The sequence below is a fragment of the Cervus elaphus genome, chromosome 20 (genome assembly GCF_910594005.1).
Source record: "Cervus elaphus chromosome 20, mCerEla1.1, whole genome shotgun sequence".
In the NCBI taxonomy this organism is placed as follows: Eukaryota; Metazoa; Chordata; class Mammalia; order Artiodactyla; family Cervidae; genus Cervus; species Cervus elaphus.
Window position 1 is genome coordinate 98,783,559 of NC_057834.1, and position 72,089 is coordinate 98,855,647.

Below are 72,089 nucleotides of genomic sequence, written 5' to 3' on the forward strand. Positions count from 1 at the left end.
CCTCAGGTCATGAACTCCTTATTGCCAAATTCAGACTTAAGTTGAAGAAAATAGGGAAAAACCACTAGATCATTCAGGTATGACCTAAATCAAATCCCTTACGATTATATAGTGGAAGTGACAAATAGATTCCAGGGATTAGATCTGATAGACAGAGTGCCTGAAGAACTGTGGATGGAGGTTTGTGAATTGCATAGGAGGCAGGGATCAAGACCATCCCCAAGAAAAAAAAAATGCAAAATGGTTGTTTGAGGAGGCCTTATGAATAGCTGAGAAAAGAAGAGAAGCTAAGGGCAAAGGAGAAAAGGAAAGATATGCCCAACTGAATGCAGAGTTCCCAAGAACAGTAAGGAGCGATAAGAAATCCTTCCTCAGTGATCAATGCAAAGAAACAGAGGAAAACAACAGAATGGGAAAGACCAGAGATCGCTTCAAGAAAATTAGATATACCAAGGGAATATTTCATGCAAAGATGGGCTCCATAAAGGACAGAAATGGTATGGCCCTAACAGAAGCAGAAGATATTAAGAAGAGGTGATAAGAATACACAGAAGAACTATACTAAAAAGCTCTTCATGACCCAGATAATCACAATGGTGTAATCACTCACCTAGAGCCAGACATCCTGGAATGCAAAGTCAAGTAGGCCTTAGGAAGCATCACTACGAACAAAGCTAGTGGAGGTGATGGAATTCCAGTTGAGTTATTTCAAATCCTGAAAGATGATGCTGTGAAAGTGCTGCACTCAATATGCCAGGAAATCTGGGAAACTCAGCAGTGGCCACAGGACTGGAAAAGGTCAGTTTTCATTCCAATCCCAAAGAAAGGCAATGACAAAGAATGCTCAAACTAGCGCAAAACTGCACTCATCTCACACGTTAGCAAAGTGATGCTCAAAATTCTCCAAGCCAGACTTCAATAGTACATGAACCGAGAATTTCCAGAGGTTCAAGTTGGATTTAAAAAAGGCAGAGAAACCAGAGATCAAATTGCCGACATCTGTTGGATCATAGATAAAGCAAGAGAGTTCCAGAAAAACATCTACTTCAACTTTATTGACTATGTTGAAGCCTTTGACTGTGTGGATCACAACAAACTGTGGAAAATTCTTCAAGAGATGGGAATACCAGACCACCTTAACTGCCTCCTGAGAAATCTGTATGCAGGTAAAGAAGCAACAGTTAAAACCAGACATGGAACAACAGACTGGTTCCAAATCGGGAAAGGAGTATGTCAAGGCTGCATATTGTCACCTTGCTTATTTAACTTATACGCAGGGTACATCATGCAAAATGCCAGGCTGGATTAAGCACAAGCTGGAATTAAGATTGCTTGGAGAAATATCAATAACCTCAGATATGCAGATGACACCACCCTTATGGCAGAAAGCGAAGAAGAACTAAAGAGCTTCTTGATGAAAGTGAGAGAGGAAAGTGAAACATTAGCTTAAAACTCAACATGCAGAAAACTAAGATCATGGCATCTGGTCCCATCACTTCATGGCAAATAAACGGGGAAACAATGGAAACAATGAGAGACTATTTTTAAGGGCTCCAAGATCACTGCAGATGGTGACTGCAGACATGAAATTAAAAGATGCTTACTGCTTGGAAGAAAAGCTATGACCATCCTAGACAGCATATTAAAAAGCAGGGACATTACTTTGCCAACAAAGGTACATATAGTCAAAGCTATGGTTTTTCCAGTAGTCATATATGGATGTGAGAGTTGGACTGTAAAGAAAGCTGAGCACTGAAGAATAGATGCTCTTGAACTGTGGGGTTGGAGAAGACTCTTGAGAGTCTCTTGGACTGCAAGAAGATCTAACCAGTCATTCCTAAAGGAAATCAGTCCTGAATATTCATTGGAAGGACTGATGCTGAAGCTGAAACTCCAATACCTTGGCCACCTGATGTGAAGAAATGACTCATTGGAAAGACCCTGATGCTGGGAAAGATTGAAGGCAGGAAGAGAAGGGGGCAATAGAGGATGAGATGGTTGGATGGCATCACCAACTCAATGTACATGAGTTTGAGCAAGCTCTGGGCATTAGTGATAGACAGGGAAGCCTGGCTTGTTGCAGTCCATGGGGTCGCAAAGAGTTGGACACAACTGAACAACTGAACTGAACTGAGGAGTCTTCACTTCTTAATTATTTTACACATCACTATTATCTCTTCTCAAGGTTATTTACATCTACTCTGTTTGGTAGAAATACTGCATAACATTGCGCTACTCTGCATTTCTTCCCGATTTCATGTTTAATGATGTCACATTTGTAGCATTCAATCTGGAAAGCAAGAATATTTACACCATTGAAACTAGCCATTGCAATGAATCTGGACTTTTTCCACCCAGAAAACCAGTGATTGGACCCACTGCTGCCCACCTTCCTGCTTCTGCTTCCCACTCACAGCCCCGCTTATTTTCATTTGGTGTTTCCATGGAACATTTTACTTTTTAGCATGTCCCACAAGTTTGCTCACTATCATTATTCGCTGTCTCACCACATCAGAAGTAAGCTCCGTGAGGGCAAGAAATCTTTTTCCTATTATGTCCTTCACGTATTACCACACCCAAAGAGTGCCTGCCACCTGGCTGGTGCTCACTAAATCTATTAAATAATGCTGGTAAATGCTGGACTCTGTGAGTAAGATGGGTGGGGGCGGGGTGGGGATGGAGTCAGAGCCCCTCCTACCCTTGCCCAGCCCAGCTGACCTGAGTTTCAGAAGCTCTCTTTCTCTCCCTCTGTCCCCACAGTCCCTGCCCAGCCTGCAGCCCGAGGGGAATCTTATGTAAATGTGTTCCAGAGGGTCCAAGTCTGAGGCTTTCTCTTTCCCCTGCCAGCTCTACCCACAGGTCAGGTGATCAGCACGTTTCTCAAGACCAGTGCTTTGCCAGCTCTAGGGCAGTGGTTCCTCAGTGGCCCCAGACCAGCAGCATTAGCAGCACCGTGTTAGGAATGCAAATTCTCAGACCCCACCCAAGACAGGTTGAGTCAGAAATTCTGGGGATGTGGCCATCTTAGTCCTTTCAGGCTGCTAGAGCAAAATACCACAGCCTGGGTGGCTTATAAACAACAGGGATTGATTTCTCAGTTCTGGAGGCTACAAGTCTGAGCTCTGGATGCCATCGTGGTTGAGTGAGGGTCACACACATTTCATTGCATCCTCACATGGTGGAAGTACCAAGGGAGTCCACTGGGGTCTCTTTTATGAAAGCACGAATGCCATTCATGACAGCTCTGCTCTCAGGACCTAATCGCCTCCCAAAGGCCCCACCTCCCAATACCAAGAGGGTTAGGTTTCAACATAAGAACTTTGAGGAGACACATTCCAACCCTAGCAGAGGCCCAGCGATTTGTGTTTCTAAGATTCCAGTGCAGTGATTTGAGGACCACTGATCAAAGCCTTAGTCACTCTAACGCAGTTGTTCTTAGGGACTTCTCTGGTCGTCCAATGGTTAAGAATCTGCCTTCCAATGCAGGGGACATGGATTCGATCCCTGGACAGAAAACTAAGATTCCACATGCCACAGGGCAACTAACCCACGTGCCACAACTACTGAGCCTACAAACCACAAAAAAAAAAAGATCCTGCATGATGCAAACAAGACCCAGTGCAGCCAAATAGATAAATATGGCTCAATGCATAAAGAATCTGACTGCAATGCAGGAGACACAGGAGACGCGGATTCGATCCCTGGGTCAGGAAGATCCCCTGGAGAAGAAAATGGCAACCCACTCCTCTTGCCTGGAAAAACCCATGAGGAGCCTGGTGGGCTAAAGTCCAAAGGGTCTCAAAGAGCCGGACGTGACTAACTAAGAATGCACACATGCAATAATAATAATAATAGAGCAGTGGTTTCCAAATGGGATTATGTTTTCCTCTGCCCTCTTCCCTACCAAGGACACTTTAGGCAGGATCTGGAGACACGCTTGCTCATCACAACTCTGAGAGTGGTGGTGCTACTAGCATCCAGGGGGTGGAGACCAGGGATGCTACTCATCCTCTCACAGTGCACAGGGCAGTCCCCCCACAACAAGAATTATCTGCCCAAAAGGTCAGTGATGCGGACTGGAGAACACTGCTCTTATGTATCCTCACTGCCCCACATCCATCCAGCCTTCCCTCCCTTCTTTCCTATCACATGTTCTTAGCACCCAGTAGGTGATACAAACCAAGATGCCAGCCTCTGCCAGCAGCTCTGAGGGAGACAGAAGAGCCTGGGGATCTGCTTCACGCAGAGTCCCTGCACCGAGGAATCCAAATCCTGCAGCTGACCTTTACAGCTCAGCGTGCTAAGTGTAATGATCAGAGAGATATCAAGGAGGTGCTCCCAACCCAAGCTTGGAACATCAGGGAGGACTTCCTGGAGAAAGTGGCTTCTGTGCTGAGACCTCAAAGGCAGAGTTATTACGACTCATCAGGGAGGGAGGGGTGCGGGAACGTTTTCCTTACGGAGCACTTACTATGTTCCAGTCACTCTGCTGACTATTTTACTGTCTCATTTCATCCCTGAAGCACTTTCCAAAGTTGATACTATCATTATCTCCACTTTAGAGATGGGGACCCTGCCTCCCAGATATTAAAAAATAAGCTGCCTAAAGCCACTGAGCTAGGAAACATGAAAGCAGGGATTTGAATTCAGTTCTGATGATGCCAAAGCCCAACAAGGTGACAGTCTGACAAAGCGCAAAGGAGGTAGAATTCACAGTGGTCTTAAAAAATAGCCACCGTTAACCCTTGTGTTAAGGGCTGAATTATGTCCCCTGAAAATGCATATGTTGTGGCCCCAGTACCTGGAGAATACGACTATATTTGGAGATTGGGTCTTTAACGAGGTAATGAAGCTAAATTGTGACCATGAGGGTGAGCCCGAATCCAGTATGACGGATGTCCTGATAAGAAGTGGAAACTTGGACACAAAAAAAAAATCCGGGATGTGCAGGCACGGGAAGGAAGAACCCTGTGAGGACATAGGGAGGCAGCCACGTGCAAATCAAGGAGAGAGGCCTCAAGAAACTAAACAGACTGACACCCTGATCTTGGACTTCCAGACTCCAGAACTGTGGGAAAATGAATTCCGTTGCTTAGCTCCAACCTCCCACCCCATCCCCCACCCCCATCTGTGGTGTTTTGTTCTGACAGCCCAAGTGAACTAATACACCTTGTTTCCTCTTTGGGAACATTGTCTTGATCTCGATCATGGGGAAATTTAAGTCATGTTAATTGTGCTTTACTGTTTCTGTTTTAAAAGAGAAGGAGAAATCTAGGTCTGTGTCCCTTTCTCTTCCCAACCTGACCCATGCATCCCCTGACTAAGGGTCATCTGTTCAACCAAAACTGCTAGGACATAGTTTTTCCTCCCGGCTTTTGTAAGAGTCAAAACATATACACCACCATGTGTGAAATAGACAGCCAATGGGAACTCAAACCTCAGCTCAGTAATGACCTAGAGGGGTGGGATGGGGAGAAAGGTTCGAAAGGGAGGGGCATACACTTACCTATGGCTGATTCATATTGATGTATGGCAGAAACCAACTCAATATCACAAAGCGATTATCCTTCAATTAAAAAGAAATAATTTTTCTTAAAAAAGCATTCACTGAGGAGATTGTGCAGTGCATCTTGTCAGGGGAGGAGAACTGGGAGGGCCTTAAATGGCAGGGGCAGATTCTCCGAGGTGAAAGAGGTGATACAGATCTGAGTGTCACCAAGGGGACCCCAAGTCCCATCCCCTTGCAGCACCACAAACAGTGGCCACTGGGCAGCTGGCATGGCTGACCAGGCCTAAATTCTCATTCACCAGAGCCCTGGCACCTCCAGGCAGAGGTCAAGGACATCTCAGTCACTGCCAGTGTGGATCCATGACTACAGGCAGGGCCACTAAGAAGGGCCCTATAACTAACCCTGCTTCTGGAGGACGTGGGGAGCAGCCCACACCAACACAAAGTGAGACGGTGTCTCTCATCTGCCCAGAGGGTTGGAGGGTTGAAGTTAGACTGAGGTGAACTTAAAGCTGAAAAGAGAGCAATGTGATATTTTTGCACATCCAAACTTGTGCATTAAGATCCAAACCAGCTATGCTTTATTTTCAGAATTGGGATAGAGAAAAGCAGGGTAGAAGCCAATTCAAGGCAAACCAAAAACACTTCTGTCAGCAGAAGAGACCGTGAGCCAGAGAGTAGGAGGAGTAAGCGACCCAGTGTTTTTCTCCTGACTCTGTTTTGTCTCCTGACTAGACCTAATTATGCTTGTCATCTGCATCAGAAGGATGGGGCTAAGATTAACAAGTTAATGTGGGTAAAAGCTCTTGGAGCTCAGTAGATGAAAAGAGATCTAATTATCGAGGCCAGCAGTGACCGTAGGCAGGCCTGTCCGGGGTGGGCTCTGCCCCCTGGACTCACCAGAAAGCTGGTTAGAGCTCCTGGGAGGGGTTTCTGCAAACTCTGCCTAACACTGCAGCAAGCACTCATAGAAGAACCGTCCATGTTTTCCTTCAGCCTTAGAATTCTGCGACTTTTCATGGGTGCAGGAAAAAATGTGTGCACCTCTCTCAACTGACTGAGAAAAGGAGAAGATACAACCACCATCCCTTGTTTCTCAACATGGACTGATGTGCCTGAACAGGGGTTAATGATACACAGAGGTCAAGTGAGTTCCATGAGGGACACAAGGTCAATCCTGACTACCACTTACTAGGTGGGAGAATTTAGGTCACACATTTAACACCCTCGAGGCTCCAGTTCATCCTTGGCCCAAATGGGGATAATACTTCTACCTCAGAGTTGCAAAGCTTAGATTTGTTCACGCTGGACAGGAATAAGTGTGTTTTAAAATTAATGTCAATCAGGACTTCCCTCCTGGTCCAGTGGTTAAGAATCTGCCTGCCAGTGCAGGAGACATGGGTTCAATCCCCGCTCCAGGAAGATCCCACATGCCTCAGGGCAACTAAGCCCTTGTGACACTGCTACTAACTCTGTGCTCTGCGGCAAGAGAAGCCACCACAATGAGAAGCCCATGCAATACAACCAGAGAAAGCCCGCACACAGCAACAATGACCCAGCACAGCCAAAAATTAAATAATAAATAAGTAAAAAGTAAAATAATAATAAAATAAAGTGAATGTTAATCAGTCATAGTGGTGCCTGGAATATAATAGCTGCTTGAAATACTGACTGGATTGAACTCTCTCATTCAACAAAAACTTGTTGAATTATCTATTCTGGGCCAGGGGGAACGGGCATTGTATATCCTGGGTGTACTATGATGAGCCACAGACACACCTCTGCCCTCACAGAGCTGATGTGTATATCAGACAATAACCTCCATAAACTCTCACATCTTCCCCCAGGGTCTTCCTTCTTCTCTTAAAAGACTTGAGAACATTTTTTAACTAAAAAAAAAAAAAAGCCTAAAACCTGCTCACAAGTATATCTGCCTAAAAGAAAAAGACAATTGAATCTACTCTAAGAATTAAAGGGGATTTGTTTAGAATACCCCAAATCAGCCAAGAATTTTAAAGTGCAAATGCTGGAGTAAATTTTGTAACCTTTCCCCTTCAGCCACATGGTATGTTATCCAGAGTGTCACCTGTTATGTAAATAGGAGCCTGGTTGGCCTGGATATGGGGGAAGAGTTTGTCCTGTGACTGTGAAAAGGACTGGTTCTCACTGGCCTCGCTCCTTCCGGGCACTCACTTATCAGTCCTGCGGCAGAGCACATGTTTGTGTAAATATTTAGCTAATGGCTGTCTCCCCCACTGGGCAGTGACCTGCAAAAGGGCAGCGTCCCTGACTGGGGTTCCTGGCAGCCTGATGCTGCCTTTTACACCTGGGCTCAGGGCAAGCAGCATTCCCTGAAGTTTTCCTGCAGGAAGCTTACAAAGTGGAACTCTTACCAAGGACTTTTTGCACATGTAGAACATGTAGCACGGGGGGATTCCTGACTTGCCAGCAACTCTACAGCTAGGGCGGGGGCGCGAGGAGCACAGCCGCGACTCAGAGCAGACGGCCACGCTCGCCTACCCACCGTGCTGACAGTCGTCAGGCGGCTCTGTGCAGGAAGGCGGAGGTGGTGCCAGGGTTTTTCTGCAGGGCTGGGTGCTCAGGTCCAGCGGGGCCCACATGCTCGGCCTGTGGGCGTCAGCTGCTGTGGCTCAGAACGGCCCCAAGAACACTGTGGTGCAGGCCCGTCTCTACCCATTAGCTGAACAACCTTAGGCAAGTTACCTCATATTTCGAAGTCTCGGTTTCCTGTTTGCAAAATGGCAATTTAAGAAAACAAACCAGTAAATCAAAACCAAATGAGATATTACCTCACACTCTTTGGGGTGGCTACTATTTAAAAAAAAAAAAAAAAAGGGAAAAAGAAAAAGAACCATAGGCAAGGATGTGGAGAACTTGGAATTCTTGTACGCTGGCAGTGGGAATGGTGCAGCTGCCTTGGGGAACAGTTTGGCATTTCCTTAAAAAATTAAAAGTAGAATGACCATATATGATCCAGAATTTCTACTTCTGAGAATATACCCAAAAGAATTAAAAGCAGGCTCTCAAAAAGGTATCTGTACACCTAGGTTCATAGCAGCATTATTCACAAGAGTCAAGAGGTCAAAACAACCCAAGCATCCATCAAGGATGGATGGATAAACAAACCGTGATCTATACACATAATGGAATATTATTCAGCCTCAAAAAGGAAAAACATTCTAACACATACTCCAACATGGATGAAACCTGAAGACACTATGCCAAGTGAAATAAGCCGGTTGCAAAAAAACTAATACCATATAATCCCATTTATATAAGGTACTTAAAGTAGTCAAATTCATAGAGACAGAAAGTGGAGGAGTGGTTGCCAGGTGTGGGGGGCAGAGAATGGGATGTTGTTCAGCGGGTACAGAGAGCAGTTTTGCAAGATGAAAAGACATCCACAACAATGTGAGTATACTTAACACTGCTGGACTGCATTCTTAAAAACAGCCAAGAAGGTAAATTTTATGTTATGTGTATCTTACCACAATTTTTTTTGAAAAAAGAAACAAATGAATCTACGAGGAGGAGTAGAGAAGATTAAGTCGGGTACATCAACTATATGGAATGAAGAGGTTAAGGCCCAAATACCTAAGAATCTACCTCAGACTGCACTTTAAGAGAGGGTTTCTATACCTTTACCTCTAAAGAAGAGCCGAGCATTGCAAGACTTTCATCCAGTGTGGCAGGCCACACAGAGAGGTTTATTGTTGGTGGTTGTTTGGTTTTTGTCTTTTTTTTTTAAGCAGAGAGAACTTTGGGTGCAATTGCCAACTACAAAGCAGACACCTCTCACCACCCACAGCCCACAGGCCCAGGGAGTGTTTGGAACTAGCCTCCAGGCAGGGTTGGGCAAGAACAGGGTCTGACAGGGTGAGGTCTCATTTTTAATGTCTCTGCCAGACACTGGTGCCAGGTTGCTACCAGCTGCTGGCATCTTTCAGGGCTGCCAATAAAAGTTTCAGCAATGCTCACCCAGCCAGAAATGCCAGGCCTGCACCCCGGTCAGCACCCAGCTCAGCCATCTGCACTGACTCTCTGCACTGTCTCTCTGCAGAGCAAGAACAATAGATTTCATTTACGGAGCCCTGGTGTTTTGCATATATGATCTCATTTAATCTTTACAACAACTCAACAGGGTGTTATTATATTCACTTTTTAGGTATGAAAACTGAAGTTCAGAGAGGTAAAGTGACTTGCCCAAACTAGTAGGTGGAAGAAACTAGACTTGAACTTAGGTCTGTCCAGAGCTGCCATCCGTTATGCTACATTGGGACCGTGTAAATGAATGGATTGATGAGTGAATGAATAAACGAAAGGAAGGAAAACTGTAGGGTTGTTATTTCCAAATGTCTTTCACCTGAGGATTTCCAAGTACTTTTCAAGAATTTGACAGTGATTTATTGAATAGCTCATCTGCAGTCACCTCAGAGAGCTGGATTTATGAAGTCAAGCCATGGTTGACCTTGTCTTCTGGGGGAGCTTTTCAGCCAGCAGGAGAGACAAACGTATGAAAACTAGTAATAGCTGACATTTACTGACATTGCTCGGCTAGCTTTCACAGGGGCTATTTTGTTTAATCCATGACAAAAGGTAGCCTATGAAGGAGGTACTATTATAACTTCATTTTTCAGATGAGGAGACTGAGACTTTGATGGATTATTCAACTTATCTTGGATCCTATAACTCAAGACTCCTCAAAGGATTGTCCTTGCCCCTAATTGCTTGTCAGTGGCTTGCTGCAAAGTAAGTACAGAAATAGAGTATTAGTGTATTGTAGTAATCTGATACAATAATTATATGTCTGTTGAGTAAAATTATTTGTAAAAGTTAGTCTTATATTTCATATATTCATTTATTTTTATTTTACTTCATTTTAAATGAATTTTTATCTTTCTAGTTCATCTCATTTTTACTGAATTCCTCTGTCTTTGAGAAGAATTGGCTCTAGGGCCTCCAAGGATACCATGATCCATAGTTGCTCAAGTGACTTATATAAAATAGCATCATATTTGCAGATAACCTACACACATCCTCCCATAAATCATTTCTAGATATCTAATACATGCAAATGTTATGTAAGTAGTTGTAAATATAATGTAAATGCTAGTTGTTGGTATGTTGTAATTCAAATTTTGCTTTTCTGGAACTTTCTGGAATATTTTTTCCAATATATTTGATTCACGGTTGGTTGAATCTACAGATGCAGAACCCACACATACAGAGAGGTGACTGTTCTTCACTTCATGATATTTTACAAAAGCATTGACCAACAGTGTATTGGGGGAAACCAATTGCTCCTTTGCCACAGGTAGTTGGAGAAGCAATGAGACAGTTTAGCAATAGCAGACCTGGGATCTGACCTGTGCAGTGTGACTCCAGGGACTAATTCTTGTCCTCAGGATTGAAAGATGACTGCCACCCCTGCAGGTTCTGTATCTGCATTCCAAGGAGCAGGAAGGGAAGGGAAAGGGCAAAAGGCACATGGCAGCTAAGTCACATGGCTTCTTATGGTTTGTCTGTCAGGCAAAATCTATTCCCTAACTCACAGCCTTTGTTCTTCATATTTTTCCTCTCCAGATATCCACATGGCTTGCCTTTCACTTCATTTCCAATCTGCATTTGAATGTCACCTCCTAAGAGAAGAGGCTGCCTCTGGACAGCTTGTATAAAATAAGGCCACTGTCCATTCACTCCCCAGCTCTCTGCTGTCCAACACCATAGCCACTAACCACCTGTGCCTACTGAGCACTTGAAATGTGGTTGGTTCAAACTGAGATGAGCTGGAAGTGAAAATATTATATCATACCAACTCGTATGATAATATTTTTAACAAACTGTATTAGGTTAAACAAAATATATCATTAAAATGAATTCCATCTGTTTCTCTTTACTTTTTAAAATGTGACAACTAGGAAATTTGAAATTGCAAATTGTAAACATAAGAAAGTCTTCCCAAATGGGAAAGAATAATTTCTTCAAGAAAATTAGAGATACCAAGGGAACATTTCATACAAAGATGGGCACAATAAAGGACAGAAATGGTATGGAACCAACAGAAGCAGAAGATATTAAGAAGAGGTGGCAAGAATACACAGAACTGTACAAAAAGATCTTAATGACCCAGATAACCACAAGGGTGTGATCACTCACTTAGAGCTAGACATACTAGAGTGCAAAGTCAAGTGGGCCTTAGGAAGCATCACTACGAACAAAGGTAGTGGAGGTGATGGGATTCCAGGTGAGCTATTTCAAATCCTAAAAGATCATGTTGTAAAAGTGCTGCACTCAGTATGCCAGCAAATTTGGAAAACTCAGGACTGGAAAATGTCAGTTTTCATTCTAATTCCAAAGAAGGGCAATGCCAAAGAATGCTCAAACTACCACACAATTGCACTTACTTCAAATGCTAGCAAAGTAATGCTCAAAATTCTCTAAGCTAGACTTCAACGGTATGTAAACCAAGAACTTCCAGATGTTCAAGCTGGATTTAGAAAAGGCAGAGGAATCAGAGATCAAATTGCCAACATCTGTTGGATCATACAAAAGGCAAGACAATTCCAGAAACACATCTACTTCTGCTTCATTGACTATGCTAAATCCTTTGACTGTGTGGATCATGACAAACTGTGGGAAATTCTTCAAGAGATGGGAATACCAGACCACCTTAACTGCCTCCTGAGAAACCTGTATGCAGGTCAAGAAGCAGCAGTTAGAACCGGACATGGAACAACAGACTGGTTCCAAATTGGGAAAGGAGTATGTCAAGACTGTATATTGTCACCCTGCTTATTTAACTTACATGCAGAGTTCATCATGAGAAATGCCAGGCTGAATGAAGCACAAGCTAGAATCAAGATTACTGGGAGAAATATCAATAACCTCAGATATACAGATGACCCAACCCTCATGGCAGAGAGTGAAGAGGAACTAAAGAGTCTCTTGATGAAAGTGAAAGAGGAGAGTGAAAAAGCTGACTTAAAACTCAACATTCAAAAAAACTAAGATCATGGCATCTGGTCCCATCACTTCATGGCCAATAGATGGGGAGACAGTAGAAATAGTTACAGACTTCATTTTCTTGGGCTCCAAAATCACTGCAGATTGTGACTTCAGCCTTGAAATTAATAGATGTTTGCTCCTAGGAAGAAAAGGTTTAACAAAACTAGCCAGCATATTAAAAAGCAGAGATATTACTTTGCCGACAAAGGTCCATCTAGGCAAAGTTATAGTTTATCCAGTAGTCATATATGGATGTGAGAGGTGGACTATATAAAGAAGGCTGAGCACTGAAGAATTGATGCTTTCAAACTGTGATGTTGGGGAAGACTTTTAAGAGTTCTTTAGGCAGCAAGGATATCACACCAATTAATCCTAAAGGAAATCAATCCTGAATATTCATTGAAAGAACTGATGCTGAAGCTGAAGCTCCAGTACTTTGGCCACCTGATGCAAAGAACTGACTCATTAGAAAAGACCTTGATGCTGGGAAAGATTGAAGGCAAGAGAAGGGGATGAGAGAGGACGAGAGAGATGGTTGGATGGCATCACCGACTCAATGGACATGAGTTTGAGCAAGCTCTGGGAGATGGTGAAGGACAGGGAATCCAGGTGTGCTGCAGTCCACGGGGTTGCAAAGAGTTGGACATGACTGAGCAGCTGAACAACAAGAATACACTATATTAAAAATATTATCTGTTCTAGCCCCTGACATTGCTTTATTTCCCTTTATAAGGGTTATTACCACCAGACATTAGATGACATATTTCTATTTCATTTATATATTATTAGCCTCTCCCACTGGAATGTAAGTTCAGTTTATGTCAGAGACTTTATTTCCTGTTCACCACTCTAATCCCAGTGCCCAGAACAGCGCCTAGGTAGGGGCTCCAGCTCTGTTATATGAATACATGAAAAATGAACAAAATCAACTAGACTAGAGAGACTGTTGGGCCCTTTCATCTTTGTGACTGTATTGTTTGTATGTCTGACAATGGCCTAAAAGCATGTTTGTATAAAAAGTGGAATCAATGTGTGTATTCTAACTTTAATCTATACCCTCCAGGGAGCTAAATATTCAGTGTCCTATTTAGAAATCCACACTGTAGTGGAGACTGTTTAAACTTTTCAAACAGAAATCTATACCAGGGGTTTCTTTATTTTTTACAATTTTATTTATTTTTAGTCGCACTGGGTCTTTATTGCTGTGCACGGACTTTCTCTAGTTCCGGGGAGCAGGGGCCACTCTCTAGTTGCAGTGTGCAGGCTTCTCACTGCGGTGGCTTCTCTTGTTGCAGAGCATGAACTCTAGGGCATCCAGACTTCAGTGGCTGTGGTGCAGGGCCTTCATTACCCCATGGCATGTGGAATCTTCCCAGAGCAGGGGATAGAACCTGTGTCCCTTGCATTGTCAGGTGGATTCTTAACCACTGGACCACCAGAGAAGTCCCCAGGGGGTTCTTAATTAACATTAGGAATTAATTATTAATTAATTATTTTCTATTGGAAATAAGAGCAGTGCTCCAAGTAGCTTCTCTAGAAGGACTATACAGTTCCACGTGCTTGCAGAGCAAGGTAGAAGAATCAGCAAATTTTAAGGTGCACTGTACATGAAGTGTGCTTGTGGGATTCACCCTTCCTACCTCTTAGACTTAAGAAGAATTGACTGTGATTTTTTTTCTGCCTAATTTGCTGATAAATACAAGTCTGGCAGAATTTGATCTAAGATCCACTTCCTTAGTAGCATACCCCCAGGTAGCAAGGTGAGGGGGATCAAGTGTATGCCCCCACTGTGACTCCATCTACCTGTGATCACTGGGGGCTGCTGATATTTATGAAAAGAAGCTGACAGTTGTTAAACCAACAGACTGGCTAAGGCCTGATGATAAGAGATTCCTAGACCTCATTCCAAGTGCTTCATCTTCAAGTTCTCCCTCTGAGTAACATCATTGCTCAGACGACGCCTGTCTGCACTTGGGCTGCAGTGCTTCTGGACTCTTCCACGCCTGTTACAACAAGCTGCCGCCAGGGTGGCGGGCAGCACGCATGTCTGCAGCATCAGAGGTCAGGAGGGAGTTGCTTGGTCTGAGCCAAATTTTTAAAGGCAGCTGACATTCTCACTGTTAGGCCCCTGGAATTAGCCGTGGGCCTCTATTCTCATTTTGGTGAACAGAGAGCTTCAGTTTGTATTAACTCAGGGTAGGCCCGGCTCCAGATTCCCAGCCCGAAGGCTACCACTCTAAGCCATCTCAGGGTGTCACAAGCAGGCTGTGAATACACAGACACAGACACACACACCATTGTCTGGGAGCTAAAAATTCAATGTTTCTTACAAGCATTTACCATATTTTCTTGCTGTTGTTCAGGCACTGGTTCGTATCCAACCCTTTGCGACTCCATGTACTGCGGCATGCCAGACTTCCTTGTCCTTCACTGTCTTCCAGAGTTTACTCAGATTCGTGTTCACAGAGTCAGGGATAAACCCATTTCCTTTTGATTGTGCTACTGATGCCATAAAAGACTTTTTGTCAATATTTGAATCCATAGATCCTAAAGGAACAAATGCTGTCCCTCAGTGTCCCCAGTACTCAAAAACTTAATGCTGATGAACTAATGATAAACCCTTGAGCTAGGGGAGAATTTAAAGAGCAATAAGATCAGTGATTTTCAAAACTTAGGGTTGGGCAGGGTGGGGCAGCATCTTTTAAAAAAAAAAAACTAAATCAAAATACAATTTTAAAAAGAGAGAACAATGGAAATCCAAGAAGTCTCCTTACACAAGCAGGTACCCAGGGGACGAGCTTACCCCAGATGTACCCTGGCAGATCTGAGCTGAGACACCCTGTCACTCCTGCACCATGAATATCTGCAAACCCTGCACCCCTTCAACTGGGGGCCTACCATCTCTTCCTCTGGAGGAGCCATCCATTCATTCCATCACCCCACAAACCTTTATGAGCCCCCTGTGTGTGCCAGGCAGACAAGGGCACAGTGGTATTACAGTGGAAAAGGCAGCCATAGGATTACAGGGGTAGAGCCAGTGACCACTCGAGGGAGCCAAGGAAAGGAAATGATATCTTAGGTGACCCTTGAAGGTGGATGAAGGGAGAGGAAAGAGTGGGGCTGGGGGCAGCAAGGAGGCTGTGACTTCTCCAGGTCAAGGGAATCACATGCAGAGGGAACAGCTATTATAACCAAGCATGTGATGGAGATATAAGTGCTTTGCATGCACACAGCCCTCTGGGGTACTATGATTTGCTCCATCTTACAGATGAGAAAATGAAGGCACAGAGCAGTTAAATAACTTGTCCAAGCTCAAGCCAGAAAGAGGTGGAGCCAGGGTTTGAGCCCAGATTGTCCAGAACTACAGTCTTTGTGCTGAACCTCTGTACTGTGCTGCCTGAGAGTTCAGAAAAGCAAAAACAAACAAACAAACAAGTCAGTCAGGTTCAGTCAATTGCTGCAGCAGACCCAGAGGGAAGGCTGGGGAGGCAGGACTTTGTTCTTAGTGCTGAGGAGCCTGATCTTGATCCTGGGGGCAGTGAGAGCTACTGAAGTGTTTTGGGGGTTTTTTGTTTTTATTTTTTTTACTTTTAATCGGAAAGTAATTGCTTCACAATGTTATGTTGGTTTGTGCTGTACAACAAGTGTCAGCCATAAAGTAAACATATATCCCCTCCCTTCTGAGCCTCCCTTCCGCCCCCCATTGCAGGGTTTTAATTAGAGAAGTGAAATGAATAGATTTCACTAAATTTCCTGCTACAAAACCAGATTCTTTTTTAGAAGATCACCATTATTCCCACCATTTCTCACCTCCTTTTTACCTCAGTCACTTACAGAAAGTCAAGATACCTTCTAAGTCAATCACCAGCACGCTGACCTTAGCTCCATGTCCTCTGCACATCTATTAGTCTGACCAATTGCCACCCTGCCCATCCTTTCAGTAGCCTCCCCTCCTTTATCCTTAATCCCTTCTTACAATGTTTCTCTCACCTCTTGTCCTGTCTAGTGTCTGAATTTGCCCTAAAACTTTGCTTTCATTGCTGCTACCTGAAAGCAGATGACTTTTTTCTTTCTCTCATACCCTGCCCATGTCACACAACCAGGAGATAGGATGAGTATGTGCCTTGCTTCCCATGGCCACTTCCAAATCATTTTATTCCCTTCTCCTTTAACCTCTATTCCATGGAGTTTTATTTCAGTAGACTGCCCCCCCCCCCCGCCACCCACCCCTATGTACACCCAGCTCTTCTGGACTACCACCCTCTCCGGTCCATCATGTCTCACCCTTGCTATTACATTTCATTCAACTGTTACCATCCTTGGTTACTTCAAAACTCCTGTGGCTTATCCATCCAATACCTTGGCTGGCTTGTTCTTCAGCCAACTCACACTAATGACCCTTTCTTCCATCCTACTTAGCTATCATCTTCCTCAATTCTATCCTTTGACATTGCGAACCACACTAACTGTGTCATCTCTGAAATTTCAACCTCTAATATCCCAGTCTCTATGTTCTAGCTGACTTGATCTGATCCTCTAGTCCTGTAAGTTTTCAACCTCACAAAGACCTTCCATGATTATTAACCTTGGAACTTTCTCATCAGTTACCCCTCTCTCACCTCCCTCAGCTTAATGGTTCTCTCTTACAACCACTCCTCTGCAAACTCCCCCCAACAGCCTTACCTGCTAAACACCAACTTTCCAGCACCCAAGCAGCTATGGGTTCTTGACAAATCCACAGATTATGACAATGGGATTCCTTTCATATTTAGGGACACAAATCTCACGTGGGTTCTCACCACTGACTGGCAAACACTTATTCAGTATCTTCACTTCCCAACTCTTTCCAAAACTATTGCTCACATTTCTTCATTTCCTCAAACTTCCTATATTGCTCCTTCCTTCAATCTCAGATGATAGCTTTGACTTGTAGTTCAGTGAGAAAAAAGAGAAACAGTCCAATCACATAGAAACTGCCTCATCTTCTCATTGATAAGACTTCCAACTTAATTCTAAATATTCTTTGAAACGACTGATGCTGAAACTGAAGCACCAATATTTTGACCACCTGTTGTGAAGAGTCAACTCATTGTTAAAGACCCTGATGCTGGGAAAGATTGATGGCAGGAGGAGAAGGGAGTGACAGAAGATGAGATGGTTGGATGGCATCACCAACTCAATGGACATGAGTTTGAGGAAACATCAGGAGATAGTGAAGAACAGGGAAGCTTGGCATGCTGCAGTCCATGGGGTCGCAAAGAGTCGGACATGACCTAGTGACTTAACAGCAACAGCCAACCTAACCCAATCTGTGATCATATTCTGCGTATTTCCTCCTGTTTCCATGGAGGGCACATCCATGCTCCAATCCCAGGTCAGCCCATCCCTCTCCTCATGCCCAGGGGGAATCCCCTCTTGCCTTCTCTTGGACAGTACTTCTGTAAGTATCTCCTCTCTTTCCTGCATCAATTTCTTCCTTTCTACTGGCTCACTGCACTTGCCTTTCCTCTCCCCCTCCCCTACAGAGGGTTAAGTAATCAAGGTTCTCAAAAAACAAAAACACAACAACAACAACAGACTTTTTTTAGCTTTCCATTCCCCTCCAACTACAGTCCCAAGCTCTATTCTACTTCACTTAGAAGTGGTTCTCCACAGCTGCTGTCTGCTCTATCCTACCTCAAATGCTATTCTCCCCTGCCCCCATTCCTTCTGAGCTTCTAGCTCTCCACCTCTCTTGAGATGGCTCTTGGCAAAGTGGCTGGTGACCTCTGGATAACCAAACCCAGTGGTCACTTTGCTCTTACTAGAATCTGCAGCACATTTCTGATACCAGGCCCTCCTTCCTGGAAAAAAAACATTTTTTTTTTTTCTTTTGTAGTTTCTGTGACAGCAAACTTTCCTGGTTTTATCCTCATTTCACTGGTAGCTCCTTCTTCATTTCATTTGCTGGCTTTCTCCTCTTTGATTTTAATGTTGGAGTTCTTTTCTTTACTCATTCTCCCCTTTGATGACCCAATTCAATCCCACGGTTCAAATACTAATTTAAGTCTGTATTCTGAACCTCTATTTCTAGAACCAACTTCTCAGCTGATTCTAAGACTCATATCCCACTGCCTTTTTGACACTTCCATATGGATAACAAATAGACCTTCAAATTTAACATGGTCAAAGCACAGCCCTTCATTCCTTCATCCCCTGCCACCATGGACTTCACCAGTCTTCTCAACTCTGGTAAACGACAGTATCACGCACTTAGTTACTCAAACCAAAAACAGGAGTGGTCCTAATTTCCTCCCCTCCCTCATGCCCATGAGCTGGTGCTTTCCCTTTCTTCTCCAAAATATTCCCAGTATCCATTCCCTCTACTATGATTGATAACATGCCCAGTCAAGTCTGCAGCATGTTTCAACTTGACTATTGTAAAAACATTCCTAATTATGCTCTCTGCCTCTTCTCTTGCCCCTCCTCCTATAATCCATTTTCCATGCTCCTACCAAATTATCTTTGAAAAGTAAAGCATTTGCTCCTTAAATCTTCCAGTATCTTCCCATCTGACTTAGAGTAAAATCAACACTCTGGTCCCAGCTCACAGAGTCCTGCATGATGGGTTCCCTGCCTACTCTTCCCCTTGCTCACTCTGTACCACTTGGTGACCTTTGTACTTGGACTTGGAAGGTTGTTCCAATCTTAGGACCTTAGCTCTAGCTCTACTCTGCCTAGAATGTTCTTCCTGTAGATCTCTGTATGTGTGGATCCTTCTCAAGTTTCAGGTGAAGTATGGCATCTTTAGAGAGGCCCTTCCTCAACATCCAACCTAAAAAAATCATCCTACCACCACACTCATGTCATTTATATCACACTATTTTGTTATCTTTTCATCAGAATTGTTGAAGAAAAAAAACCACTTGAAAATTTTCTATTTATAACATTTATTTATTGTCTGTCTACTTCCCTCTCCCCACACCTGTCACACATACACTGTAATCTACACCTTTTCCTGTTCACTAACCTAGAAGAGTACCTGATACTCAAAAGCATACTAGTTGAATAAATGAGTTATAAACTACGTGTTTTACATTCCAAAGTGCAGAATCTGCACTTGTAGCTAGATGGACTGTGAGAGGGAAGCATGAACAGCCAAGAGAAAAATTTTCAGACAAAATATGAAAAGGCCTGCAAAGGAGTCATTTAAAACCTCTCAATAAGCAAATGCAGGAGACCTAGGTTTGATCCCTGGGTTGGAAAGATTCCCTGGAGAAGGAAATGGCAACCCACTCCAGTATTCTTGCTGGAGAATCCCATGGACAGAGGAGCCTGGTGGTCTACAGTCCATGGGGTTGCAAAGAGTTGGACATGACTGAGCAACCAAGAGCAACAAATAAAAGTCCAGGACTAGACAACTTTACTGGTGAATCCTACCAAATATTCAAAGACTTAGTACCAATCCTAAAACTCTTGCAAAAAATAGAGGACCAGGGAAAATTTCCAAACTCATTTCACGAGGCCAGTGTTACCCTGATACCAAGCCAGTTAAGGACACAAGAAAAGAAAATTACAGGCCAATATTCCCAATGAACATAAATACAAAAATCCTCAAAAAATATTAGCAAAACAAATTCAACAGTACATTGAAAAGATCATAACCATGATTAAACGGGATTTATTCTAGGAATGCTAATGTGGTTCAAATACATTAATTAATCTACTTAATATACCACATTAAGAAACAATACCACATTTCATTAACAAAATGAAGCATGAAAAAACATTTGATTATCTCAATAGATGCAAAAAAAGCATTTGACAAAACTCACCATTCATTCATGATTAAAAACTCTCAACAAAGTGGGTATAGAGGGAATATACTTCAACATAATAGAGACCATATATGACAAGCCCACAGCTAACAGCTAACATCATACTCAACAGTGAAAAGCTGAAAGTTTTTCCTCTGAGATCAGGAACAAGATAAGGATGCCCACTCCCATAACTTTTATTCAACATAGTACTGGAAGTCCTAGCCAGAGCAATTTGTTAAGGAAAAGAAATAAAAGGCAGTCATATTGGAAAGGAAGAAGTAAAACCGTTACTATTTGTAGATAACATGATATTATATGTAGAAAACCATAAAGATTCCACCAAAAAATTGTTAAAACTAATAAAATCCACATACAGAAATTTTTTGCATTTCTATATACCACTAATGAACTAACAGAAAGAGAAATTAAGAAAACAATTTCATTTATAGTTGCATCAAAAAGAATAACAATATCTAAGTGTAAATTTAAACAAGGACGTGAAACACTTATACACTAATAACTATATATAAGACATTTTGAAATTGAAAAAGACACAAATAAATGAAAAGATATTCCATGCTCATGGATTGAAAGAATTACTGTTGTTAAAATGTCCATACTACCCAAAACAATCTACAATTCAATGCATTCCCTATCAAAATTCCAATGACATTTTCCAGATCTACAGAGTAAACAGTTCTAAAATTTTCATGGTACCACAAAAGATCCCAAATAGCCAAAGCCATCTTGAGATAGAAGGACAAAACTAGAGGCATCATGCTCCCTGATTTCACACTGCATTACACAGCTCTAGTAATCAAAAAAGTATGGTGTTGCTGTAAAAACAGACATATAGATCAATGAAAGAGAGCCCTGAAATAAATCCACGCATAAACGGTCAGTTAATTTACAACAAAGGAGCTAAAAATACAGAATAGGGAAAGGACAATTTCCTCAATAAACAGTGCTCGGAAAACTGGGCAGCAATATGCAAGAGGATGAAACCAGACCACTATCTCACACCACACACAACAATAACACAAAATGGATTAAAGATTGGAATGTAAGACCAGAAACCAAAAACTTCCTGAAAGAAGATAAAGTAGGTAAGCCCTTTGACACTGGTCTTGGCAATGATTTTTTTGGATCTGACACCAAAAGCAAAGGCATTAAAAGCAAAAATAAACAAGCCGGACACATAAAACTGAAAAGTTTCTGCATGTCAAAGGAAACCAGAAACAAAATGCAGAGGACATCTACTGAATGGGAGAAAAAAAAATGCAAATCATATTAGCAAAAAAACACAAACAATCCAAATAAAAATGGGCAGAGGATCTCAATAGACATTTTTCCAAAGACATACAAGTGGTCAACAGGTGTGTGAAAAGGCGTTCAACACTAGTAATCATCAGCAAATACAACCCACAATGAAATATTGCCTCACAGTTGTTAGAACAGCTATCATCAAAAAGATAAGGAATAACAAGGGTCGTGAGGATGTGGAGAAAAGGGAACTCCTGTACACTGTTAGTGGGAATGTAAATTAGGGCAGCCTCTATGGTAAATGGCATGGGGTTTCCTCAAAATATTAAAAACAGAACTACTATACAGTAAATCCATTTCTGGGTATTTATCCAAAGAAAAGGAAAACAGTAGCTTAAAAAGATATGTGCACCCCATGCTTATTGAAGCATTATTTAGAATAGCCACGATATCGTAAGTTGTCCGTTGATGAAAGAATGGATAAGGAAAATGGGATATATATATTATTCAGTCATAAAAGAGAATAAAATCTTGCCACTTGTGACAACATGGATGGACTTTGAGGGCATTATGTTAAGTGAAATAAGTCAGACAGATAAATACTGTATGATCTCTCTTACCTGTGGAATCTAAAAACAAAAAATAAAAATGCAAGCTCATAGATAACAGAGAAGAGATTGGTGGTTGCCAGAGGTGGGGGTCAGGGGTTGGTGAAATGTGAGTCAAATGGTACAACTTCCAGTTATAATATAAATGTCATGGGGATATAATGTACAGCATGGTGACTCTAGTTAATAATAGCATATTACATATTTGAAAGCAGTTAAGAAAGCGTGTTATAGAAGTACTCACTACAAGGAAAAAGTAACTCTAACTATGTATAGTGACAGATGTTAACAGACATTATTTTGGTGGTCATCCCACAATATATACAAATACAGAATCATTATGTTGTACATTTGAAAATAACATAATGTTGTATGTCAATTATACCTCAATAAAAGATATATAGAATATTTATTGCAATAAGAAAATATACTACTTATAATATAATTAAAATCAGTGCATGTAAAGTGAAGTTGCTCAGTCACATCCGACCTTTTGCAACCCCATGGACTGTAGCCTACCAGGTTCCTCCATCCATGGGATTTTCCAGGCAAGAATACTGGAGTGGGTTGCCATTTATGACAGTATAAATAATGGCACAATGGTATGATAACATTATCATTTTGTAAGAAAAACAATATGCAAGAAAAATATTCTCAACTTTTACAATGTTTCAGATTTTTTTTTAAAAATTCAGTTTATTGTTTTCCTGGTGTTCCTGCATCAAACTTAGATTCTCAATGTATTAATAATAGGAGGAAAATGGTAATTTTTTGCTTGTCAGTTTTTTGAATTGATTATTTTTGACTGCACTGGGTCTTTGCTGCTGTTTGAAGGCATTCTCTGATTGCAGAGAGCAGGGGCTACTCTCTAGTTGCAGTGCACGGGTTTCTCATTGCGGTGACTTCTCTTGTTGCAGAGCATAGGCTCCAGAGCATGAACTCAGTAGTTGCTGTGCATTGGGCTTAGTTGCCCCAAAGCATGTGGAATCTTCCAGAACCAACCAAGGATTGAACCTGTGTCCCCTGCATTGGCAGGCGGACTCTTAACCACTGGACAGAAGTCCAATAGTATTTTTTGAATGTTTAAAAAAAAAGGCTTTTCAAATAATTAGAACTTAGAAGGATTGGGCTCTTCTAGAAAGGGGAAAAGTTTCAAGGAACTATTTTTTAGCACCCATTACAAAAGGTTTTCTCATTCTCATAATGCTATGTGGTATATATCATTATGTATCCCTATTTATTTGTGGAGAAACAGGTTCAGAGAGGTTAAGTAACTGGCCCAAAGTCACACAGTAGGAAGCAGGAACTGAACCAAGGATGTTTAATTTCATAGCTTATGCGTTTGACTACCATACTAACTTGACCCCCTTACTTTATCTCCTCAAGTCTCAGGATCTTAAACTGCAAAATGAGGGCAATGTCATGCTTCAGAGGTTGTCATGAGTAATGAAAAGATATTGCACTGAGATCAGGAGGCGTAAGAGACACGGGTTCGATCCCTGGGTCAGGAAGATCCCCTGGAGGAGGGCATGGCAACCCACTCCAGTATTCTCACCTAGAGAATATGATGGACAGGAGCCTGACAGGCTAGGGTTCAGAGCACTGCAAAAAGTTGGACACGACTAAAGTGACTTAGCACGCACTTAATGCATGGAGAAGAGTTTAGCCAGTGCCTGGCACATGGAGTACACTCATTATCTATTTGTTGCCATCAGTATCGGTGTTGTCCAACATCACAGAATTAACGTATAGGAGCCCTAAGAGGTGAAGCCAGGCCTAGCTAATTCCTAAGCCTGTGATTTTCCAATGGAGTTGGTGGGCACTAGTTAGATCTGCTACCGAAGGAAAGATATTCAAGGATAGACAATTTTCATAGTCCTAACTGATTCCAAGACAATATAGTTTCTACCTTTATCTTCATGGGTCAATAGCAGTTACGGTTAGTTGGGGTAGGAAAGATATTCCTTCATCCTCCCCTACTTCGAAGTGGCCATGGCGTTATGGGAGCTCAGGTGAGGGCTTTTGGTTTGACCTCAAGAGTCAACCCAGCTGGGTGTGGATACCACTCCTCTATCAAGTTGGGTGAGTAGCAAGCTCCTTTGTCACCTAAGGCCTTGACTCTTTCATTTATAAAATGGGGGTAGTAACAGGACTTACCCTCATGGATGGTAAGGATTAAAAGGGTTAATACATGTGAGTGCCTGTCCCCGTGCCCACAGAGCCTGGCCGGTGTTCAGAGTGGCCTCCTCTAGCTGGTGCCTCTGGTTATTATTCTCATCCGGGAACCCAGGGTGAGCAGGGCATTGTTTAAGGACCCGGGAAGCCATGTTTGTGCAAAATTCACTTCCTATTGTTGGTCTTCCCATTTGCAACCAGCCAATTTAGAATTTGCTCACACGTGTTAAGAGCCAGGACGTGAAAGGGCTTGGATCCCTGTGCAGAACACATAATAAGGCAAACAAGTTTTGCTGTTCCTGTTTTTGAGCTTCAGGGAAAGACCAAGGGCTATTTTTAGCTGTGGTAGGTGTGGGTTCTGGGGAGGGCGCCTGGGCCGTGTTTGTTACATTACGTTTTAACATAATACACAGTTACCCGGCTCAAGGGATCTGTTTCAGGTTGTTTTTATTAATCAGAGTGTTTTTTTTCCCCTAGTTGAGATGGTCAGACTTAATGGGTAGCAAGTACATGGGGCCTGATACACAGATTTAACCTAACAAAAATAAATCCTTTGTTTTATCAAGTTTCCATGAGGTATCCTAAAAACAAGGGGGAAAATGTCATAAATACAGCATTGCTTTCAGTTGAGTAATTGTTGTTCTCTCAGGAAAAAAATAATTTGTCGTTATGCTATTGTGTATCTCACACAAATAAACTCTGGAAGAGGGTTGTGTGATTCAGGAGCAAGGCAGGAGCAAGACTTTCCCCTGGAAATTCTTGAGTTCTTTCCGGTACAGACAAGACATCTATCTTTCTCCTAAGATGAGAACAGACTCAAGTGGTGGGGGTGAAAATTAACTACATCAAGCACAGATAATTTGGGTTTCAGATGTTAGAATCAAAATGCATAGTGCTGGGGTGGAATAAACAACGTTCTCCAAAACCAGACCTCATAAACTCACTTCAGAAACATTAGCTGAGTGCCTAGGATGGGCCCGCCACATGAGATGCATAAAAGAACAAGATAGATTCAGCTCTTTCCTTAACGGATCCCATGGATCAGAAGGAAAAATAGATAAGAAAACACAGTATGAAGGGTGCTCTGACAGGGGGAATAGCTTCCTACACTGACTGGATAATTTCCAAGTTGCTTAATATTCCTGAATTGCAATTGCTTCATCTCTGACATGAGGCTACGAATTTCTGTGAAAGATGGCAAATCAAACATCTGTGCATATGGTTAAAACAAACAAAAACCTCCCATGTCCTCTTTCCCACACCGCAAAAGGAAACACTAAGAAAGAGGAAAGCACAGGACCCAGAATTAAGGCGCTTTCACCTAACAGGCACAAGAAGGCCCAGGATGACGGTGAAGCACCCTGGGATGATAGCTGTGTGCCAGGCTCAGAGGCCGCCTGTCCAGGTCAGAGCCGGTCAGAAGGCCCCCAGAGAGACTGCTTCAAAATGAAAGCATTGACAGAAACACGAAAGCATTGATAGAATCCCACATGTATTCGAAATTTCTCAGAGAAGATTTATGCAACTGCCAGACAGGTTTGAGGTTGGATTAGAGCTAAGTACACAGAAAATTAAGCAAGCTTGAAAAAACAAAACAAAACAAGAAAATGACTCCACGGGAAATTAAAAATTGTGCAGGAAAATAAAAAATCTAGTGTGTGAGATGACACAGTTGTGAAAATGCTGACCTGGCTAAAATTAAGTTGCAGCTATATTGGGAAGATAGCAGAACAGGGAGAAAGTGTGTGTATGTGTGTTGCACGTGGGTTGGTGGGTTGATGTCAGCTAAATCCTCATCTTCCCATGGAAGAAAGCCAGTAAATGATGCCTGAAACTGAGAAATCACAAAGTAGCAACATAAGCATGTTTTTGAGAGATATGGAGGTGAATCACAAAAAAAAAGTCAGCTGAAGCGTTGACAGTGGTTGTCTCTGAACCATGGGAAACTGCACTGTGTAGGTTTGGGGAAAGAATAGGGAATAGGGACATAATGACCATCTCTTATATCAAACCATGCAGAACATTTTGACTCTTTAACTACCTGCACATATAAACTTACTTACTTACTAAAAATGAACTTTAAATTATAGCCACACAAGAACAGAAAGTGCTGGAATTCCTTGTTGTGTTTGTTAACAATCATCAAAGTCATGTGCCCATCTCATGAAAACTTTTCTGAGAAAGAACCGCTATCACAGGTGTGCCAGGCTGACTGGCCCTTCATGTTATTTCTCAGATTTGCAAAGTTGCTTGTTGATAAAACATCATTTGCTTAAAAATAGGAGGGAGGATAATAACATTACTTACCCTTATAAGGTGGTGAAAAGGGTCAAATGAGAAAAGGCATTGACAGCACGGTGCTCTATAAATATTGGCAACTTGTCCTTTGTGTCCTCCTCCCCTCTGCTCTAATTATCTACTTACCTCCAGGTGACACCTTAGAGCCAGGGGGAGAAGGCGCTTGCTCTCTTTCCTTCATACACTATCTTAGTTAACTCTGGCTGCCGTAAGAGAATGCCAAGGGTTGGGTGGGTTAACAACAAATCTTTATTTCTCACAGCTCTGGAGCCTGAAAGTATGAGATCAGGAGGCCAGCATAGCTTGGTTCTTAGTGAAGGCCCTCTTCCTGATTTACAAACTGCAACCATCTTCTCATTGTATCTTTACATGGCAGGATGAGAGGGGATAGAAGAGAGTAGGAAGGGGGAGTTGGGGAGAAAAACATGAGATATCTCTTCTTATAAAGGCACTAATCCCATCATGAAGGATCTACTTTCATGAACTAATTACCTCCCAAAGGCCCCATCTTCGAATCCCAGCACATTGTGAATTGGGGTTTCAACATACAAAGATCAGGGGGTAGGGGGGAGAAACAAAGATTCAGTCTATAGTAACCACCACACTGGCTGGATGGCTGGAACGTCAGATGTGGTGGTGAGCCAACTGGGACCAGGCCAGCGAGGGCTACCACCCTGAGGATAGACATGTCCTGCTACCTAGCCCCCAACCTCCAGTCTAATAATGAGAAAGAGGTATACTTCTATCTTGTTTAAGCTCCTAGCAACTATCATATTCTAACTAAGACTCATCTTAATTTCATTAATACTAGCAGTGGTTCTAGAAGTACCAATTACTTATGGCGTCCTGAGGGGGGATACATATTTAAGAGCTGGAGACCTGAAATCCTGACATGCAGGCAAACCTGAAGGAACTGTTAGGCAATCAGGCAAAGACAAAGGCAAGAATATTCTTGAAAGAACAGCATAAAGACAGCACTGAAGATGAGAAAAATGTATTGTTTGGAGAACAGGTAACAGTTGAGGGTGAATTGGGAAAGAGAGGTTGCAAGAAGCAAGGCCAGTGAAGTAACAATGCTATGGCCTTTTAGGTCATGTTCAGGAGTTTCAGCTTTCATTCAAGGCCAACAGGGAACCACAGAAGGAAAAGTATTGTGATTCAAATTTTAACTGATGTGTTTGTGGTATGGAGAATGGAGTCAGAAAAGATGGAAGCAAGAGACTATTTCAGTAAGTAAAACAAGAAATAAAAGGTGGGATACCAGGGATGGGGACACAAAAGCAGATTTGTGCAGGTTCAAATGATAGGAGGTAGAATCTGACTCAACGCGAAGGTAGAGGGGGAAGCAGGCATAGAGAATTAAGCCCAGATTTCCAGCTATTACTCTCCAAGGCTGGGACAGGGAAAGGAGGAGGAGTGGTTTTGAAAAGGAACGTGGAAGATGTTGATCTTCATTGCAAACATCCAAATGCTGAAGTTTCAAGGGCAACTAGATATTTAAGAGAGAGTATGGGGCTACCCATGGATTTGAACTCAATCCAGAATCAGCCTTTTCGAGCATTTTTTAAAAGGGAGGGCTTTAGGGTCCAGTGGTCTTAGTTGTCCAGTGGCTAAGACTCCATGCTCCCAATGCAGGGGGCTCAGGTTTGATCCCCGGTCAGGTAACTAGATTTCACAAGCCACCACTGCAACACAGCATAGCCAAATAACTAAATAAATAATATTTTTTTAGTGAACTAGGAAGGTGATAGGGTAATCACAGCTGCCAGCAGAGGGAACTGAAGCCCAAAACCTTCAGCCAAGAACGCTAATCCCTTAGTTAGATCATACAATTAAACACAACATACTACCCGGATCTTTGCAGAACTGCTTCTCTCACTAAGTCAATTATTTATTCACCAAACAATAACTGAGGACCCAGCTGTGCTTTGCGCAGAACTGGGAGTTGCAAATACATACGGCAAACGAGACAAAGTCCCACTTGAATGACTTCTTTTATTGAAGAGGCTCTTCTGACTGGGGAAGACAGAAATTCAGCCAACAACAACAACCAGGAGAATGTCAGGTAGTGAATAGTAAATACTACAATGAAAAGAAAGCAAGACAAGTACAATCAAGAGTGACGGGAGTGACAGGAGGTACTTGAAATTGGACGATCAAGAAAGACCTCTCTGAGGATGTGTTGTGAATAACAAGATGAACCAGCCATGCAAAAATAAAAATAAAAAATCCAGGAAAAGAAGGGACCTGCCTGTGCAAAGGCCCTAAGGTGAGATGGGGCTTAATGTGGAGGTGCAATTGGAGGCCTGTGTAGTTGGGGTTTGGGGTGGAGTGAGCCTAGGAAAGAGTCACAGGAGATGGGATCAGGGTGTGGGGTGGGGGTCAGAGCAGGGGACTTGCAAGTTAGAGCTTGGATTTTATTCTAAGTACAATGGGAAGTCATCAGAGCATTTTAGGTTTTTTTCTACTTTTAACAAAAATTGAGTCATTTTATCTATTTATCTCTCTGAGCTTCCCAGATGGCTCAGTGGTAAAGAATCTGCCTGCCAATACAGGGGACACAGATTGGACCGCTGGGTTAGGAAAATCCCCTGGAGTAGGAAATGGCAACCCACTCCAGTATTCTTGCCTGGGAAATCCCAAGGACAGAGGAGCCTGGTGGGCTACCATCCATGGGGTCACAAAAGAGTCGGACATGACTTTAGCAACAAAACAACAACAAGCCTCAATGAATCTATATGACCAATGGTTCTGGCTGCTGTGTAGAGGGCAGCCTTTGGCAGGATTAGAAACAACAATGAAAAGCCACAGCCCCCTCCAGTTCTAGCTCCACTTCTCTGCTGTCTGTCATCACAATCTTCACTCCCTCACGATGACCGAGAGAGGTGGGAGTTAAACCCCAGTTTTCAATGGGGATTTGATTTCTATATCCTTCCACAAAGCTGAGCACAGTTTGGGGCATGTAGCTGTCCCTTTAATAATATTTGATGTCTGACTAATAAGTTAAACAACCCATTGATTCCATTTATTCAAAGAATCAGACAAACCAATTAAAAGGCCTCAAAACAAAGCCCAGACATAGCAGCTGTTTGCCGGCTCTGGTCAGTTGCTTGACCAAGAGGGCCTGTCAAGCTAAATCAGCAGGGCAAAGCCAAGAGCTCACAGTGACACAGAGTCCCCAAGTCTGCCATTGTTCTCTCTTCTCCGTGTTAGGCTACAATTTGTGTGTCTCTAGGAACCCAGAAGAAAACAAAACATTCTTTCTGTTTTTCCTTTTGAACTTTTTATTTTGTATTGGGGTATCGGTGATTAACAATGTTGTGATAGTTTCAGGTAAAAATATTCTTTCTTAAACCTGGTATTTCCACATCTAGGTGCACCCAGACTTAGGTGTGGACCAGCAGCTCACACTAGGCAGAATGTGGCTCACACTTTATCTGCTTCCTTCCAGATTCACTAGTTAACACAGGATCTCTGGGCTTTCCTCACAAAGGCCTGAATCACCCCCAGAAGCCTGGGAAAGGCATGGTCATACTCAAGGCGTCAACACCAACCACTGGATCATTGCCATCCTCACACAAAAGCCTCAGCGCCCTTGAACTACCAGCTCGACACAGCCCCCCCCCCAGAGAGCCCCACCTGGCCCTTGCTGAGAAAGTGTAAGATTCCATGACCTGATGGTCAGGTGTGAAGACTTCACCTGGAAGTGTTTCTTATGTAGAGTAGCCTTTAACTTGCAACCTGGAATGAGAAGGTGAGTGAAGCTGCTCTGTCCGTGAGATTTCCCAGGCAAGAATACTGGAGTGGGTTGCCATTTCCTTCTCCAGGGGATCTTCCCGACCCAGGGATCGAATCTGGGTCTCTTGTGTCTCCTGTATTGGCAGGTGGATCCATTACCCCTAGTGCCACTTGGGAAGCCCATTTATATAATAATTTTAACTAATTGATTTAAGTTAATTTATTTAAATTTAAATTAATTTCTTTAAGTAACATTAAAAATTAAAGATTCAGTTTCTCAGGTGCATTGCACGGATGTAGAACTTTTTTTTGCAGGATCTTAGTTCACTGACCAGGGATGGAACTTACACCTTTGGCAGTGAAAGTACAGAGTCCTAACCGCTGGCTGCCAGGGCCAGTGGAGCTGGCTATGTATATCTCCTGCACTGTATTCCATGAGATCATTTGTACCTTTATAATTTCCATCTACCACCCTACATCTCCCATCACTACCGTTTTCATGAGCTAGTCAGAGTGGATTTTGGTTCTTATTTTAGCTTTTTATATTCAAAAGAATCTTACCTAAGAACATACTTTGATATTCATAATTTAAAAAAACAGCAACCAGTACAATTTATTGAGTTCTTCTGTGTGTGAACACCATACCTTAGCATTTTACCTGCTAAGTGCAGGAGATATACATAGCCGAGCTTCACATTAGCTGGAACTAGGAATTGAAAACCTGGCACTAAGATTCTTTATTCTTTATCTGAGTGGGTCTTCTAGACCAGAGCTGTCCAATAGGGCTGCCTGAAATGATAGAGATGTTCTATATCATGGGATCTTTTATCTACATTCAACAGCTGAAGGAACCAAGGCACAGAAAGGTTAAGAAAGTTACCCAAGGTCACAGAGCCAGGAGGTGGCAAAGTAGGAATGGAATCAATCTTCCATCTTCCATGACTGGTGCGTAGGTACCTGGCCTAACTTTTAACCATGGAAGTGAAGTGAAGTTGCTCAGTCATTTCCGACTCTTTGCGACCCCATGGACTGTAGCCCACTAGGCTCCTCCATCCATGGAATTTTCCAGGCAAGAGTACTGGAGTGTGAAAAGTGGCAGGTCCCCCATCCTGGGACATGTTGAGTAAGAATTAGAAGTCTGAAACTTCTTTAGAGATCTATGGACTCTGGAACACCTACTTAGGGCAGCTGGTCTAGTTCCAATCACCTCTCTGCCTAGCATTTTTTTCTTTCACTAAAGAACAGGAAGTTTGAGAAGCGACAGGCCATGGGCACAGGCTGACCCTGCTGGGAAATAGCTCATGGGGAGAGCAAACTGCATGTCCTGTGAACCCGGGGACTGGTCAGCACAATTCCCTGATGCTGGGACTTTGGTCCCAGAACCTAAGTCGTATGCTGCTTGGAGTCAGAGCCAAGTTTGGAGGGGGGAGGGGAGCAAGCACATACTTCTCTGCTAAACTCCATTTCCCATTTGGTTTGGCAGCTTGTTTTTAATGAAATGAGGCCAGTCCAAGAATTCCGTGTCAACACGGCTCCTTTTACCGGAACTGCAAATGCAGCCCCCTGGGACCTGGCTCTATCTCTGGGCAGACATCAAAAACAGCTCCGTTTTCCTTTGAAATCATAACAGTCTTCTAAGAGTGATCCACTTCCTCACTTTCCCCCCACCCCCCAAGGAAGAAAGTAAGGGCCAGGGCTTGTGGGCTGCAGTACCCCCAGGATTTATGGTTGGCAGAGAAAACCTCAGGGCCGGCCAGGCCGAGGGGTTCCTGGACCCTGCTGTCAGTTTTCCCTTTCTTGTGCGTCCAGGGCCTCGCGGTTCCTTCCTGCCTGCTTGTCTCCTGTCCAGGACCAGCCTGATGAGTAGGCAAGGCGTCTCCAACCCCCTCGTCACCCTGCCTTCATGCTGTGACTTCAGGGGTGGGGCATTGTAAAAGATGCTGCCACATCAAAATCCTCCCCCATCCCCATTCACCGGCCAAAGCCATAACTCTCCAGGGTTCCTCTGCTTTGGGTCACTTTTTAGGGGCTCCAACACGTGAGATCCCAGAAGGAGGTAGGAGGTAAGAGGTAGGGCGAAGGGTAGGAAGAAAGCAGACACATTTGGGGAGGGAGAACAATCGTGATTAGTGGAAAGTTAAAGGTGGATTGTTGGAAAGTGGTAGGTACTGATGGGGCATTTGTTGCAGACAAGGTTCTCTGCAGGAGAGAAGAGGTGAAAGAAGGCTTTTCATGCCCTGTCCCCTGGGGCGCGGGATGACCTGGCTCCGGGTCAGTTTCTCTAGGAAGGCTTCTGTGACTCCTGACTCACCCCAAGAAGGCTCCATGGTCCTCCTCTGTGCTCATAACATCTGTGCTTCTCTCCTTTGTGGTTCTAACCACCCAGTCAGTCATCACCTCTTCAACTTCCTGCCTTCCTCCTCACTGTTTCCTGCCATGCACCTAGCACTCCTGCATCTACATAGTGAGGTTAGCAGACACCCCCACTATTTTGAGGGAATGAAGGAATACTAGCTGCTCCTTGCAGTGCTGGAGAGGAGCAGGTGAAGGGGTGGAGCTTTTGCTGCTCTAACTGAAGCGGATGCTGTGATCCATAGAGCAGGTGGTGGTTATGCAGCACGCCTGGAGTGTGTGAACTTGGGCTCCAGCACTTCCTAGCTGTGCGTTTGGGCAAGCTATTTCATCTTTCCGTACCTCAATTTCTTCACTCATAAACTAGGGATGATAATAATACCTATCTAACTTTTTGTGTAAGAAATGAATTAATGTCTTTAAAGTCCTTAAAGTTGGATACATTGTAAGTGCTTAATAAATGTTAGCTTAACAGAAATTTTAAAACCCTACAAGAGTCAGGTCTTTAAGCCATCATCATTCATTGCTGACTTGCTTTGTTCCCAGCTCACTGGTCCCCTCCAATTGCTTTGATACACTGGCCCAGCCTTGCCTCACAAGCCTTTCCTTTGGACTCAATCTGAAAGAGCACACTCCTTTCCTTGTTTGGGGTTTCATCACTATACTTTACAGTATACATCCAGGCACAGCACCTTTGCATTACTTTGAGTTTTGTTTGTGTCCACACAAAAAAGTCAGGGGCCTTGTTTTATTCACTGTATCATTCCTAGTGCCCAGTATAGTGTCTACCACCTAGGAGGTGCTCAGCAATAGTTGATGGATGGATGGATGGGTGGACGGGTGGGTGGATGGGTGGATGGATGGATAGGTAGATAGATAAATGAATGGGTAGATGGATAGATGAATGGTTGGATGGGTAGATGGATGGATGGATGAATGGGTAGATGGGTGGGTAGATGGATCCACTGACCCCCTTTGGGAGACTTCTATGACCATTTCTTCCTGCCTTCCCCTCTTCAATCTCCCAATCACACACCCTCATGTGCAACCTTATTTCCAACTTGCATTCTGCCACACTTGCTCTCTGGGCCCCTTCCCCCTGATGGTCATTTGCCAAAGCCATATACTGTCTCAGGAGTCAGGGTCTCCTCACACAAGCAGTTTGAGATTTGCTCACTAGTCCAGAAAGTTCAGCTACTCAGCATCAGCTGTTAATGAGACACAGTGAATAAGACAGACAGTCCAAGGAGAGAGACAAATGAATGGAGAGATGATTACATCTTCTTTGAAGCTGGTCAGAGAGAAGCCCAGTGAGCACAGGGCCACCAAGGAGGGGCCCATGACATGCACCCGGCTAGGAGTCCCCCTTAGACCCAAAGCTAGGCTCCACCATAGAGCCTCATCCTAAATAAAGCACGCGTACTGATGACACATAGCTAGTCTGTCAGATTTCTCCTGATCTGAAAAAGTACTTGGAGAACCAGAGTGAAACCTGAAAATTTTTATCAGTCACAGGAGTACAGATTTGACATCATCAAAGAAATATTTTCAAGACCGTGGGGAAGGGCAGGCAGTGTAATTAGCCATGAGTAGAATACTTCCCGCTTTCAAGGGTGGAGAAAACTTGGGCTCCAGGTGCTGTGGGCCTTGAATGGGGAAGGAGTGACTCAACGCACAGATCCTGCTGGGAAAGGAACGTTTTAGCAAACTCCATCATCTGTAAATCACAGACTCAAAGACTGGTGGGGTTTTTTTATTATTAATTTTTATAGTCCCAGAAGACTCCTGCTGATCATAATTCCTTGATATGATCTTTTAAATAATTTTCAAAATTAGACTGTGATGGGTTGAATTTTGTCTCTCCCCTGCCCCCAATTTATATACTGAAGTCCTAACCCTCAGTCTTTCAGAATGTGACCTTATTTGGAGATGGGATCCGTACAGAGGTAATCAAGTTAAAATGAGGTCATTCAGGTGGGTGCCAATCCAGTACGACTAGTGTCCCTCTAAAATGGGAAAATTTGGACACAGACAAGCACTGAGGGAAGAAAATATGAAAAGACATAGAGAGAAGGCAGTCATCTACAAGCCAAGGAGAGAGGCCTGGCACAGATCCTTCTGCCCTCAGAAGGAGCCAATCCTGCAAAATCTTGATTTTGAACTTCTAGCCTTTAGAGTTGTAACATAATAAATTTCTGTTGTTTCAGCCACCCAGGCTATAGTGTTTTGTTATAGCAGCACTAAGAGTAAATAGCAATTTTTCTTTAGACCAAGACAGAAAAGAACCTCATCTATGTCCTTCCTAATCACTGTTGAATTCAAGTATTTCACTGTTGAATTCAAGGATTGTTTAGTTTCTCTGTGAGAATATACACATCGTATGTATTTCATACCTAGGATTTGGCACAAGACAGAGAGTAACAAAGCCTTTACATTCTTGAAGGGGCCGGTGGAGTGTTAGGCATATAGATTCAGCTCAATTTAACAAATATTTATAGATCCTTCCATGTGCCAGGTACTGGGTTGGAGACACAGAAAGTGTAGTCCCTGCTTTCAAGGAACTCACAATCTGGTAGAAAAAGTACAAGTGTGTAAATAATTACACTTCAGAATGATAAGCACAGTGATTGAAATGCATAGAGAATGACACCAGGGGACTTCCCTGGTGGTCCAGTGGTTAAGATTTGCCTTCCAATGTAAGGGGTGTGGGTTTGATCCCTGGCCAGGGAGCTAAAATTCCACATGCCTCTTGACCCAAAGAGCAAAATATAAAAAAGAAGTAATATTATCACGAATTCAATAAAGACTTTTAAAATGCTCCACATCAAAAAAAAAAAAAAAAAAGAAGGACATGAGGAAAAAGTGCCTATCTCAAGGAATGGGGGCCAGTCAGAGAAGCTTCTCAAATCTTTATTAATAGAGAGTGTCATGTAAATTATGGTATATTCATACAATGGCCATCCTAGGAGAATTATGCAACTGTTAAAAAATGAAGTAGAATTATATATACTCTTATGGAAAGATCTCCAAGGCACTAGGTGAACAAGTTAAATGGGAGAATAATGTACATAGTATGGTACTATTTGTGTCAAGAGAAGGATATATGAATATAGGATATATTCACCTAAATTTGTGAATGCATAGAAAGAACCAGGAAGGAAATGTAAAAACTAGTTATATTAGTTTCCTGAAAGGATGGGGGAGGAGCGCTCAGGACACTTGCTCTGGACGCCTGAGATGACTGTTGGAGATTTCATCTCCCAGAGAACCCAGCTCTATTATCCGTCCTCATGCTGCGTCCACCCAGCCAGCGTGTCCGTTTACACTGCGGCCCTATCCGCAGATCCTCAGTCATAAGCACACTGTTTGCTCTGCTGGACTTACAGCAAAGAGCTTTGAATTCAACAGCAGGCAGAACTGGTTCCACATCCCTAAATTTTCACTCACTAGCTGTGTGATCTTAAAAAAAAAATTATCTTTATCCTCTGAGCCTCAGTTCTCTCATCACAGGGTGGTCATAAGAATTTTTAAAGGTAATACCCATTGAAAGTGAAAGTGAAGTCGCTCAGTCGTGTCCGACTCTTTGCGACCCCATGGACTGTAGCCTACCAGGCTCCTCCGTCCATGGGATTTTCCAGGCTGGTATACTGGAGTGGGTTGCCATTTCCTTCTCCAGGAGATATTCCCAACCCAGGGATTGAACCTCGGTCTCCCGTGTTTTAGGCAGATGCTTTACCATCTGAGCCACCAGGGAAGATAGGTCCAGTAAATCATAGCTTTAAAAAAGATAAATAACAGGAATCAGTCAATGTTCAACTGATCCCTACTGAAATCAGACCAGCCTCCAGGTTAGGCTTGTGTGTCTGCGGTAGCCTCTCAGTCATGTCTAACTATCTGTGACTCCATGGACTATAGACCACCAGGCTCCTCTGTGGTGGGATTCTCCAAGCAAGAGTACTGGAGTGGGTTGCCATTCCCTTCTCCAGGGGATCTTCCCGACCCAGGGAATGAACGTGCGTCTCCTGCACTGGCAGGCAGATTCTTTACCATCTGAGCCACTAGGGAAGCCCCTCAGGTCATGCTTATCTATGAGCAAGTGGACTGTCATATCATAGGTGACTGAACTCGAGTTTTAATTAAAAAAATTACATCAAATCAAACCAAAAGGAAGTAAATAATGGATTTGAAGATTTGATCAAGAGTGCTCATCTTAAATAAATGAGAGATTCTACCTTTTCCCTCGGTCCTCTCCATTCCCACACCCCACTGCATGCGTGCACGTGCGTGCAGGCAAACACACCTCCAAACCACTAGAACCTTGTGCAGACCTGTTCCCATGGGAAGAAACCCCAGTATGACACCATCTGAATATGCAAATTTGCTGTATCTTTTATCAGAGCATCCATCAAGAAGTTTCTTTAAAATAATGCTTGCCCTACAGCATTTAGCATATGTTTAGCCATACTGAATAAATGTAATTCACTAGATATTTATTTAGTCTTCATAATATGAAAAATAGTAGTGGGATAGACTCTTACTGTCAGCTTCATAGTACCTGACCCTGCTTCTCACATTAGGGAACTCTCTTTCTGTGTGTTTAGGGAAGAAGCAGAGACCTTTCTCCTTAAACAAAAGTTGAAACAAAACAGGCATCTTTTCAACCCACTCCCTGGCAGCCAGAGCTCTGATCTGTACCTTGTCTCAGCTATTTGGATGTCTCCATCTGGGACTTTCAACCTGGAGCAAGTGGTATAAAGACAGGGGGAAGGCTCGAGACAATCACAGCCTCACAGTTTGGAAGTCTGGTAGCAGCCTCAGCAGTGAGCATCATAACCAGACAGTTCCTGGGACTGGACCTGGCCTGTGTTCTCAGCTGCCCAATCTACCTTAGTTCCTGCCCATTTTCCACACCTGGTTCTTCAGCCTTCTTGTTGGTCCTGTGAACTACCCAAAATCCTTTCAATAGCTTCCTATTTTCCTTAAGTTAACCAGACTTGGTACCTATTTATTTGCAACCAAGAACCCTGACTGGAACTAATCATTGCAAATTATTGAGCAGCTATGAGCTAGGAATTATTCCAAGCTCTTTACATGGAGTATTTCACTTACCCTTCATAACAACCTTTGGAGAACAGAATCTGTTACTCCCATTTGACAAGTGAGAACATGGAGGCTTGAGTTAAATAGCTAACTCAAGTTCAACAGCTAGAAAAAAGGCAGAGTCAGGATTCAAATCCAGAGCCATCTGACTGAGATCCATTGCACTCTCTCCTACTCAGCTCCCCCATGTATTTGTGGATTAGTTTTACCAGTTACTCAAAGTGTCTTATACCTGATATCATGTAATCCTGACAACTCCTCGAGGCTGGAATTTTTAACCCTCCCCCCCACCTTTTTTTTAACAAATGAGGAAACAGCCTTGGCAAGATTAAAAGCAACTTGCTCAAATATTTATCATAAAGCTTAAAACTGTGCATGCTCTGTGATTCAATGATTTCAGATTTGAGCATTTATCCCAAGGAAATCATCAGAGGAGTGACCAAAGATTACTCACTGAGCTGTCATTTATTGCAGGGGAGAACTAGACACCATCCCTATGTCCAGTGATCAGGAAATGGCCAAATTAGGGAATACCATATGATGGAATATTATTTTGATCATTAAATTCAATCTGTAGAAGCAGATCCATGTTTGCCCGGGCTTGGGAGGAATATGAGGACTGACTTCAAACAGGGTCTTCAGGAATTTTCGAGAATGATGGAGATGTTCTACGTCTTGACTGTGGTAATGATTACATGAGTGCACACAGTTTCCTGAATGCATCAAGTTATCCACTTAAAATGGGTGCATTTAAAAAAAATTATATTTATTTATTTATTTTTGACTGTGCTGGGTCTTCGTACAGGCTGTATGGGCTTTCTCTAGTTGCTGTGAGCAGGGGTTACTCTCTACTTGCAGAACACAGGCTTCGCATTGCAGTGGCTCCTCTTGTTGCAGAGCCCGGGCTCTAGCCACATGGGCTTCAGTAGTTGGCGGAACACGGGCTTAGTAGCTGTGGTTCCTGGGCTCAGAGCATAGGCTCAGTAGTTGTGGCCCATGGGCTTAGCCGTCCTGCAGCATGTGGGATCTTCCTGGACCAGGGATCAAACCCGTGTCTTCTGCATTGGCAGGCAGACTCTTTGCCACTGACCCACCAGGGAAGCCCAGATGCATTTATTATAAGTAAATTATACCTCAAAAAAATTTATAAAGCTACTTCTATAGAAAAGATTTTCATCAAGGACAATGTTTCTAAAATATTAATTGAAAAGTTTGAAAACTAATATTTACAATATATTTATTTCTGTGTGTGTTCCATCCATAGAGAAGAAATAAGAAGGAAATATACCAAAATAACAATAGTGGCTATCATTGGATGGTGGGAATTATGGATAATTTAGACCTTCTTTACACTTCTCTGTATTCTTTAGTGATCAGAAGAAACAAACATCAAAAAAAAAAATAGTTATTGACTTTCTGTATGTCATACAAGTATCTAATAGAAAAGAGACTAGAAGCTAAGACTTTGTAGCCAAGTTAATTGTACCTTCTACTATGCCTCAGAGTTTCTACTCTGTACCAGGAATTGCTGTATTGCATGCTTTGGAAAATTGCCTATAAAACATGTTCTCGCCTGTGAGGAATGTGAACTCTGCACGGAAGGGTGAGGAAGGAGTGATTACATCTAGGGAATCAAGATAGGCTTCACAGAGGTGGATTCTATGATGAGCCAAGAAGGATGAGTGGAACCAAGATGGTCAGAGACCAAGGCTAGGAGGGCAAGAGAGTCTTCAATCCAGACTGGGGGAATCGTGCGGAGGGTGACTCTGGAGAATGAGTTGACAGGAGAATCTGGACTCCATTAGGAGAAGGCCCTTGAATGAGGCCTGAGAAGTTGGGCCCAACAAGCCACTGTACAGATGCCAGAACAGGGCATCCATAGACTATTAGTGCTTAATCCTACTTCCTGACAAAGACCTCTGAGTTAAAATGTGAATCACAAGAAAATAAAACACAGTACTGAAAAACCCAATTTATGGTCACTTTTAGGGTGCAAAAGACCCTGATGCTGGGAGGGATTGGGGGCAGGAGGAGAAGGGGACAACAGAGGATGAGATGGCTGGATGGCATCACCGACTCGATGGGCATGAGTCTGAGTAAACTCCGTGAGTTGGTGATGGACAGGGAGGCCTGGCGTGCTGCGATTCATGGGGTCGCAAAGAGTTGGACACGACTGAGCGACTGAACTGAACTTGGGGTGCATATGAGAGCTGTGCCTTACCATAGCCAGCTCAGATCCCCAGAACAGCCAGATGGCTCAGGGTCACTCAGCTCCTTCTCCTTATCATACCCGGGGGACCCCAATGGCAGGGTTTATGGAATTTTGTATTCTGGTGCCCACCACAATTTGTATCTGTGACTGGTATAGAGTACAGAGTCAGTAAATGGCTATGAAATGAATAAGAGAGATGTTTACATTTTAAAAGGAAATCTAAGAAAGGAAGTATTGTATAATGGTTAGAGCACTGACTCTGGAACCAGACTGCTTGGCTTTGAGTCCAGGCTTTGCCACTTCTTGGCTCTGTGACCTTGGGAAAGTTACTTAAACTCTCTGTGTTTTGGTTTCCTATATCTAGAACATGAGATCATGAGAGGGTCCCTCTCCTAAGGTGTTTTGAGGATTAATCAAGTTAGTAGATGAAAAGCACTTAGAACAATGCCTGGCACATAGTTAATGCTATATAAGTGTTAAATATTATTATAAGAGATTTTTCTAGTCCAACCTCTTGCTTTAGAGATGAGGAAACTGAAGTCCAAAGGAAGGCAAGTGATTTGTCCAAGATCACAAAAGAAGTTGAAGGTGTAACCAAAGTCTCTGCATCTATGAATCGATACAGCTGGGAAATGAAAGGATTTATTGGTTAGCTTCTTGCCCTGTGACTGCCATTGTCCCAGATTTTTTCTGGGGAACCTAAGCCATGTTTCCAGTCTTTGGGTTGGGATGAAAATGTGTATACACAAGAAACAGCTTAATACAGAATGCATTCCAAACCAGACAGCACAGCAAGAGATAGGAGATCAGAAAATGGGATTAACCTGGGCTGGCTGAACTAGGCAGGGGCCTCTTGGATCTGCAGGGTGGAGAAATGATCAGGACAGTGGCTTTCCATCTTGGTGTGTGGAGAGTGACTGGGAGTGACTGGGAAATGTCAGACACCCCAGCTCCACAGATTCTCCCTCCACATAGCAGTGAGAGGGGAAAGCCCCTTGGAATCAGGCAATCTGGGCTGATCATTTATCAGGTGAGTGACCTGTGGACAGTCCCTTGCCGTCTCTGAGCATTAGTGTCTTAATCTGTAAAATGGAAGTAACAATATTTTGTCCACTGGGTTGTTGTGAGACCAAAAGAACTGGTACACTGAGAGACACAGAAGATTAATTATGATTAATCGCTTTTCTTTTGGGCCCTCTTCTTTGGCCCACCAGATTGAGGAGTCCTTTAATACCTCCCTAATGAGGGACAGGCTGTGAGCTGGAGACAGAACAAATCAAACTAAATCACTAGAAGAGTTTTAATTATCTTCCCTTGAGACTTGAGACCTGAGATCAGGCCTTTTTTTTTTTTTTTTTGTCCCCCTGGCAGGGGGAGGAAGGTGCTAAAGATGGAGGGAACATAAAGTTTTGGAAAAGGTGTGGTGAGGACTGCAAAGGAAAGCCCCAAGAAGAAAGAAGGTAGACACTCAGTACCTTAGGTACGGCCAACCCCAAGTAGGGCATCAACTTTCCTTTGGTGGAAAGGAAAGGTACTAACATGTATTGAGCATGACTAAGTGCCAGGCATTGTGCTAGATGCCAGGAATACAACTTTGAACTATATATGACTCTTACCCTGAGAAGCTCCAGTCTTTTGATAGACATTAGCAGGAAAGTAAAGCATTTTAAGTCACATAATTATAACACAAACAAGACAGCACAGAAGATAGAATGACTAATACTGTGAGGAAGTCATACAGAAGGTGGGTTTTGACAGATGAATAGGAGTTCAATTTAGGAAGGCAATCTAAGGAAGAGCAAATGATATAAGGCTCAACACTGCTGGAGTGAAAAATGGTTTGAAAAGATGAGTTTGAGAGATGAGGCTGGGGAGGGAGACAGAGGCTAAATGATGATAATTAGCCTTTATCCTAGAGTGATCGGAGCCAATAAAGGGTTTTAAGTGAAAGGAGGATTGTGTCTAATTTTTAAGTTAGAAAGACACCCCTGGCAGCAAAGTGCAAGATGTGTTGGAGTGGGGGCAAGCCTGGAAGTAGCATGCTGTTGAAGACGCAGTTTCTTGTTCCAGTAGAGAGCATGCGGGTCTGAACTAGGAAACCATGTGGCCATCTTCTCCAGAGCTCCTCAACCCCAGGCAACCTTATCCTCTTCTTAATCCACAGCGTATGTTTTTCCTCACTCATGGCCCCCGCCACCCTGGGCCATGTGTTGTGATTATCTGTATATTTGTCTTCCTTCCTCTGCTAGGTTTAGAGCACTTTTCTTTCTCTGAATCCCTGGAGCTGGTTCACAGTTGGCACCGATGTGTTTTGAGGGTCATGGGGTTTGCAAAGAAGGGCATAGGGTGAACACAGCATGTGGTCCTGTTCATGAGCCAAACAAGACCTCCAGGCCTTCTGTTCACTCACTTCCCTTCTGTATTTGTCCTTAATCAAACTGTGCAAAGAAATCTTAACCGCCTTCTGTATTGTTTTGTGAATCAACAGAAGAGTCTTGTATGTTTACCAACGGGTGCTTTAAGGAAATAACACATAATCAGGGGAGGAAAAACCAGCTGGTGGTAGTTGGAGTTTGCCTGCCTGATTGTTTGTTTCCCCTCTCATAAAAAAAAAAAAAAAAAGTTGATCTTGGTTCAGCCTAGGACAGTTTTCCAGAGCTGAACTTGCCGGTTCACAAAGACACTTGCGTGGAGGATTATTTTCTCCTTTGCTCCTCCACGACTTTCCCTTTGTCTGATGCATCTGCGTGGGCACAAACAGGGCGGCTGCCGGTTAGCTGGAGCCGAAAGTTGTTATCACCTGACATCTTCAGCAACAGCTTATGTAAAACGAGCTGGTTTCAGCAAGCTCACGTCCCCAGGCGGGAGCCGGCTAGTGATGGCATCCTCCGGGCGCCTGTGAGCTACACGCCGCCAGGGGCTGGGGGCCAGAGAAGCAGGCAGCGCCACTGAGGGCTGGGACTGCGTGGGGTGCTGGAGGGAGCTGCCTCCGAGGACACGTGGGCAGGGAAGTCAGGCAAGAGAGGACTGCGCGTCCCGGGCAGCACCTGTTCCCAGGGAGTAAATAATACTTTGCCCTTGTGTCATAATTCCTGCCTGTCGCCCAGCAGGCATCCAGTTCATCCTGCGCCGTGGGCCGCCGGCCTCGCACCAGCGCGCTGCTGGTTTCAAATGTGCTTTGGAAAAGAAAGCAAAGGCCCTGATGGCTTCTGCTCCCCATTCAGCTCGCTCTCCATCCTGGACTCTCATTTCACAGCTGCCGTCCAACTGTAAGGCTCCCAGGGTGGGCCTGCCAACTATTTGCATCTGATGCCTCCAGCTCTGGAGAGAAGCGAGGTGACCAGGGCAGAGAGCCTGAGACCACTCGGCCGTGGTCCCAGGAGAACAGGTGCTAGTGGCTATGGCCTCATCCCATCCCCCCTTTCCTCTTCTACCCCCACTGCCCTCTCTGTTTACAGTCCATTCGCAGGACAATATTTGAAGTATTCGAAATATGGGTGTCATATCCCAAGACCGAATGCCAGGCCCATTGTGCGGAAGGAGAATTAGTAAGTTTAGAGACAGGGAAGATTAATCCGTCTGTTTGGTAATGAATCAGAGTTCCGCGATCCCTCTGTTTTGAAAGGACATCGTTTATCGGTTAAGTAATAATGCAGTGGCTAAAAACTTGGGTACTAAGGGCAAACAGGCCTGGGTTCAAATTCCAGCCTGGCCACCAGCCTGCAGCAGGATTATATTTAGGTAAATTCCTTTGTTGCATTTGTTGGGTGACCAACTCATCCAGGTTTACCCTGGATTTTCCAAGGACTGGGAACCCCCTCAGCCAGCCTGGCACACTCAGGAGAAGATCAAGATGGTTCTCAGCTTCTGGGGTGTGAAATGTAACTGCATAAGACTCCTATGATGTTTGGGGAGTTTTTTTTGTTTTGTTTTCATTTACTTTTTAACTGAAGGAAAATTGTTTTACAATGTTGTCATATTTTCTGCCCTACAACAACATAAATCAGCCATAATTATACATATATCCCCTCCCTCTTGAGCCTCCATCCATCCCGCCATCCCCCCATCCCCCCTCTAGATCATCCCCTGGCTGGGCTGTGTTATACGGAAACTTCTTACTAGCTATCTAGTTTACACACGGTAGTGTATATATGTCTATGCCACTTTCTCCATTGGTCCCACTCTCCCCTTTGCAAGGGAATATTACTCAGCATAAAAAGGAATGACTTCGAGTCAGTTCTAGAGAGATGGATGAACCTGGAGGCTGTTACACAGAGTGAAGTAAGTCAGAAAGAGAAAAACAAGTATCATATAGTAGCGCATATATTGGAGAAGGAAATGGCAACCCACTCCAGTGTTCTTGCCTGGGAAATCCCATAGACAGAGGAGCCTGGTGGGCTACATCCCAGGGGGTTGTGAAGAGTCAGACACAACTTAGTGACAGACTTTCACTTTTCAATTTCAATTTCAAAAATGGTATTCGTGGACCAATCTGCAAGGGAAGAATGGAGACGCAGGTCTAGAAGACTCCCACGGTGTTTACCTTGCCGCCTCGTACACACCGAGTCCTCTGCTAGCTAAGCTCATGTGATGCCCTCTTGAGTGCTCAAAGGTCTTGGAGTACTCAAGTGACCCGGCGCCCGGCTGAGTGCAAGAGACACAGCTGCAAACATAGCTGTCACTGTGTAAACACAGCAGCATTTGCGATTGAAGTCAGCCCTGTTAAGTAGCCAGTGTAATCTCTGCTTTACTGATGAGGAAATTAAGTCTCTGAGGGGAAGGACTTGGCAAACAATAGTTAGGAAGGGAAGGATGTGGATCTGGAGCCCAGCTCTTCTACATCAAGCCCTGAGTTCTTTTGCCTTAGATCATTTCACCTCCCTTGAGGTCATTTACACTATACCTTGACTACTGCACCTGCCTTTGCTTAAGCTGTTGCCTCTTCTGGAATGCCCTGCTCCCTGCCCTGGGCTGTCAGCCCTCCATCTCTTCACCTGGCTAACTCCTACTCTCCTTGGTACACAGTTCAGGTGTCACCTTCTCCAGAAACCTGTACTAACCCCTCTTCTGTGTCTCTGCCCTCTTAATACCCCTAGATGCTGAAGCTGAAGCTCCAATACTTTGGCCACTTGATGAGAAGAGCCAACTCATTGGAAAAGACCCTGATGCTGGGAAAGATTGAAGGCAAAAGGAGAAGGGGACAACAAAGGATGAGATGGTTAGATAGAATCACTGACTCAATGGGCATGAATTTGAGCAAATTCCAGGAGATAGTAAAGGACAGGGGAGTCTGGTGTGGGCTGTGGGCCTGCAGGCTGTGGGTCGCAAAGAGTTGGACATGACTTAGCGACTAAACAGCAACAACAACGTTCCTTGGGTGTCTCTGCTGCTGCGGGTCCCTCACTGTATCCTAATGACTTACTGATGGACTGTCTCCTGTGAGCCCCTGGAAACCAGGGGTTTCCACCTCCCCACCTCCCCAGAGCCAAGCATGGCTCCGGACACAAACCAGGTGCTCTCTGCATGTCATGGAACTGCACTGAAGTCATTACAGTCTGACATGATTTTGTACTTAGCAATAACAAAATAGCTACTATTACTTGAATCTTAGGATGTGTCAGGCACTATGCTGAGCATATACATTACTCATTTAATCCTCACAACAAACTCATGAAGTTTGATAAATGACAAATAGGAAAATAAGGCTCAGAGAGGCCAAATAACCTGCCCTAGGTCACACAGTCAACAAGCAGCATATCCAAGCTTTGATCCAGATCGGCCTAACAGCCTCTTAATCTCGGGGCTCTTTACTGTCCCCGAAGCCTAACTCAGTTCCTTGCCCAGAGGAGGCGCTGGATGCTAGCTGACAAGGTGGGTGGATAGCATGGAGCAGGGACTGGCAAGCTGCTGTGGGAAGCGCTTTCCTGTGGGAAGCTCTCCACAGGACCGCAGTGCTGGACACAGGCTTACTGTCTCTGGGCCCTCACAGCTAGCTGGGCTGTGTTTTAGGAGGAACCAGCTCCCTAGCCTGGCACCGAAAGCCCTTCTTAATTCCAGGGCTCATTTTCACCCTCGTGTGCCTTCCCAGCCCTTCTCATCTTCCCAGGGGCAAGGTGAGGTCTGAGAAACCTGAGGAATGTGGCTGAATTGTCTTCAACAAATTCTTTGCGGGTAAAACCTGGGGGAGTTTCCAGCTACTTTCCTCTGACTGTTTCAGCTAAGAACACCAGGATAAGCTGCAATGACTCAGCCCACGGAAAACCAGGGCCACTGAAGTTTCCCAGGAAGTCGTGTTGCTGTACACACATCTTCAGCCAGCCAGGGCAGGAAGTCGCTGGCAGGACCCTGGGGTCCTCCCTGTGGGGGGACAGGCCAGAAGAATGAGCCCAGCTGCCCCCAGTGAGAGAGGTGAGGTCTGGAGGTGACCTTTCCTCTGTGAGAAACCTCAGGGGTGGACTTGGAGGATGGGTCCTGGTCACAGTCTTTCCAACATAACAGTGGCCAGTGATGCAGCTTTTTTGAGCTTTGGGGTCCTTTCTGTAGAATGGGGGGAAATGTACCTATTTTTAACAGGCTGACGTGAGATTTAAAAAATTAAGGTCTACACGATGCTGATCAGTCCCCACCCTGCGTAGGTGCTTGACAGCAGTAGCTCTTATTATGTGAGTGAGGAAGAGGAAGAATTACGAGTGGAGCCCCAGCGTCTGGGGTGGCCATGAGTCCAGCCGACTCCTCACCACTTCCCCTCAGAAAGAGGCTGCTTGCCGCACCACCACAGCTGTTCCCGGGCAGAGCCGCACGTACCCTGTCCCCCCGACCAGCGGCTCCCAAAGTGTGTTTTCTACAGGCTGGTATCTGCAGGAAGGACCGGGGGGGTTGTCCAGAACCCATTGTTCTGCAGCCCTGGCAAGCCTAGAGTGCATGACTCTGCAACACTGTCTCAAGGGGACCTTTCCTCCAGAGGTCAGGCTGGGTCTACGCTCTTACCCAGTGAGGGCCTGCCTTTGAGAAATTCCTTCTGGACACACGGCAGGAGGGCTCATGAGCGCCACCGTCTTGGCTATGTCCCCTTTCTCTCCCTCCCATCCACCCCCCATTTTTTTTTGGCAGAACCTGAGGCAAATGTGCTCAGGTAAAGGTAGATGTGGTGTGTCTTAAATAATATCACTTTCTCTCTGACTTTGAAGTATGTCAAAGAAAAGCCACATGACCTAAAATTGATAATAAAAAGTCTTTAAAGTACAGTCATGTCTTCTTGTCAAGTCAATAAGTATCTATTAAGTTGATAAGTGTTTGAAGACTGGGGCTCATGAAGCCTTTATAGATGGAAAGGCCCATGGAACTGATGTTAACAGTTAAGAAATGGGAGCTTCAAGAGGAGAAGTGACATTCTGAAGGTTATCAGCCAGGTAGGGGCGATTTAATCCAACACACTGATCTTTGGTTTAATTCTCTCTCCTCCTCCTCCTGCTTTTCATGGCCACCCCACGATGTGGCGGGTACAGGGCTGGGCAACATAAGGAGACCAAGAATTAAGGGGAACACCTCTGTTTTTGAGAACCTTTCAGTCTAGTAGGGAAACCAGCAGGTTAAGCAGTGAACAGATGACCCTTAATAGCATATGCAGGAGAAAGAGCAACATCATCATATGAGGCAGACATACCCTGTCTCTATCTCCTGGAAAGGTCCCACCAGTCACCATCTGTGGGACCTGGGACAGGTTACCTAGCATCCGGAAACCATAATTTCCTCACCTATAAACCTACCTCTTAGGGTTGCTATAAAAGCATTTAGTGTAGAGCTTAGCACACAGTAGGTGCTTGCTATGAAAGCATTTAGCATAGAGCCTAACACATACTGGGCTTCCCAGGTGGCTCAGTGGGTAAAGAACCTGCCTGAAATGCAGGAGATATGGATCTGATTCCTGGGTCAGAAGATCCCCTGGAGGAGGGCATGGCAACCCACTCCAGTATTCTTGCCTGGGAAATCCCATGGACAGAGGAGCCTGGCGGGGTACAGTCCATAGATGGCAAAGAGTCGGACACAACTGAGTTGACTGAGCACAGTAGAACATACTAGGAGCTCAGTAAATGGAAGCAAAAATAAATCCCAGTCCTACAAAAATGCTACTTCTTCCTATTAGGCTTTCCTGTGAATACCCCATCATTTGCACTGTGGATTTACATCTGTTTTTCCTTCAGTCCTCACAGAGTGTTCAGATAACGGTGAACCAGCGAATATATCCCCTATTTTACAGATACCTTCAGAGCATAACTGAATGGCCTGAGGTCACACAGCTGGTTTCATGCTAAAATGGCCATCAGATGGCAGGAGTCCACTTCCTGGCCCCCATTTGAAGTTAGGTGTAGTCATGTGACTTGCTTTCTTTGATAAAATGTGAGTGGGAGTTGTCCATAGCACTTCCAGATGGAAGCTTTAAGAATTTGCCACCTTTCTTAGAAGCACATGTTGAAATGAAGCCACTGCTTCCTGCGTCAATGAGGGACTAAAATAAGCAGAGTCCACCGCCTACCAACGACAGCATTAAGTGAGAAGTAAATTGTTATTGTGTTAAGACACTGAGATTGGGGAGGCTTGTTATCACAGCAGGACCTGGCTTCTCCTGACTGATACATAGAGAAGTAAGGACCAGAGCTTGGGTTAAGTAAATACTCGTAAACCTCCTTTTGCATTTCTTAACCCCAGTCTCCAGTGTACACTCGGGGGTTTACCCATCAAAGGCTCCTTCCCGCAATGGGCTAAACTCAGCCTGAACGAGCTGGATCATTTATGGAATGAAGAGAAGACAGCTGCAGAATTCCAGCTCCAGATATCCCCTCCCCAAAGTGCTATCTTGCATCAGTTTTTCTTAGTGAATAGAATGCTATAGAGAGAGTGAACTTTTCAAAAAGCAATCCATAGATACTGAGATTAGCACGTCTATCTTCTAAAGCTGAAGATATAAAGTCAAGTTTAATTGACCAATTTGTACTTGACTGATTTTGAAAAGGTTGTAAAGAGTTTTAAGAATAGTTATATAACCTAATAAGATTATCACTTTCCATTTGACACATTAACAATAAAACGATTGATCTTGACACCAAAAATGTTCAACTATTTTTTTCAAAACAATTTTGACTGGTTAAATGAATTCAACTAGAATTTTTTAAAAAATGATTTCTATATGAGAGTATCCCTTATATTTAACTAATGAGAGATTATATACAAGAAGAGTTTCTAGATTTTAAATACTTACACATATTGATTTATTTGAAAAAATTTGGTGACACACACCAAAAAGTTAATAGTGCCTCAGACGAGATGAACTCTATATTCATTCTTAGATTTTTCTGGATCCTCAAAATTTTACTTCTAGGCTTTATATTTTTGTTTTTCAGTATCTTCTGATTTTTGCATAGACTAATTTTAAAATCAAACAGAACAATTAAGGTTTGGTTTTTTTTTTTAAGTTGTAGTCAACTTGTGTGTCCTTTCCTGAGATTTTCTGGCTATCTTTGGGGCCACTGGAGGACAACTTGAAGGTGAATCTGAGCCTGGCTGTGCTGAATGGTTGAGGGCAGACTCACAACCACACTATGTGGGGCCAAGAGACAACCTCGGAGCACACTGGGCACAGCCTCTCCATCTCACAGATAAGGGAGCCAAGACCCAAAGAATGCATGTGCCCAGGGCCTCACAGCTGGCGAGTGGTAAAGGAGCAAGCCCTAGAACCCAGGTCTGTCTAATGCCAAAGGTCATGCACTTTTCTCCGCTCGCCAGTTTTGAGGAGTCTGAAAGCCTCCGGTTTTCATTATTGCACTGGAACTTAGGTTCAATTCAATAATAACATCATTCCCATGTTCTGACACCATCCGTAATTGCAATGCACTTTTCAGATAAAGCATATACAAATGCATAATCTCACTTGAACCCATAACAACTGGGGGTTACAAAAGACGCTGAGCACTAAAACTCAGCCTCCTGTCTTCTTGATCCCTCTTAGCATGTCAGCACTCTCCCTCACCTCTACATATTCAAGTGGAAAACTGTGTGGCACCGGCCGTATCTTAGAGCTTCTGTTTCTTAACTGTGTGGTTTAGGACAAACAACTTAACCTCCCTGAAACTCAGTTCCCTCCTCTGTAAAATGGGTATACTAATGTACGTTGTCCAGATGATCAAAGGAAATAACAGGTAGTGTATCCAGCCCATGTTCACTTCCAGGCTGCAGCTCTCCAGGCCCTCTCACAGCTGCACTTGACCAAAAACTGTCACGGTATGCACCTTCTATTCCCTTTCCTGAAGTCTTCTCCACGTCATTGGCTGGCGTCCTCCACCTGCCCTTCAATGCAGTGTCAATGCAGTCTCCTCTGAGAAGCCTGCCCTACTCCTTCAGCCAAACTGAGCACTCCCATTTTTGCATTGTTGCTGAAAGTATGGTTCCTGCCACACTTCTTGCACTTTAGGCTCATGTTGCTAAGTAGGTGACTGCCTTTTCTTTCCAGCATCCACTGTGCCATACCAGAATCAAGGACCTTTCATAAGAGATAACGTTGGATCTTTAACGTTAGCTTTCAAAGGGCTTATATATCTATTGATCTAACCATCTCTACATACATACACACACACACACACACACACACACACAATGTGTGTTTGCACATATGTATTTGCATGTGTATATAAAATATACATGCATATATATTTAATAATTCATCCCTAATTCTTATTCCATTAGAAGAGTAGATCAAGATGTGGAAGATCTTAGCTTTTCATCCCTAACTCTGAAAAGCAAAGGTAAAGAAATATGGCAGTTAAACAGAGGTGGATAAAGGTGGGGCTGGAGGAGGGAAAAGCTTGACAAGGGAGAAAGAGGAAGAAGATGGCTAAACATATGATCTCAGTCCTCAGAACAACCCTGGTGTGACTTCACAGAGCCTGATCAGATCCTCACTCTGTATCATCCTGAAGCTGACACTTTTGATGCAAAACCAGGCTGCCTTCTCCTTGCCAGGTATCTGGTGGTGGTTAGACACGTGAGCTGCGAACCTCCATGCTGAATCCTGACATGCCCCTTACTAGCTGGGGGACTTTAGGTGGGTCACCTCCCTCTAGGCCTCTGTAAATAAACTAGGAGTGACAAAAAGGGAAGGATTGCATCATGTGAATGTTGTGGACATTAATAATCCCTAGCAAGTAAAGCAGGCTTCCCTGGTGGCTCAGTGATAAAGAATCTGCCTGCCAGTGCAGAAGATGTGGGTTCGATCCCTAGGTCAGGAAGATCCCCTGGAAAGGGAAATGGCAACTCACTCCAGTATTCTTGCCTGGGAAATCCCACAGATAGAGCAGCCTGGCAGGCTTTAGTCTTTTGCGATAGGATCGCGAAAGAGTCGGATACGACTAAGCAACTAAACAACAACAAAGCAAGCGAAGCCCTTAGGAAAGTTCCAGGTGCAGAGTTCATCCTCTGTCAGCATTAGCGATGGTCATGTAACCAGGTCTCCCCAGGAGAGGAGCAATGGCTCTGGCAGAGTCCAGCAGGCCCGGGAGGAGCCCACTTCTTCTTTACTCTGGACCTAACTTCTCCTTTGTCCTCTCTGCCTGAGGTCAGGACGCCGTCAGGTCCTGCTGTTCAGGTCATTATGACATAGGTTCCCATCCTTTGTGTAGGTGATCCACAACTAGGGCACAGGTGGAATTCTGACGGCAGGAATTATGTCTTGTGGAAAACAAACCAATGACAGCAAAACTGCTCATATGCCCCATTTTGCTGATTTCTTGAGTTTCCAGTTCACACAGCAACAGCATTGGTTTCTGCTTCATTTTCATATATCCCATCATTCCAACATAATTAGGAAAATGCCCAGGATCACACAGCTACCAGACGGAGAAACTGGGATTTGAACCTAGAACATCTGAAGCATGTAGTGGCTCAGATGGTAAAGAATCCACCTGCAATGCAGGAGAACTGTGTTCGATCCCTAGGGTCAGGAAGATCCTCTGGAGAAGAGAATGGCAACCCACTCCAGTGTTCCTGCTTGGAGAATTCCATGGACAGAGGAGCCTGTCGGGCTACAGTCCATGGGGTGGCAAAGAGTCAGACACAACTGAGCCACTAACACTTTCACTTTCATCTGATTCCAGATCCTGCTTGCTTAACCACTACCCCACAGGGTCACCTTTTCCCTATAGAATATACCTTGAGGAAAAGGCATCACCTCTTATTCACACATCCAACCATGGTCAGTACCTACCAGCTTACTCATAGTAAATAATCAGTACCCAGTGACAGACTTGTTGCCTGACAACATTAAATGTTTCCATTTAATCTCTTCTCTTCCAAGTTGATTATCTCAGGGTTGAATTAAGGAAAGGCTGAAATAGTTATGCACTCATCCATCAAACATGTACTGAATGCTTAGCCTGGACCAGACTCTAAGCTGGGTGCTGTGCTGTGCTTAGTCACTCAGTCGTGTCTGACTCTCTGCGACCCCATGGACTGTAGCCTGCCAGGCTCCTCCGTCCATGGGGACTCTCCAGACAAGAATACGGAAGTGGGTTGCCATGCCCTTCTCCGGGGGCTCTTCCCAATCCAGGGATCAAACCCAGGTCTCCCGCTTTGCAGGAAGATTCTTTACCATCTGAGCCACCAGGGAAGCCCAAGCTGGGTGCTAGAGGAATGAAAATGAGCAAGACAAGACCTCTGCACCCCAGCTGCTTCAAGGCTGAGTCAGGGAAGCAGTGCAGGGGTTCCCAACCTTGGATGAACATTTGATCTTCTGCAGAGCTTTTTAAAAAGCACAGATGTCTGGGCCTCACCTGCAGTGGTTCTGATTTAACTACTCTGAAGTGAGGCCTCAGGCCTTGTTTGTTAGGTTTTATTTTTCTAACAGTAAATTTTTTATCTCAGAACAGTTTTAGACTGACGGAATTATTATGAAGGTAATGTGCTGTGCTTAGTCACTCAGTAGTGTCTGACTCTGCGACTCCATGGACTGTAGCCCACCAGGCTCCTCTGTCCATAGGGTTTCTCCAGTCAAGAATACTGGAGTGGGCTGCCATGCCCTTCTCCAGGAGATCCTCCCAACCCAGGGATCGAACCCAGGTCTCCCACATTGCAGGCAGATTCTTCACCACCTGAGCCACCAGGGAAGCCCATGATAGCATTCCTGTAAACGCCACGCCGAGTTTCCCCTGCCATTAACATCTTCCATCAGTAATCGTACATCTGTCACAATTAATGGACCAATACTGATACATGATTATTAACTAAAGTCCATACTTGATTTAAATTTCCTCAGCTTTTCCCTAATGTCCTTTGTTTGTCCCAGGATCCCACCTAGGACCCCTCATTACACTTAATCATCATACCTCCTTAGGCTTCTCTTCTGTGAAAGCTTCTTGGCTTTGGTATTTTTTTAATTCCTCAGTTTATATTACACAGCCAGGGTTGAGCACTTCTGGTCTGGAGTCAAAAGCATGGAACTTCTAAGGGTGGGCTGTCTGGGCTTAAATTCTGGCTGGGCTGTTTATTAGCTATGAGGCCTTGGGCACTAAGCAATTCTGCAAAATGGAAATATTAATAGTGCTACCCCATTAGTTGTAAAGGGTGAATGAGGCCAGTGTTTCTCAACTTTTTCACATCATAACACCCAGAGAAAATACATAGTATTTGTATGATGTATTAACATAACATACAAGTTCTGGGGGCATAAATCGATGAATCTTCTCACTGCCAGGGATGAAGGGCTCAAAGCTTCAGCTACCTGTAGCTCTGCTGTGCTGGGTTAGGAAGTTTTGGACTGATCTGTAGAAGCATGTAGACTCCACCTGAGTGAGACCTCCATAAATATTTTCCATAAACAAAATGAGGAGGAGACATACCCGTAAGGAGCAAGGACTAGCGCAGACTGGGGCCGTGACAGTGTCAAGGCAAAGGCAGCACTCTTGAGGCCCATTTGTACTGACCTGCCGCCTTTCAAAAGGCCGTGAGCATCGTCTCTGGAACAGCAAAGAACCCGATCTCTCTTCCCGATGGACTCCAGGTGACCAAACCCCAGATCACCTCGTTACACTGTGAAGAACAAGAGCAGCCAGGCTGCTGACACATGAGGAATGCAGGGCGCCTGAAAAATTGAGTAGTGCCATTTGGAAACTGAAGATTCACGATTTCATACCAAGAGCCTCCTCCGAAGATCCCTCCTGCCGGGTACTGCCTCTCTGGCGCCACCTCCTGGTATCAGCTAGGTAGTTCATGACAGGCAGAACCTGCCAAAACTCTGGGTTTTGTTTTTTTAATGAAGTTTTTGAATTAAGAAAATTAAGACTTGGGTAGGTCAAATAAAAACAATTTCTAGGGGAAAAATAAAAACTCACAGTATAAAAAATAGTTAAAACACTGTCTGGACTATTGCAGAACCCAGAGAATATATTCATATAATTTAAAAATTCTAGGTGCTTCTTAAGTGACCTTTTGAAACAAAATGACCTATCAACACATGTACAGCCATGGCGGATTCAAGTCAATGTATGGCAAAACCAATACAATGTTATAAAGTAAAATAAATAAATAATTTAAAAAAAATTTAATTTGTAGTTCTTGGTTTTGAGGTTCATAGGACAAGCTAGGAAGTCTTCAAACCTTGAGCTGAATTAGTCCCAAGAGGAGTTTGTTTTTTTTTTTTTAAATCAGTTTTCCCTCCTCTAAGAGGTAACAGCAGCACCCACCCTCCCATCGCTTCTTTCTGGGCTTGGCCAGCCTGCAGAGCAGCTTCATCCGCCTGGGAGCTGAGAGACTGGGAGGCTATAGCACGCACCGCAGCTGGGAGTTGCCGATCTCCAGCAGCACTCCCTCATCTTTCCAGCCACCCATGAATGCAGTGTTTGGATGAGTGGGATCAAATGTTCTCCCAGCATCTGCTTTCTTGTTCCTGGGCCAGGGATGCAACCAGCATGGAGATGGTGGGGCTTCCAGCCCCACACAGGACCACAGACTGTGGTTCCCAGAGAGGTCTTAGCGCAGGGTGAGGGCGGCGGCAGCCAGGGGCATATTTGTACAGTGCAAAGATACAAATCATTTTGATCCCAGACAAGCTTTGTTATTTCAAGGTTGATCTTGGGATCAAGCTCTGGGTTCAAATGTTCCAGTCTATATTCAGTAACAAAATGTCTCTCCCCCCTGCCCCCGCTGCAAACCTCTCTAAGTGTGTATTTCTTGAGGCTGAAGAAATTAGAGATGTGAATGACTGTTACCTTGAGATGGTTCTCTCTGCAATTTGCCCACAAACATCTCAGCACCATCCCTAACAGACAGTACTTGTGCCTTTGAGACCCATAGAGATTCATGGGTGATTTAGAAATAATAATAAATACTGATGTGCAGAAAAGATTTCTTACTACTATAAAGCATTTCTGTGGTCCTCATTGGGGTCACAAAGAGTCGGACACGACTGAGTGACTGAACTGAACACCTTATAGGGAAGTGTGTCAATGGCAAGGGTTTTATAATTGACAGACTAGGGCTCAAATTTTAGCCCTGCTAAAATTTGCTTAACCTCCCTGAGCCTCCATTTTCTCAGGTGTAAAACTGAAATACAAATGCCATCCTCAAAGTGTTATTTTGGGAGAATTGAGAAGGACAGTAAGTGCTAAACTGAATGCCCAGCATGTGGTAAAAATGCAATCTTGGGTAGCTGGACTGTGGTTATTCCCACCATAACTTTATGAGGCGGGTCAGACCTGCTTTACAGATGTAAGGACACAGAGTGATCCACACGAGTGTCACAGCCTGTGGGGGGCTCAAATTCTGGCTCTCCAGGCACCGAGTCTAGAGCCCTTTCCTCATTCCACATATAGGATGCATGCTCTCCCCTCTGCCAAATTTGCAGACACTCAGCTGAAGCTCAGACTGCAGGGCTGGAGAAGGAGCCACAGCAGAGGAAGCCACAGCAGGGAGTGGAAGCTCCACCAGTCAGACATGAGCTGGATGCCCGGAGCTCAGGAGCCTGAGGACCTGGACAAAGTTCACAGCAGGGAGGCCCAGAGGGCTGTGTGAGGCTGAGGGCTTGGCAGTAAAGGACAGGCCGCCTAGCAAGCAGCCGGTGCAGGCTGACTTGGAGAGCCAGGCCGTGACTCAAGAGGCCAGAGGCTAGAGACAAGGACAAATATGAAGATCTCAAAAATGGACAGAAATAGAGGGAGGGAAACTTGATGAGCGTCTCCAAGATCATGTTAATCCAGAATGGCACCTGGCTTCTGGGGTGTGACAAGTGAAAATCTCTGTCTGTGGTGGAGTCAGTTAAGATGGTCCTTTAGGGGCTTCCCTGATGGCTCAAGTGGTAGAGAATCCACCTGCCATTGCAGAAGACAGGGGTTCGATACCTGGTCCAGGAAGATTCCCACATGCTGCCGAGCAACTAAGCCCATGTGCCACAACTACTGAGCCTGTGCTCCAGAGCCTGGGAACCACAGCTACTGAGCCCACGGGCCACAAGTCCTGAAGTTCACGGGCCCTAGAGTCCAGCCCCACACAGGACCACTCGTTGCTCTGCAACGAGAGAAGCCACTGCAATGAGAAGCCCAGGCACTGCAACAAAAAGTAGCCCCCACTCTCCACAACTAGAGAAAAGCCTGTGCAGCTGTGAAGACCCAGCATAGCCAAAAAACAAGTAAATTTTTTTTAAAAAGGTGCTTCTTTAGGATTCCTTCTGATGACAAAGAAAGAAAGTGTCTTTCCTTCCTTTCTTTAGCAAAACAAGCAATATTTCACAAATAGATTCCTCCAAGTCTCCAGTCAAGGGAGATTAGCTAGGAGAAGTCTGATTTGCTATGACTTGATGCGAGGTCCTCCGGATATCCATGTGATGTCCACGTGGCGTCCACGTGTCCACGCAGTACAAGTAACTGGAATCTCTTTCAGCTTGTTTTCCAGAGAACCTGGAGTCATGTAATCTTAGCCTGAAAGGTCATCCAGCTCACATTTCCCTCCAGCGCATGAAGCTTCCCTTTCAAAGTGGTCTGAACACCTCTGATGAGAGGGAGCCTACTATACCCCCCAAGTCAGCCCTTTACATATATGGACAGCTCTGAATTTTAGGAAAATGTTTGCTTATTATTTTCTTTAGTGGCTAGTGACAAAAAAGCAAAACTGGACCTGTCATTAGCAAAAGAATAAATTAACAAATAAATAAGGAATCCATTATGCAGTAAGCCTTTGATATGCCACCCAGAGGAAGGACTTTTACCACCAGCTTCTGGACAGCTGCCAGCAGGCAACCTTTAACTGGCAACCCCTTCAGGGACTGCTTCCCTGCAACCGCCTCTCTTGGGGCAATCCACAGCCAATGACTAATCGATTCCGGGGTATAGATGTCTGGGTCATTGCCACCTAGGTCTCATTCTGGGCTTGGCCGAAGCTGTCGTCAGAACTGCATTTGGCTTGAGTCCCCACCTCTGCTCCCTTTCCTTCCTCAAAACATTCATCCCTAGGACACTCCTTAATAAACATCCTATACCCTAAGCTCTGCCTCAGAGTCCGCCTTCCAGGGAACAAAATTGTGGCCTACTGGCTCTCCTAACTGGAAGGTCTAGAGGACATCAGGCACAGCTGGTTCCAGGGGCTCTGGAGGAGTGAGCCAGGGCACATTGTCACCCTTCTCTCGGCTGTGTGTGGCTTTGTAGTGACTTCACTTTTAGATACATCTTTGCAGCCTCACATCCAGTGAGGGGAGAAGCTTTTCCTCAGCAACTCCCTCGAAGTTCAAAATGTACTTCTCATTGAATTGATCTGGGTCACAAGCTGATTCTTGGATCAGTCACTGTGGCCAAAGAGAAGAGGGTATGCTGACTCTCTTAGACCAGAATCATACAATCACCTGGATGAAGGGGTGGAGTCATCCACCAAAACAGGAGGTCCAGAAGGGGAGGGACGGTTCCATGAACAAGACGTGGGCTCTGTGACTAGAAGGAAGGAAGGCAGATGCCACGCAGGCACACACCACAAAGATCTACCACAGTTGCCTGTGCAGAAGTTCCCACCCACAGGGTCACACTGCACAAAGGTCCGCGGCCTCCTCCACAGGACGGCCTGCGCGTCTCCCCACATCCCAACTGCCCCTCCATCCATCTCCCCTCTTCTCCGACGTGGCTTGGCCCTGAGCCCTCTCGCCTCTCTGGGCATTCTCTTCTAAAAACGATCTCTTTTGTCTTTGGTTTCAAAGTGTGACACCCAGAACGAAATACAGTTGCTCTTAGAAGTATACCAGATAATCACTTCTCTCCTTTGGGACATCTACTTCTGTTAATGAAGTCCAGGAGCAAAACAATGAGCTTGTCTTGGTGGACATAAAAATTTGCCTTCTAACAAGAAATATGGTTCTATTTGCCTGACATCTTTTCTTAAGTTCCAGTATGGCCACCTATCTTCTCATTCCACAGTTGTGTAGTTAAATTTTTGAATAATACTGCACATAATATGACAATTATATATATATGTGTGTGTATATATATATAGAGAGAGAGATTGGATGTCAAAACTTATCCTACTTTGACTTGGTATATTTACATGACTCTCACACATATAAAATTACATGCATGAGAAAGATTACTGGACCAGAATCCTGTGTTCAAGTCATGAGCACCAATACTTACAAGCTGTGTGACCTTTGCTGATCACTTAATTACTCAGTCTACACTTCATCATACAGATATGAGTTAAAAATATCTACCTTGTATAAGTCATATATATCAAAATCAATTATCACATATGCTTTCAAAACTATATGTATATGTGTATATGCAGTATAATGTGTTTTATTTTATAAAATGTTTTTCTTGCTATTAAGAAATGTTACAGTATAAGATGTTTTCTTACCATAGGTCACAGTTTAAAAATTTGAAGAAAAACATTCCTTCCTGGCCTACACCTGTCTTATTCAACATTGCATACACACAGACACACACACACACACTGAAACAAAGTTTCGTGAACCCAAACTCCCTTTTGCTACCTATGAGAAAGGAACAAATAGCAGAGTTAAACAGCAAAGATAATTGTATTACTATTCAAATACAATTTAGAAAGATTATCCCCAAATAAATAATACAGAACTGCCAAAGGCTGCTCTAGCCCCATTCCATCGATATCATAGCTCATCAGTAATCACAACCCAGACAAGGAGGGGGTGATTCCAGCAGAGTGCAGTACATTCAGGGCTGATGAAGTTATACCTCTGGGTACCACCTGCAGTATGGAAGCCCCGCGGGGGACACCCAGCGGCAGGAGGCTGGAGGCTGAACATGAGTTGCAGAGACTGGGGGTGAGAGAAGCCTGCACAGATGTGGAGAACTGCTGGCAGAAGGGTCTGAAGAGAGAGAAAGAGATCCCTGGCCTCTTTCTTACCACTACAGCACAAGAAAAGGGAAGGTGATGCTTCCATCCTAAAACATTAAGGTGAGAACAGGTCGTTGATCTGAAAGTTTGCAAGATAAAAACAAACAAAAAACATTTTGACAAAAATGTATGGATTCTTGACAAAAATGTTAAGGGGGAAAAAATGTATACCCAAATAAAAACAAATGAAAATTCAAAACTCTTAAGATACAAAGAAGGCAATTGTGATCAAGATATCTGATGGGTGGGATGAAGTTCAAGGTTAGTCTCTCATACTTCCTTAGGGAGTAGTAAATCAGGCATAATTTATCTAATTGCTCACACTTACTTTTAATCTCAGTGGAAATGAAACTGCTTAAATTGCAAAGGTGATAAAGCTTTGAAAAACGTAGACAGGTGTGGTTGCTGGCTCCAGAAAGCTCCCATTCTTCTCCGTGTGCCTGCCCTCCCCTCCCCTGCCTCCCCAGTGCCTGCCACGCTCAGCATTACTCACACCTGCAGACATTCAGGGCCTCAGGCTGCAGCTCCCAAGCGGAGACAGGGCAGGACTATAAAAAGCACCTCAACCACAAATCAACCATCTTCCAGCTGACTCGGCCTCATACTCCACTTTCCGGCATTCTGATAATTGAGCCTCTGATTGACCTATTTCCTGGTTCAGGTCCATCTCCCTCCTGCCAGGACCTGGCTGTTGAACTTCACCCCCTTTGGCGTGGCATTTAAGCAAAGGTTTTTCTTTCTCTGCTTGGCTCCAGTCTCTGCCTCCACCAGTTTCCTCTCTGCATAATCCTTCCACACACCTGCAATTGAGTTATTGCATCAAAGGCCCTTGGATGCCAGATGATCTGAGAAGGAACACGTATTGTTGTTCATTTTTTGGATTCATTTTAAAAAAAGTCCAAGGAGACCATAATAGAGTAATTCTGAAGGAGAAAAGGGGGCAGGGGGTATGTAAGGAAGGCAGCCTCTCTGAGGATAGAGGAGGAGAGAGGAGTCAGAGATAGAAAAAGAAGGCTCGGACATTCAACAGGCCACATGGAGATGGAGGTCTTGGAGTGATGAGGCAAAGAAAGGAAGAACCCACAAAACAATGTTCTTTAAAAAAAAAAAAAAAAAAATCTTATTTATTTGGCTGCGTTGCATCTTAGTTGGATAAGCAGGATCCTTAGTCATAGCATATGGGATCTAATTCCCTGACCAGGGCACCCCCTGCATTGGGAGCTTGGAGTCTTAGTCACTGCACCAAAGTCCTAAAGCTCTTTCTTTACATCAAAATATTGCTGCTGGACTTCCCTGGTGGCACAGTAGATAAGAATCTGCCTGCCACTGCAGGGGATATGGTTCGATCCCTGATCCGGGAAGACCTCACGTAGGGTGGAGCAGCCAAGCCCATGTGCCACACCTACTGAAGCCCATGCACTCAGAGCCTGTACTGCCTAAGAGAAGCCATTGCAGTCAGAAGCCTGTGTACCTAGGAACTAGAGATCCCCGCACCTAGGGAAAACCTACCAGCAGCAATTAAGACGCAGTGCAGCCAAAAATGCATTAAAAATAAATATATTTATTTAGTAGTGTATACAGGTCAAAAGGAAAAAAAAAACCCACTGCATCCCTGGCCTTTGGGTTGTCTCAACACACCAGCTCCTTCCTATCCTGTGTGGCCCCATCTGCCTGGGTGTCTCCCACCTGGCTCCTTTTTACTCAATCTATAAAGTCACCTTGCTGGTCTACTGCTTGGGGAGGCCCCCTGCACCCTGAGACAAGCCCCAACCTATTGCAAACCCTCATCCCACTCTTTCTTTTCCTTAGTGTCTCCATCTCATTATGATTACTCTATTGAATCTGCCATATTTAAGGTCTCTCTTCTCCACTGGGCTTCCCAGGTGCCAGTAGTGATAAAGAATCCACCTGCCAATGCAGGAGACGCAAGAGTCACAGGTTCGATCCCTGGGTCAGGAAGATTCCCCTGGAATAGGAAATGGTGACCTACTCCAGTATTCTTGCCTGGAAAAATTCCATACATAGTAGCCTGGCAGGCTACAGTCCATGGGGTCACAAAGAGTCGGACATGGCTGAGCGACTGAGCACACTCTCCTCTGCCAGATTGTAAGGCCTGCAGGGCAGGGATCAGATCTAGCGTCACCTTCTGCCCACCTGTGGCCAAGCATCCCTAGACCTTCCACTCAGGTGAACCAGTGTATCACAGGTTCGTTCCCAGAAAGTGGATTCCGAGAGGGGGTTCAGGGTGCAGGACGTTTGTGAGGAGGTCCCCTGGGGGATGACCGCTGGAGGAAGGGAGGAGGGGGAAGGAGCCAGAGAGAGAGAGGAAGGACTGAAGCCAAACACAGGCCTGAGGACAGCCTCAGCTGAGGCCAGGAGGTGCCCTGGAACTGGAATGACCTCAAAAGTTAGGGAGTCAGGTGGAGATGATGGGCATTTATCCTCAAGCATTGTCGTTCACTGACAGGGGTCACTTGGGAAGAGGTGTGCTTGGGCAGGATGACTTCGGCTATAAAGCCACTTCTGGCTGACAGTCAAAGGTTGTCTGCTATCTCTGATGCAGCTGAGTTAGAAATTAAAAGGTGTTCCATGATTGTCTCATTGTTGGCCATGGGTACCATGGTGGCAGCAGAAGCCGTGAAATGTGCATTTTATTCAATTCTCCATCCATCTGAACACTGATCTCACAAAGATTTGTTGAGTACCTTCCAGGTTCCAGACCCCCGCTCCACAGCACAGAAATCACCGACTCATTATACCTCCACTGGAGGTTTCTCCAAGATTGGAGAAAGTGTGTGGCGGGAATGAGGTGCCAGAACAGTTAAAAAGAAAAAAAGAAAGAAAAGATGGGAGGAGAGATAAAAGGGCCACCAAAGCAAGACCTACACCCATGGCACAATTTAGGAAAAGGAGCACGTAGCGACAGGCACCAACTATAGAGCCACACTCGCCATACACGCTTTCATCTCCCTAGTGAGTGAGGGACAGTATGTCACGTTTCATTAAAGAGAAAACTGAGCCTCAGAAAGTTGGTGGAACCTGCTCACAATCATGCAGTCCCAAGCGGTGCCAGATACAAACCCAGCTCTGCCTGAATGCAGGTCTGTTGCTCAACCTTTTGCCTGGAGACCTTGGCTCAGCCCTTGCTGGGAAGCCATCAGCTTGGACACAGAAGGCTGAGATGCAAGTGGGCCTTGTGGCAGCTGGGGAGGTACCATCAGCCAGGGATTTGACCAACCAAGTCTGAGCCGCAGAGGTCCTCTCTGTCTGCATCCCTTGTGGGTGAACCCCAACCTGCTCACCTTACCTGGCCTGACCTCTGACTGCTCTCTTTGTAGAATGAGTCAGCTCAGCCCTCCTGACCTTGGGGCTGTTACTCTGATTCCAATAAACCTGGCCATAGCCACAGCAGCTCAGCCACAAGGGCCCATAACCCTTTCTCTGACGCCCTACCTACTTTTAGGTGAATGAACTCTCAGAGGTCATTTGGGTATAGGTTTTCTTGCTCCTGTGGAAATTCCCAAGCCTCCCATTGTCTGTGTCCTTCCATGAAAACATGACTTGAGTTGCTAGTTGGTAAACTCCTTCAGGGCAGGGTCACGGTTCAGCTTTGAATCTCGGCACCCGGTATATTACCTGGCTAGAGCAAATGTTCACGGTGCATTCATTAAAAAAGTAAAACCTATCAACACACACACAATGAGTAAGGTTACAGCCATTTCAATACTTTGGCCACCTGACGCAAAGAACTGACTCATTTGAAAAGACCCTGATGCTGGGAAAGATTGAGGGCAGGAGGAGAAGGGGACAACAGAGGTTGAGATGGTTGGATGGTATCACCAACTCAATGGACATGAGCTTGGGTAAATTCCGGGAGTTGGTGATGGACAGGGAGGCCTGGCGTGCTGCAGTCCATGGGATCGCAAAGAGTCAGACATAACTGAGCAACTGAACTGAACAGAAATTACTAATGTGTTCCACTATTTCAGAAAGATCCAGCTTTAGGACATCTTTTATTCACTTAACAAAGACTTAAGGAACACTTGCTAAATGTCAGGTGCTAGATGCCGGAAAGACATCACTGAAAAAAAAGTTACCACTTCCTAAACTCATGGAGGTTACAGACTAGTAAAAGAAACCAATATTAAACAAATCATTGACCAAATGGCAGTCATTGTGATGAGCGGCACAGAGAAGCAGCCAGGTGCTATGCAAATTGCATGGGTACATGGGTCCTAGTCTGGTCCCAGGGGTTGCAGGTTTCCTATAGAAAGAAGAGTCAAGCTGCAACTTAAAAGATGAATGGGAACTAGCCACTCTCATGAGCTATTTTAAACACAGAGGAAAGTCCAGAGATAATATACCAAACATCTATAAAATTACCATGTAGATTTTTAATTATTAGTATTTTGTTTTTTTTTAGTCAGAGCCTTCTTTAAAAAAGAAAAGCTTAATTAGCATTCAATTAAAAGGAATAAATTTATAAAAAAATAAAATAAATTAAAAAAAAAAGAAAAGCTTTACAGACATTATCAAAGCTCTCTTGGCCCAGTTGGAAGGAAGATAGGTGTCAATTGCATAACCACTAGATTTGTTACCCTGTTACAGAAATTTCTGCACTATTTTTTATATTTCATAATAAAAATGTTTTATGAGATATTTTAAATTTGTTATTCTATAAAATGTAAAACCTAGTGAGACAATTTAAAACAAGTCAAGTGATGTAAGAGAAACTTTTCAAAACAAATATTTGAAAATAAAAGTAATAAAATTATAAATGATTTTCTTAATAAATATATAAAAAATGACTCAGCCAAAGAGGAAAGAAGTGCCCTGACAGCAGGGAAGGTCTAGGGGTTGGACTATGCCTATGAGGCAAGAGCACTGAGTGGACAGAGAACGGGGACGTGGGGACACCGGAGGACGCTGAAGAGGAGCGTGTAGCCGGGTTACGCAGGGCACTGTGAGCCGTGGCAACAGATTTGCATTTTTTAATAAAAGAAATGGAACATCACTGATTAAGCAGGAAAGTAACATAACTAGATTTGTGTGTTTAAAAAAATCTTTCTTGCTGCTACATGGAAAATAGATTAGAGAATGTAAAGAACGGACATGAGGCTTTGTCCAGGCAAGAGGCTCTGGTGTCTGGTGCAGAGAGCGTGGTGCTGGCAGCGAAGTGTAGAGCAATGGACATAAGTGAGAGCTCTTCGGAAGGCTATTGGGTTGGCAGGACTTGATGACCGTCCATTGTGCAGTGGATTGGGGTGTGGGGGAGGTGAGAGGGAGAGGCAGAGTCAGTGAGGACACCTCCCTGATTTCCTCCTTGATCATCTAGGTAGTTGGCACTGTCATTGTCTGAATAGGAAACCAACGAGGAGGGGCGAGTTTAGGAGACAGCTGATGAATTCATTTTAACTGAGTCGGGCTTGTGACGCCAGGCCAATACCCAGATGGTGATGACAAGTTGGTGGTTGGATACAGGGGTCAGAGCTCAGAAGACAGATATGAAATGGAGATTCATGGTAACCACTCCCACATTGATAGGTGGCATTAAAAGCCTTGGGAGTGGAGGAGATAACATAGGGAGAGATTAGAGGGGAAAGAGAAAGTTAAAACTGACAGGACCCAGAGACCAGAACAAAATCGTCACGACACCTCACTGCCAACACCAGACTCAGGGAGGACCAGGAGATTCCCACATGTGCCTGGCGTGGATTCTCCCCTGTAGAGCTGAAAACTTATAGGATCAACAGTGGGTGAAGGTCAGCCAAGCAATTTGAGAAGGCAGCCTCAGGGGAGGGCGGAAGTGCGTCCTTAAACCCTGATAACTCTGAAATAAGGCAGTCCACTAGAGGGACACCATTGGAACTCTAAACATCCCTTGGGTGAAAGTCTCCAAGTCCACCTGCCTCCCATCTGCCTCCTGGACATTTTTTGCATAATTGAAATGCTCAAGTCCTAGAGGGTTGCTTCTCAAAGCTGAGGAAATCCGATTTCTTAGCTATGGAAGGAAATCTGGCTCCCAAGTGCCAGGGCTTGCCAGAAAAGCTAACCTATGCAATCAAGTCGGTTAAACAGGAACTTGCCCAACATTAGCACATCACCCCACCGTCAAGCCTCGAAGTCCCAAAGCTGAATTATGTAAGCTCTGTGGGTTTATTAAGAGCTATTTGTCAATTTAATAGTACAAAAACAAGGAGGAGCAAAATGCTCGACTGAGGCAGACAGATTTATGAAGAGTGCGACTCAGGTGCTTTCTCCCTGCAAGCTCCCTAATAAAATGCTATAATCAACTGAAGCCTGTAAACATCAGAGGAAAATTAGCTTGTACCTTAGAAGCCCCAGCTCCCAGAAAATAAATTGCGAGACTCTTGATACACACCCTCCCACACGCACATGTACATATCTACACCTGCGTAATGTGCATGCACACGTGTCACTTACACACCTGTGTCTGTGTACACACCCATGCAGATGTGTAGATGGATACAGATATTTGCCAGAAATGAGAAAAGTGCCTGTAGGAGTGAAGTCCTAGATTCTAATTCTTCCCTGTAACTAACCCTCGTTGCACAATTTACCACAACGTGTGTGTTGTGTGTGCACACACATGTACATCCAAGAAGTACAGTACATGTTAAGTAATGACAAAGGTGTGGTAACTGATCTTTCTTCCCCACAATGAAAAGAGCACATGGCTTGGTTCCTAGGGTATATATTGGAGAAGAACAAGGCTTTCTGAAGAAGGTGGCCTCTCAACCAGGCCTTGAAGGTGGCCTGGGGTTCTAGAAGCTGGAGAGTTGGTGGGAATGGTGTTCTAGGAGGAAGAGAGCAGTCTGAGCAGAGATGGGAAAGTCAGGACCTTAGACATCAGGCTTTCACAGGAGCATCAGGAAAAGCATGAAGGTAAAAATGGACAAGCAGGTCAGGGGCAGGGTCCTACCATGGAGGGTCTTGAATTTGGGGTGAAATCATTTGGATTTCATCTGCAGGACATGGGGAGTGGGAAACATTTTAAAGGGTGTCTATGGGAAAGTGACATGCTCAGGATTGTTTCAGGAAGACTAATCCTGCTCATAGGCTGCTGAGAAACTGGAAATGGAAAATTCAGGAGGCTGTAACTTAGCAGCAGCAGCAGCAAAATCAGTCCAGGCCAGCAATTAAAACAGTGAGATTATGAGTTTCTCTTAACCTGGAAAGATGGTTGCACTTAAGTTCTAAGGTTAAGTCAGTTGCAAGTTGATATGTACTATATACATAATCTCATTTTTGCAAATATAAATACACAAGCACCTACAATGTACATAAGCAGAGGAAAAGTCTGCAAGAAACACAACCAAATGCAAACACTGGTTACTCCTGGTTGGTGGGATACTGGATCACTTTTTAAAATTTGCTTTTGTGTATTTTATATTATTTCTACAATGAACGTTTTCCTGTATTGAAAGAAAAGAAAAGGAGGAGAGAGGAGGGAAATGGAATCTGCCTTTACCAACCAGAAAATCCACCCAAGTATTTCCTAAACAATAGAATCATCCACCTAGGAACAGGACTGGGCTTCTCCCTTCATTTAATAGCCCGGAGTCCAGGTCATGGTGACCCGAGCAAGGGAGGAAGCCACCCCACCGGAATGGAAAGGGCACAGAATTTCCCTCCAGAGGTTTCTAATCACAGGCAGTCCTGGCACTGGAGAGTTAGAGAACCTGGTTTAGGTAAAGAATGCCAAGAGCAGTGAATCTGGGCTGCAAGCTGCACAGGCCACTATGCCGCTCACAGCCTGAGAACACCTTATTGCCAGAAGAGCTTGGGGAATATTATAGACCAACCCGATCACTGAGAAGCACAGAAAAACCGGACGGTGAAAGTGAAAGGGCTTGTAAACTCGACAGCACTTTCTTGTCTAGCGTTCGTTAACCCAGACCACCTCAGAATCACCACTCCAACTCACCCCAACTCCACCCCTCTCGCAGAATCGAATCCAACCACAGCAAATCACGTTATCAAGCTCTTACTGTGTACCAGGCACTATTCTATGGGTGGAAAGTCCAGCGACAATCAAAGCGGATTCTGTGGGTCTGACCCGTGGCATTTCATGTCCTTGAAGACGCGCCATGCTTCTTCCTCCCTCAGCTCTTCCTGCTCCCTTCCTTCTGCCTCCTTAAAGGTAGACTTTGATTGGTTTTTTTCTCTCAGCTGTGGGCCCAGGACCCAGAGCACCTGCTTGGCCCACGGTAAGGGCTCCACAAACAATTGTTGAACCAACAGCCTTCACATGTGCTGTGTCTTCAACAAGAATCATACTTGCGCTACCATTTTGTCAGGCTTATTCCTCTTAGCTCCTCTTGGCTCCGCTCAAACATCACTCTCTCCTAGAAGCTCTCTGGAATTCACTAGATTTTTCTGTTAATGATTCCCTTGCCACCCTTGGCTTCTTCTCTTAGCACTTACATCACTGTAATTACATAATTACTTAATCAACCTCTCCTGTAAGTATGAATCTCTCCTGTAAGTATGAATCTCCATGAATCCTGGGCCTGGGCTGGTCTTATTTACCGCTACATCCTCAGTTCCTGGCTTTCCAGGTGGCTTGGTGGTAAAGAATCCACCTGCCAATGCAGGAGACACAGGAGACGCATGTTTGATTCCTGGGTTGGGAAGATCCCCTGGAGGAGAAAAGGGCAACCCAAGCCACCTTTGCCTGGAGAATCCCATGGACAGAGCAGCCTGCTGGGTTACAGTCCATAGGGTCTCAAAGAGTCTGACATGACTGAGCACACACAAACACACACCCCGGTTCCTAGCACAGAATCTGGTCCAGGGGAGTCACTCAAAGGTTGCTGACTGACTGACTGAAGGAATGCATACAATTTGATGGCCACTGAATCCCAGCTGGAGACAGAATAATCATCTTTCCTGTAGTTACTGAAGATGCTCCTGGATAGCTGTTGGCAGAGCAGGTACCAGCAACCAGGCTAAGTCTCAGGGCATTTTTTGCTGCCTGGTCCTGTTTCTGAGAATAAATTCAGAAAATTGGAGGATGCACTGCAGTCACTGACTCATTCAACAAATATTTAGGTGTCATTAGTTGAGGTACAAAGAAGACTAAAGCAGGCTCTGCTTTGGAGGGGGCTTCTAGTTTAGTGGGGGTAATGGGACTAACAAGATAAAGGCACTGGTATGTATACAACTGCATTAGTTTTCTAGGGTTATCATAATAAAGTGCTGTAAAGTGAGTAGCTTAGGAATTTATTGTCTCACAGTTCTGGGGTCTCGAAGTCCAAGTTCAAGGTGTCAGTAGGGCCGTGTTCCCTCTAGGAGCATAGGGGAAGGTCTGTTCCAGGCCTCTCTAGTTTGGGAGTTTCTTGGCTTCTGGCAGCATGTCTCCCATCTTTGCATGGCATTCTTGTCATGTATGTGTGTGTGCATGCTCAGTCACATCAGTTGTGTCAGACTCTCTGCAACCCCGTGGACTATAGCCTGCCAGGCTCCTCTGCCCAAGGAATTCTCCAGGCAGGAATACTGGAGTGGGTTGCCATTCCCTTCTCCAGGGGATCTTCCCGACTCAGGGACTGAACCCGTGATCACATCTCCTGCCTTGGCAGGCAGATTCTTCACCACCAGAGCCACCTGGGAAGCCCTCTTGTCATGTATTTCTGTGTCCAGATCCAGTCATGTTGGATTAGAGCCCACCTTAAATGACCTCATTTCAACTTGATTACCTCTATAAAGAGCCTATCTCAAAATAGAGTTACAGCCTGAGATACTTAGAACCAGGACTCCAATATAACTTTGGAGGAGCACAAATCAGCCCAGGACAGAGCCAGTCTGGGGGAGGTCTGCACAGAAGCCGATGGGGCAATAAGAGGAGATAATCTACTCCCAAGGGGTGGGGTGGAGGGTGAGGAAATGTGCATAAAAGGCTTCTCAGATCATGGGAATCTTGGACTGGATCTTAAAGACGGAATGGGTGTTTTTCAAGTCATGTGAGTGTGGAGGTGGGATAGGGTGTATAGCACAGAGATGGTGGGCAGGAACCAGGGCTGAAGGGATCCATACTTGGTTCCCAGAGGGCATGAGGGATTTTGAGTTGCTGGGCTAAGGCCCATGTGTCACTGGGGATATCTTCAGGGGATGCCCACCAGCTTTCTCCTAAGAGACCAGAGAAGGTTGCCTTCACTGCTTGGATGAGTTGTCCACCTGCAGGGGCTCTGTTCTCACTAGGCTGGGGCTTGATTCCTCTGGTCCGACCCCCGACCCCCACTCCGGGGGCCTTCTTCTCCAGGCATCCCAGCATTCGGCAGGCTCGCACACAAGACTGATGCATAAACCACAGGATGCCCATGCATAAAGTTCCAAAGGGAAAAACGATGGCAGGCAGACAGCACACTCTGGTAGGGAGATCAGATCACTCCTTCCCTGAAGGCAAATCCCCGGGAAGGCCAAGTTGTCATGAGAAAGCCAGTGGATTCACTTATAACGAGAAAATCAACTATGAAGAGTACTGGAAGTTCACGCTGGCTGGGGCGCCTTGTTCTTTCCCTGTTGAAAAAGGAATACGGAAGCAGCCAAATCATCCAACAGAGACTGTGAGCAAGGATCGGGGCAGAGGCAATGGTGAAACATTAAACACGTCTCGCAGCGCGGCCGCTTGCGTTGCTCTCCCAGCTAGACAGGTTGCTGTGCCCAGCGAACCACACTGTTCAGGTCTGCCGGCCAAACTTGCTTCCTACCTGGACGCTGCATGGGCGGGCATTGCCAGCATCTGCCCCTGAGACTTGTCATTTTCAGCTTCTAAGTCTGGCCAGTGCCTGCCTCTGACAAGGTGACCCCCCCACCCCGATCCCCCAGAGAAACGGGGACTTTGTTCACTCACTCACAGTCACCATCAAGCCCAGTTTCATCTATCCAAGAACACATTAAACACAATCCTTGGATTTTTTTCCTACAAATGGTTTATCTCAACTTCCAAGTCAGGTGTTTCAATGTTTTCCTGTTTAACCAGGTATTAAATATTTTCAATGTTTAACCCTTCACACATTTATTTCAGACTCCTGACTCTTCAGCTCCTGGCTGTCACTTTCTGGGGATAAGCACCAGGAAAAAATAGACTTCTTTCCAATTAGGAATTTAACTACCCTTTTTCATCCTGGGCATGGAAACCGTCCCTCCTCCTAGGTTGCAGTAGCCCACAGGGCTTTTGGAACAAGTGGGAGGGCTTGTGGAATATGCAGAAGAGAGGGAGAGGTTATCTAACCATCGCATCCTCCGCTGCCCCCTTCTCCTTTTGCCTTCAATCTTTCCCAGCATCAGGATCTTTCCAAAGATGGTTAGATAACATCACCAACTCAATGGCCATAAATCTGAGCAAATTCCAGGAGACAGTGAAGGACAGGGAAGCCTGGCATGCTGCAGTCCACGGGGTCATAAAGAGTCAAACATGATTTCTTAGTGACTGAACAACAGCGAGGAAGACAAGTGCTCACAGCCAAGGGAAGTCTCATCATTAGGCTCAGGCCAGGGATGGATTTTCTTGGGTTTGCATCACAGAGGTCATATTATCAGAGGGTTAACAACACAAACGCTGACACCACATAGACTGGGTTCTGATCCTGGCTTTGCCTTAGAGACAGCTCTCAACATCTCTGAGCCTTTGTTTGTAAAATGGGATAATAATACCTGTATCTCCTGGAAAGATGAAGTAAAATAACACACAGCGCTGGACACACAGTAAGCATTTTTCCTGCCGCTTTACTTTCTGTTTTTTTCGTTATTGGAAACTTTCCCATAAAAGTCTTGTGTGCTAAGTGGCTTCGCTTGGTTCTGACTTTTTGTGACCCCATGGAGCGTAGCCCACCAGTCTCCTCTATCTGTGGGATTCTCCAGGCAAGAATACTGAAGTGGGTTGCCATGTCCTCCTCCAGGGGATCTTCCCGACCCAGCAATCGAATCCATGTCTCCTGCAAGTCCTGCGTTGCAGGCGGTTACCACTGAGCCACTAGGGAAGCCTTGCTAAGTCACTTTAGTTGTGTCTGACTCTTTGTGACCCCATGGAGCCCATTGGGTTCGTTGGATCATAGAAAAAGCAAGAGAGTTCCAGAAAAACATCTACTTTGGCTTTATTGACTACACCAAAGCCTTTGATTGTGTGGATCACAACAAACTGTGGAAAATTCTTCAAGAAATAGGAATACCAGACCACCTTGCCTGCCTCTTGAGAAATCTGTATGCACATCAAGAAACAACAGTTAAAACCAGACATGAAACAATGGACTGGTTCAAAATTGGGAAAGGAGTACATCAAGGCTGTATATTGTCAGCCTGCTTATTTAACTTATATGCAGAGTAAATCATGTGAAATGCCAAGCTGGATGAGGCTCAAGCTGGAATCAAGATTGCCAGGAGAAATATCAATAATCTCAGATATGCAGATGACACCACCCTAATGGCAGAAAGTGAAGAGGAACTAAAGAGCCTCTTGATGAAGGTGAAAGAGGAGAGTGAAAAAGTTGGCTTAAAGCTCACCATTCAAAAAAAGAAGATCATAGCATCTGGTCCCATCATTTCATGGCAAATAGATGGGGAAACAATGGAAACAGTGGTTGACTTTATTTTCTTGGGCT

General features: G+C 44.5%; 2 long non-coding RNA genes across 2 annotated transcripts in view; one reads left to right on the forward strand and one right to left on the reverse strand.

Moving 5' to 3' along the window:
• The window catches only part of LOC122677394, a 12,106-nt gene extending 6,544 nt beyond the window's left edge, over window positions 1–5,562 (reverse strand). The window contains exon 1 of the long non-coding RNA XR_006335767.1: window positions 5,507–5,562. This is a non-coding gene — a long non-coding RNA (uncharacterized LOC122677394). The remainder of the gene's footprint in view (window positions 1–5,506) is intronic.
• A 22,984-nt stretch (window positions 5,563–28,546) lies between these two features.
• LOC122677393 lies at window positions 28,547–45,227 on the forward strand. Its single transcript, XR_006335766.1, has 3 exons — window positions 28,547–28,947; window positions 30,130–30,432; window positions 45,177–45,227. It is a non-coding gene; the product is annotated as an uncharacterized LOC122677393 (long non-coding RNA).
• Window positions 45,228–72,089: the final 26,862 nt, after the last annotated feature.